This window comes from Tyto alba, unplaced genomic scaffold, assembly GCF_018691265.1.
Source record: "Tyto alba isolate M040663 unplaced genomic scaffold, T.alba_DEE_v4.0 Super-Scaffold_3, whole genome shotgun sequence".
Taxonomy (NCBI): Eukaryota; Metazoa; Chordata; class Aves; order Strigiformes; family Tytonidae; genus Tyto; species Tyto alba.
The window spans coordinates 8,194,082-8,256,417 of NW_024881304.1; the positions used below are offsets into that span (position 1 = coordinate 8,194,082).

Consider the following 62,336-nt stretch of genomic DNA (forward strand, 5'->3'; position numbering starts at 1 on the left):
CAAAAAGCAAAGAACAATTTCTTCTCCTCAGATGAACAAAGCCGGACGGTTGTGCTGGTTGCCTTCATCTTTAAAATGCTGCTGCAAAGCAGAGCTTGACACTATTCTCTTTTGCTCTGCCCAGGGTGGCTCTTTGAGACACGACACGATGCTGCCAGGGAAAAACCCACCTAGACAAAAGAGTCTGCCAGCTATTCACAGACCTCTCATGTGGAGCTTAAACCTCTTCCCAACTAAGAGTTAATGTCACCCCGTGTCCACATTTGACCTCTTCCTTGCAGAGTTCTGCCTCATCTGCTTGGCTGCTTTACCTCCTACTTGAAGCTAAAACTTTAACCAGCAGCCAAGAGGGAGAGAAGAGCTGTGTGGGGTTTAGAGTCTTCAGTGCAATCTATTTGAAAAATGTCTATTACTAAAAGGTGTAAAGCCTTTAGCAGTCAAGAGTAGAACGACTTTGTGTAAATAACAAATTATACCAGTCCATATTGATTTTTCTTGTCTGAGCAATTCCCAGATCAAATGTGCTCTTTCTACAAGTCAAAAGGTGGTATTTCTAACTGCAGTCACTCCAAACTCTGAAGAGCTAAAACCTAAGTTTTTCTTTCTCTTCTCTATCATTGCTGTAAATAAAAACCTTACAGTGAAGACACACCTTATCATTTTGCTGCTGAGCCATAAAGCTTACTTTTTAAATAAGGAAAAAACTTCCCAGCTCCATAAAAAGGGCATGGCTATGAAGAGCAATTGCACATTAAAAAAAAAAAAAAAAAAAGATAGTTGTGTGCAGCTTTTATCCTCCCAAGCATCCCAAGTGCTCTGCTGTACCGTGCCCCTTGCTCCGCCTGTCTGACCTGCAGACTCCACTTCCAGGGGACAGGAGTGCATGAAGTCTCTGCTCTTCTCACCAAGTTCGCTCTGCTTGAATCTGACACTGGCAAGAAATGCAGAGCGCAGTGGAGTGATGAAAACACCCAAACCCTTGGAATCAGATGAGCCCACTGCCAAATTGGTACCTCCATTCTTTATGCACTGTTGGATTAATTTAATTCCCCCTCCTCCTCCTCGAGGTCCGTCAAGGAGATCCTGCTTCTGCCAAGTGATCAGTGATGCTCCTTGTTTGAGACCTGCTGGCAAAGCTGACAGCAGTGATGCCTTCAGCTCTGCGCAGAGGTGCAGGCTCAGAGGAGACCTGGAGTGGGCCCCCCAATAAACCTGCAGTAGTGTTGCTGCAAGTAATATTGTGTAGGAGGATGACAGATTTTAGGAAATGAATGAATTTAACGTTTATTCATGAGTGCACTCTGGGAGGATTCTTAACATCTTTTTCACTAACAACAACAACAAAATTGGCATTTCAAAATACAGAAAAGATATCAAATACCAAAGGGACATCCTACTGAGGGAGAGGAAATCAAGTTGATTTGACTCCAGAAATAAAAGTTGAATACTTTGAATATTTCTCTCTGTACAACTGATATAATGTTTTTTATTTTTTCAAAGAAAAACTACACTCCATTTTTCCTTTTTTTTTTTTTTTTTTTGTTAGTATTAATTCAATATCTTGGTCATGAAGGTGGAGTGAATAGTGCTGACTTTCATTCTTGGACTTTCCTAAGGAAACAAACTTACCAACAAAGAGATGATGGTGACCAGACCTGGACGAACAAAGCTCTAATAAGGTACAACATGCCCAAACCTACATCAGGGCCCAGCCCACGTTTTTGTCTGACCTAAGACTCAAGCCCTTGTACCAAGGTGGTGGCACAGAGCTCTGTGGTTGCCATCAACAGAAGGGTTATGGATCAACCTCAAATGTCTAGACCCCAGAGTACAGTTACTCTGAAACCTTCTAATGGGAAGGAAAATAATTTTTAGCAGTTCTTCTTTAAGAAGGAATTAACAGCACTGTGGGCTTTTTTGGTGTGTGGCACAAGCCTTTCTATTGCCCCCAGGTTCCCCCAGACTTCTGTTTCAGATGTCCTAGCTTTTCTGCACCTGCATTTCTCTGAGCTCCTTTCTTCCCAGCAGGAATCAGTGGGCCTTGCATGTCTTTTTTCCTGATTCTTGTCAGTATGAGAGATGTCCTAGATACCAGGTTAGATGTGAATATCAGTCATTCCACATCTGCAGGGAAAAGGGTGCTCCACGGTTATTTCCCCTGCCTCTGTTAAGTGTGTTGTGCCCTTTGTATTCAAACAGAGCACTTGATCTTTCTTACACAATTTATCTCTCTCATTCTTTTCTCTTATAGTATCCCACAACACGGTCCCAAAAGTTATCCAATAAACATGGATGTTATGACATCCTCCCACAATAACTCTAAATATCATACAGGAAACATCACCTAATAAATGATATAATTACTGCAAAGATGAAAACCAGTGCTCCTGAAAACACATAGTAAATTGCACTTTATCTTGTCATACAAATTATTTCCATCTTTTTATTAAGTGCTTTGTTTTGTCTTGCTTTGCTTTTCAAGCTCTTATTTTGCCTCATTGCTTGTGATCATGTGCAAGAAATGTGTATCTCCAGGCACAGAAATACAAAGCGCAGTCGTTCTGAGCTGCCACCGGAATGCAGGTCCACCCAGTTAATTTTTTCCCATTATACTGGGTGGAGTGGCTCTGCAGATCCACTCATATACACACCCTTTCTTTTTTGGTACTGTTAATTATTTTAAGCTACTCTTCAGGTTGGTAGCATAGCTTATTACTGTGGAAAATGGGCAGTTTCTCTCCTTCTGTGGTGACTAGTAAGTTATGAAAAGCTTTTTAGCTTGATTTGTTCTGACTTCTGCCATGTCTTGCTGATTTGTCTATTATGCTCTAAAATAAGGCCAATTAAACCAAGCAGTTAAACCAGACAGGGAGAAGGGCATGCATTTCCCTACCCAAAAGGTATTTATGAAACAAAAAGACATGCTTTAAGCCCGTAAACGGTACCTTTTGCTTTGAACTAAGGACAGTATCATACAATTATCATTGGCTCTGTTGTCACAGGCACATTGCATTGCCACTCCGCTTTGCTTTGTTACTACAGTCAGTCAAAGTAGTGAAATACAAAGGAGAAGGCTGCTCTGTCAAGTGCTCCACGGATGGGATTGCTGAACGCCGTATTTTAATAATCTGCCTTGTTCACATGGGCTGAGCCAGCCGCAGCCACAGTGGAGAGCAGTTGTTGGCCAACCAAAACACAGCTGTTGTAGCTCATTTTGAAGTCTACCAGCCTTTCTGCTGTCCCTTTTCAGAGATTAAGCTTAATCTTCTGTATGCGAGGCTTATGTCACCTTATTCAATAACAGTTTTACTGACAGCCTTGGAGTTTTTTCCTCTTTGCCTCATCCTTTGTGGTTTTGGCAGGGAAACAGCTTTAATAGAAATGTACCCAGGCAAAAAGCAAAACTGTGTAAAACCTGTGTGGTTCTGCCACACAGCCAGAAGCCAGGCCATGGCCGTGCAGGCAGCCTGGGAAGTCACAAACATTTTTGAAAAACGTGCAAGCTGGTATTTTGTTATGCCCAAATATTTTGTGTGATTTGAGCTAATAGCCACATGTAAAAAACAGAAGCTGTGTTTTAATCTGAGTTTTATTTACATTTTTTTAGCTTTCTCTGAAACCCAAGTGAAATTAAAGTGTGGGAGAGGAGGCAGTTGTCTAATCCGTATGGATCAAAATTTCATAAAATACTAAGTGAGCTGCAGCAAGAGGAAGCAGCTGACTCTCACCCGCCTGCCTGCCTCTTTCCGTGGCCTCATCTGCGTTGTGCAAAAGCCAAATCAGAGTTATAAGCAACTCCGCTCCACTGCCAAGAAACTCATCGCGTTGGTTTATCCAGAAGGGCGTCTGTACCAAAGATAGCCTCTGGCATGTGGGTTACATTTCAGGTCTGCTTTTAGAAGAGAGCTGTTCCAAGAGAAGATGAATGTCTGTCTTCAGGTCTGTGATTATTGTAAAAGCCTGGATCTGAGCTTTTTTTACTGCCTGCGTGTCACAGCACTTTTCTAATGACCACTGGTTGCTGCCCCAGTTGAATAGGTTTCCCAGATTAACCAGGAAAAAGAGAAACCCTCCACCCTTGGTTCTTTTCCATTTTATAATTATCTGCTCTTTCTCTAGAGTTGCTCTTTCATCCTTAAGTTTTGCTCTTGCCTGGATGTGCCCAGTGCTTTGCAATTAAAACGAAGTGGCTCTATATAGTTCACAATCGAAAATCACGTGCTGCAAACCCTTGCTCATTAGAGCAATCCCACTGGAGCAAATGAGGCTGTTTCACATCAGATCTGCTTGCTTGGTGAAGTTGAGTAGGTTCTGACCTTGTTACATGTTTTAAAATGTCAACAAAATGTTCTCTGACTCGCTGTTAATAACATAATTGTTAATAGGATGAATCTCTAAAAAATAGATTCAAATATGTTTATATAACAATCAGAAAAATTTTACTACCAAAGGGAAGGAATAGTTTTACTTTTAACATCAGTTTTGTTTTGGCCTGGAGGTGTCCTATGTGTTGTGCCAAAAAGTAACAATTAAAGGGACATGATCCACATAAAACTCAATGTATTGAAATTCCTTACCTGTGCTACTTGGCTATGCACTAGGGTGTTCAGAGAGGAGGTTTTTTTAAAGTAAGTTTGTTTTGCACCACTTAGGTTCTTTGCTCTTTCTGCAGTGATCAGTTTTAAGTATAAAAATCCGTTTTTTCTGGTTTCACTTCTATTTTGTGTTCGATCACTCAGTGTTTCTGTACTGTATGTGTTCTGAATTTAAAAGACATCTGCTTCACTTCATCTGTATCCCCCACTGTCAGCCTTTGCTTCCTCCTCTTATATGCATGCTAAAATATTGCTGGCATGAATATGCAAGGAAAGTAAGTGCAAAGCCAGCATGACAGATAATTGCTGATCCTTTTAAAGTGTCCAAACCTCTCACGAGGTCTTTGATGCAGAGGCTGTTAAGCAAGACAGACTAAGGTTTGACTGTTCTCTTTGCAAGCAACAAGAGCAAGCATCTTCAATTACTTTATGAAAACAACCACTGGTGAGAATTACAAATCAATACATGCAATGTGCCTGGTATATTTTATTTTAATGAAACCCTGCTTCACACAGCATTTAGAGTTTCTCAGCTGCCTTGTTAGATCCCTGGCATCAAGGCACGGTGACAAAGGAGTGAGCCGCCTCCTCCGCAGCTGGGATCACGTGGCAGATGCTGCAAGTGACCCTGCAAATTTCGCTGATTTATTTTTTGGTGTTTCCCCTGAATGGATGGTATTGCCAGTAATTCACTGGAAAACACAACTCACTTGGTAGCCAAGTGTTTGCGAGTAAAATTTCAAGAGGTCTGCATTTAAATTAAAAGAAAAAAGAAGCATAAAAATGCATAAGGCCGAGTCCCCGGGCAGGCATGACGCTCTTGCCAGTGTCAGATCGGGCCGGCCAGGGGCCGAGCTGTGTTAGCACGCAGGTTGTGCCAAGCAGCCGTGCCCCGGTCAGATGTTGGCACCCTGCTGCACCGAGAGCCTGGGATGGAGAAGGGGGAGTCGACTCCCACCCCTGCCTTTGTGTGAGGAGGGCTCTGATCCGCAGCACCAGGCTCACGCAGCCCCACGGCTTCTGGCCGGGAGCCGGCTTGCATCTGGCCAGCTAAAAGCATAGCCAGAGGAATTTATATCCATCTGCACCCAGGGCCCGTTCCTGCTCAGGGTGCAGTTTGAGGTTAAAGCTAAAACAATTATTTTCTAGGAACAGTGCCCTGGGCAAGGCCTGTCTGATCCAGAAGATTTGATGTTCTCAAGAAAAAAAAAAAAAAACAACTTCTTCAAAGCCATGCCTTTCCCCCACTTATAGGGGTCATAACAAAAAGGTCTTGTGATCTTACATGGTCAATCAGAGCCCGAAGGCTGTGCAAGAGACTGCTCTGTCAGTGAACTCCTTGTAACGAGTTCAGAGAGGGGAGAAACCAGCCAAAAAGCAAAATGCCAACCAAAAGTGTAAGGTCAGATTGAGTTATGGATATACTTGAGAAAACCACGGCCTGCTCATAAGGACTGTGCAAGCTGAAATGGAGGATCTGCACACCAAATTGGCCTCTGCCAGGGAGCCATCCCTTTCCCTGCAACGGCAGCAGGGAGGAGACAACCAAAACAAGGGCAGCACACACTTCCTAAGACTTAGAAGAGCACTGTGAAATATTTAACTTGTGTAAATGTTCAGTCAGGTCAAAAGCCAATGGAAAACGCTCTGCAAGAGCCAGGTCAGTCTGCCCCACGTTGCTGGCAGCCAGCAGGCTTTGTAATCAGCAGATTAATGACCTCCAGAGAAACGTCCCCCTGCTGACAATTTACTTCTGACTGATTTCAGCCATACACCCTCAGATGCAGTTCCTCTGAGCTTGCTGCCATCGACAGGCCAGCATGCGTTATGCAGGGCATTTAGGGGAATTCGTTACAGCTGGAGCACTGGTGGGAGGGGGCTGGGAGAGGCTCCCGGCAGAGCGGCACTGCTGGGGGATAAACACTTTTCTCCCAAGGGCTGGGTGCTTTGCTGTAGCTCTATTGCTCCTCTTAGATTGTTTTGGGGTTTTTTCGTTTTTTTGGTTTTTTTTTTTTTTTTTTTTTGTTTTTGTTTGGTTTGTTTTGTTTTGTTTTGTTTTTTTTTTTTTATTTAAATCTCTTTCAGCCTTGGTTTGTAATTCTTCAGGACAACTAGTCTGCTGTTTTTTTTTCTTCTAGGGTCCAGTAATTGCTTGGCATCTTTCCAGTTGATGCTCCCCATGCACAAAGAGGGAAGTGTGCTCTTCTGCATTAGGGCTTTTATATATATTCCTTCCCTTAAATGAAATGAGGAGGAGGTTTGTCTGGACTGCGTTTTGGAGGGGTGAGGAGGAGAGTCTACAGTGCCCACGAGGTTCAAGGGTGAATTTAGACGAAATCACAGGCACACGTGGGGGATGTTTTCGGCAGTATGTGACGGCTTTGTGGATCTGAGCAGACTTGGCAGCTTAGCGCGGCATCGGTACAGCTGCTGGGGGCCCGGTGCCCCCGGACACGCAGGCGCTCGGCAGGAGAGGCTCCCGCTGCTCCTGGGCGGCTGGGGGGACCGGAGAGCACACTCTGCTCTTGGCTGCTCTTCAAAGAACAGCATAACCTCTCCTCAGACAGAGGTTGTCTTTGTACTAGAAATGGCATTATTCCCTACGTCGTTCAGCAGCATCCTGAGCAGGTTTGGACGTAAATACTCTGGTATAATAGCCTGAGCTTGAGCTGCACTGGACTCGGCCTCCTGCTGCAGTGGGCACCCTTGGGAAAGTGCGGTTTTGGGGGCTAGAGTGTTCCCAGGGTGAGGAGAAAGGTCGATACATCTCTGTAAAATGCTCCTGCTCTCATGGTGAAGGTGAGCTCTCCAGGAAGAATGTCCCATTTTCCTGAAATTCAGTCAGTTTCTCTGCAACATTTCATTTCTAATGTCCAAATGCATATCCAAGCAGACTGGCCTGTGTGCTACAATAGAGAAAAAAAACAACCAAACAAACAAACAAAACAAACAAAAAAAACACTCTGAGAGCTTGTTTGGATTGAATTGTACATGCGCAAAAGGGACAACCTGCTAAAATTATACAAACCCAGGCTACATACTCATGCTCATGTTTTGCTGCACAGAAAATATAATATTTCCTGGGGCAAGTTGAAGCAAAGTGACAAGTTTGCCCTTTACTCTGCAAGTGAACTTAAAGTGAATTTACACTCTGAGATGTGTAAGTAAAATAACTGGAATGGAACAAAAAAATTTGGATTAGTAGTTAAGGGTATCTTGCAGGAGATAAGTTGGCAGGAGTCTACCTGATGTAACATTAACACCCAGAAAGCATAAGAGGCTGTAAGTTAACCATGGGAGATCATTAACTTCCATCTGCTTTCAACCCATGGAAAATTATTTTCCTCCCATTCTTCTGTTTTCTGGTGTCTTTGAATGTAATCAAATGTAACTCAGCTTTTCAATTCAGTGAAACCTTTTAATCCCGCCAGTGTATGAAACACTTCATACCATAGTGTGGCACTTCACAGTAAATTAAATTAACTCTTCTGTATACTCATGAACTGTGGGAGACCCTCAATAAATAAAATAAATCTGCAAATAAAGAGAATTTAGTAGAAGGCTGAATGTTTTCCATTCCCTTCAGAGACATGGAGATCAGCGTTACCCTCACATGTCCATGTACCTGTGTAGGTTCAGTCAGATGCCTGACTTCTCTGAAACTCTTTCTCTCTCTTTTTCCTCCAGAGAAAAACCTGCTGTCTTCTGAAAACATCCCGCAGATGGTGACTGCAGCCTGCCTGGCTGCTCCAGGCAGTCCTGCATCCCTTCCCACCCACGCATGCTGATGCGAGAGGACTCCTCACCCTCTCCAGGATCTCTTGCAGGTCAGCAAAACAGTCAGAAAACCCCTCCAAGTCTATGATACTCACTTGGGATGGGTGTTCAGCACAAGCCAAGACCAGGCTGCTTCTGATGGCAGCGAGCAGGCTTGCAGCACAGGGGTTTCCCTGTGGGTATCATTTTGGGGGATCCTCTGTCACAGCAAGGGGTGCTTTTTGGAGTGGGTGTTTGAAACCATTTACCCTCCTGCAACATGCGACCACTGCGGCCCTAACAGGGTGCAGGACATGCAGGAATCCTCAGAAGCCGACACCACACCCCCAAAAATGTGGTATCTGCTCATCACCAGAGATTGACATTCAGCACTGAGCACACGGCTCTGCTGCACCTCTAGCCTTCCGGGGAGATGGGAGAGAGAGATTGGTTTGATAACAAACCTGGATGTCCAACAGAGAACGTTCTCTAGGTGGGGATTAGGAAGGAACACGGGCTAACTTTTTGGAGTGAACTGCTAGGAGTCAAGTTACCTTGTTCTGTTTTGCTCTGCCACTGACTCATTCTGCATTCACAGGCAAGTCACTTCACCTTGATGCAAGGGTCGGTGAGAACATGTCTCCAGGAGAAAAGTCTGTCTCATGCCTTTCTAGTAATGGCTCTGTTTACTTTCTACTTTGTCCATGTTCAGTTCTTGTGGAGTTACGTTTTTCGTGTTTGGATAATGTGGATAGTGTGGACAGTGTGGATTAGAAGTCCATGTTACAAGAGCCAAATGTGCAACAGAGGCTTTAAAATGGTAGTGGGTGCGTAATTGGTTAACAAGTGAGTTAAATGGAAAGGAACGTGTGGCTACTAGTAGGGCACAGAGCTCCGTGTTCTCACCTCATCAACACACAGAAGCATTTATGGGGCTCCTACAAAGATTTCAAGATTCATTGTACGCTTGGCTGCATACTTTTTGTCATACAGAGCCATAAATGCGTTGTGTTCCCCATGGCATTAACTTGTCTGGCAACACGGTCTCTTCTGAATTGGGTATTTTTAAAGTGGCATCACTGAAATCCTTTTGGAGCTTGTCATGAAGCATGGAGTACCCCATTTACAAAGAAGAAGTGTGGGGGGAAACTGCTGACACCCCTGGGTCAGTGGGTTTTCCTCCTGCCTGGGCTGGCTTTGGGAAGTTCTGCTGAATGTGTGAGCAGAGCTCTGCATTCACAGCTGCTTCCTTTTGGGGTTTACATAGGACTTGTGCAATATGGTAAACTGGGAACAGAACTTGTCAGTGAGTGTGGTTTTGGGGGACTGCTGTTACTTTGATGAGATGCTTGGGGGGGACTTTTTTTTTGCACATCATTTTGATGTGCTTGAATACAATCTTGATCCCAAAGGGTATTGCCCTGAAACATCCACCCCACTGAGTATTCACGGTTCTTCATGTTTGAAGTTACTTTGACAAATCACCTGTCTTGCTTAGGTAATATCTATAATATTCCTCTAGAACCTGATTGAAGAATTTAGATTCAAAACCCAGGATGCTGTCATTATACTAATCTCTTTTTACGCAACTGTCAATCCAACTTGTAGGCTGGTACACCCACTGTGTGCTGCTTCTGTTCTCCACTGCTCCATCTCCCCCCTCTAACCTCAGTCTCCTACACAGCTCTGCATACATCTTTATACAAACTATACCCACACCTTCATCCTCAAGTTTCTAATGCAGAGAAGCCACAGTATCTGTCTAGTGACCCAGTTGTGTCCCCTGATGTCTCCCCTCCTGGACTCTGTGTTGGAATGGGTAATAAAAATGCTGTTCATTTAGTCCTTATTGGGCTTTTCAAAAAGGCTTGGAAAATGAGATGCTGTCTATCTGAGAGGGTCTCGAAATTCATAGGCTCAGTTAACTGCATGGATTAGAAACCACCTGGAGGGCTTTTCTTTTGATCTGTGAAAATTTAAATTCCACAACCAGTGTTTCCTCTGCGAGACAGGGTGAAATTACCACCTCTGGACTCCAAGGAAAAAGCTGCTTTCCCTGACTTCCTTACAATGCTTTAGGTGTTAGCGATTAACAGTATCAGCCTTCATTTCTGTCTTTGTCACTGTAATACTAGATTTTGTGCATATGGTAAGTGATGCAGGTATACCACCTATGGTTAAAATAGACTAGCACTTCCAGCAACAAGAACTTATTTCAGTGGCTTATAGTTTTGCCAAATTGCAACAGTGGGTTGAAATTTCCCAACCAGAGAGCATCTGCTTCATGCTGATTAATTTGCTTCAAATTTCAGCAAAAATGTTTCAGCTGTTCTATCACCAAGATTAAGGAGATGTGTTACTGAACGTTGTTCTTACTACTTACTGAGTTACGGTAGAGGTTTTTCTCCTTTTTGTAAATGCAATTCTACCACCCACATGTGTTGGGCTTGAAACTTGCAGCACATCTTGGATGTGCTTTCTGGTGTCAGACAGGGCTGTCCTCAGAGCTAGTATGAAACAAATGTCAAAATCACAGCCCATTTCATTGTCTTCTGTTACAGTCTGTCTCCCGGATGACTTGCTTTCCCTGCTCCTGTCCTCTCTCCCACCATCCAAGCTGAGTAGCCTGTTGCTGTGCCCTCTTTCCTTCTCTTCACCAAATCTATTTGGGGGTCTCATCTCCCCTTCCCCTCTGTGTGGCAGAGCTGAATCCTTGCAAACCTGTCCTTGGCCCCTGAACAGGAGGATCATGCATTCCATGTGGTCAGGCATCCCTTTTTGCTCTCCCTGGAGTTGGCAAATGGTCTAATTTTAGTTGATTGTGTGACTCTGGACAATCACATTTTGAACATTTCCCAGTTGTTGCAACCTGTCTGGTGTCAGCCACCAAAACTGGGAGATGACATCTCCTTTCCCACTTCCTCAATATCTTCCCTGGCTGCCAGGTTTGTTCTTGTCTCACAGCACTGCTCCGGCACCTGCTTCTACCCAGGTGTGTGTAGGGGTCCTGGGAATTGAGGTAATTCAGATGATGATTTGGTACCAAGTCCTTTACTGTCAGAAACGGCACCTTCGGCATCTGGAGAGGTTTTGGACACTGATCTCCTGGGAAATGCTTGTGCTAAGTGGGTTTCTTCAGACTGATGATAGATTTTGCAGCCAATATTCTTGAGGGCAGGTGAGTGGAAGGGTTTATTGGACAAGGAGAAAAACAGATCTCTGAAGCCAGTTAAGGAAGGATTTCCACCCTTATTTTGTACTTAATATGATTTAAAGATGGCAATAAAGGCTTGGTACAGGAGAACAGAGGTATTCACGTCTATCACTGCAACTAAATGGGGCTTTCTCTGAGCGCAGCCCAGAAAGTCAGGTGCATTTGCATTCACTGCAGTTGGATCTTTCACCAAAGTACTGTTTTTAAAGCATTTGGTTCCCCAGCAGGATTTCCCACTCTGGTTTCCATGAGATTAATTGTTTCAAAAGCTGGAGTGGATGGAAAGTTTTGTTGGCTAAGTCCATATAGAAATAGCACTACTTCTCTGCACAGGAAAGCTGATACTTTTAGCACTGCCATGTGTTTCTGTACAGTCTAATATTTCACTCATCCGTTACATATTCTTACTTTATTCAGCCATTACTTAACACAGTAAGGAAGCACATGAAGTGGTTTCATGTTTCTATTGATTGATACCATTTCCTTTATGGTCTTCTCATAGAAGTTTTTAAAGTTTCACTGTCACATTTACAAATGTCAACATGCAGTTGCAGATTAGACTTCCTTGAACTCAGGACAGGTGTTTGAGACACTGCACTCAAAATAAGGAGATTTTGCTTTCTGTCATTCATTGCCATTCCTAATCTTGGTCACAAATGGAGGGATTCAAGATTAGGTTTCTCTTGACTGCACGCTTGTCCTGACTGATTTCAGAATACGTCTCAGAGACTTCAGCTGAAAATGGTTTAATTTTCTTGGCTTCTGCACAGTCCAATTAAGATTTCATTGGAAATCTTAACTAGTAAAGTATATCCCTTTTTCAGCTAAAGCTGTAGCGACCACATAACTATAAATTCCTGTGTAGTCAAACAGTGGCTCACGAGATCCATGGAGTCATGCCCACTTTGTCAAGCTTTGGAAATCTTAAGAGGCGGTCCTGCAAAGCCAGCATTAGCCTTGACTGCATGCTTGGCTGGTTTAGCACCATGAATTTCTGTTGGACTCTGCAGGAATAGTTTGGTTGGCTACAAACCAACCACCAGAGGAAATATAGCTAAGAGAGCAGAATAGGAGAGGACAGTAAAGTCATATATACAGGACTGTAGTGTGGATGAGAATTAACTGTCAGAATAATACAGCTTTATTACATTTTTTCCCCAATTCCTAATCTTTTCCTTGCATGGGGCCAAAGTCTATATTCTGGGCCAGCCATATTTCTAGATAATGTATAATCATGGTTCCCTCTCATTGATTATCTCACTGCTCAGTTACAGCTGCTTTGCTGGACATCACGAAGCTTTTCCACGTGGTCTGTGGGCATCATTAAAAAGCGACATGAGCTTGGTGCTTTCAGCCCAGAGAGATTTGATCCCCCTTTCAGCACAGGGTTGAGCCACAGAAGCAGCCACTGGGTCTCACCAGCTTCATGGTGCCAAGGGGAGCTGTGAACGGGGAGCCTCAGCCCACACACAGCATGCAAGCTTGGATGAGGGCCGTGTTGCAGTACTGTACTGATTTGTATTTCACTCAGAGCATGTCCTTACCTGCCACCTGTGCAATCTGAGCAGCAGTTTTTTATTTCCTCAGTAGTTATTAGGTATTCCTAGTCTTGCTTTGATAAAACCAGGAGGCTGGGGGTGGCTTTACTCGCCCATCTCACATCTGGGAGAACCCTCTGAAGGGCTGGAGGACAGCAGCACTGAATTGTTGGGCTGGGGCTTTTCAGAGCATAAGCCACAGAGAGGCTGACTGAAGCACTTTGTTCAAGCTCCTCCACTCCATTAGCTCCAGGATGCCAAATGGAAGTAAATCAGAGGAAGCTTCAGGGCAGTTCTCATTGCTTCAGGTTTTAAACATTGCAACATATACCTGAGCTATCTTGCCCTGTGTCCAGCTGGTGTTTTCTGAACATGCTCCCATTAAAAGTGATAATCATGTTTTATTTAAATTCATTTCTGAAGTTTGAAAGCCAATTTCTTTTTAAGACTGCCCAGTTCACTGAATTGAACCTCTGCACAGTAGCATATTCAGTTTCTGCTGTAACCTGCTACTGCTGCTTTTAGCTGTAGCTTTAACCGCAGAAATAACAGCCAAAAAAAAAAAAAAGCAACCCTACTATTTGCTTAACTTTTTTTTAGAAATTTTTTGTCAATGACACTGGATGCACTGTTAGTTGGAGAGAAGGTTTGGGGAAGGCATATGACTGTGCTTTCTTCCTCAGCTGAGAGGCGCATTTGAATTCTCTCTGGCTTTGCTGAAATCACAGTATTGCTGAGAACATCTGCAGAAAATAATTAGCTTTTTCTCTTCCTCCCCCCCCCACCCCTGACAGTAAACTTCAGAGAAGGTCAAGCTCATGGGTATTTCTGTGGATTATTTTAGCTACACTGAAAAGGGTAGAGCCCGTCTCATTGCAACCAGATGGAAATACAGCCACTGCTTAAAAAGTACAGGAGTTAGCTGCCATCAATATATAGATTTGGTAGCAGTCAGACTGTTCTTTAACACTTTCAGCAGTGCTAATGTTACAAGCCAAGTGCTCTGGAAGGAAGTCTGGCCATTCCCTGAGCAGTGCAAAGCATCAGTAACTCAGCCAGCCAGACTATCTGTGCTTAATTGGGAGGTCACATTGTAGGTCACACCAGTACCTCCTCCAAGGTGCCCATAGTAGGGTGACAGGCATATTCTCACTGGGCCGCAACTAAAAGTATTTGGAAACTAAGACTGGGACTCACAGCTTAAGTTTCTGGGAGCACATGATGCAAAAACTCATGAACCATCGCTTCATGGTTAACATCTGCAAGAAGAGGCCAAGGCATTACCTGCAAACCTTTGATCAAAGTTGTTTGGGCTGCAGTCTGCAGGGCTACTTGGGCTGTTTCTCCTGTATTAATTGTGGCAGTAAGAAGAGCTCCAGCTGCAAAACCTGTTCCCTTCTGTCTACAATGGACTGTGCAAACACTGGACCAAAGTTCTTGTTTGAAAGATTTCTTCATAAAACAGAGGAGCCAGCCAGCCGGGCTTTCTCCACGGTGGCTCAGACACTTGGAATGTGCTTTCCCCACTCCATACTAAGCTGATTTGGTAACTTTCCAGGACTGAATGTCTTGCAAAGACACCTCTGGATAGAGTTTCTGGAGAAGGCAGACACCATGCCTTCCAGATATGCCTCCTAGACATTGTGGGTAGGTGGCTGTCTGATTTTAGCAGTGCTGGAGTTTACTAATGCAGACATAATTCAATTAGGGCACCCAGAGGATTGGAGAAAAGCCTGTATTATTTTTAGTCTAAATAAAAATAGTATCTCAGGCTTCCTAGAACAGTGAAAACACAGAGTGTCATGGATGATTGATGGACAAAGAATATTTATATGCCTTTCCAGCCAGGGTTTACATGAAATAGAAGCTGTTTAGATTGGATTTGACCAGCCCTGTCATGTCTAGGCATATGCAATTAGTTGTCTATGCTTAAAATTGCAGTAATAAACCTGGATTTGACTTTGTGGCAGTACATGCACAGTACAGCTTCACAAATGGTATTTAGATGATTAATATTATTGTAGTCATAATTCAGTAAACAAGAAACTCTGGTTTTAGTCATGAGGGAATGTTTCAGCAGTACTAAAGGGATTTAGGAACCTAAAGACTAATCTAAACTTGGCCAGTGAGGGCAGTACCTAAGACACATGGGTTTCTTTGAAAATGTCACTCCATCCTGTTGTCTTCTTTCATTCTCCTCTTCCACCAGAGCCAGGCTGCTTCGTTGTAGGGAGTTTCAGCAACGTCAGTGTTTGTGGATGGTCTGGTTGTGCTGTCAGGATATCGGGTGCTGAGGGGGAAGGGACTGACCTGTCCAAGCTTCCCTGATGTGTGAGGGGCAAGAACATATGGGACCCCTGTCCCTGCCTATAACACAAGGCTTTAAGGAGAAAGGGAAGTTTCTCAGCATGCTCATTCTATGGTCGAGGAGACTTTTATAGCACTACTCTGATCACTGATAGCGATTTATGTTGTTATTTACAGTGTATCTTTTTTTTCCCTCCCCTTTGTATTTGGAGCTACTTCAGATGGATGTGTGCACCAGAGCAGCTAAGTGAACGCTGCGGGGAAGAGAGCTCTCTCCAGCACGCAATGCCCCGCCAGGCTGAGAAGCTGCTTCGTTTGGCCGTGAGCACTTTTCACCACAGTACACCCGCTCACTCCACTCTCAGGGACAAATTTGCTTTTGCTCAGACCTAGGCAGCTGGAGAATGAAACACCCCAGATCACAATCTTGTGCTCATTGATGCTATGCTAAGACAGGGGACTTTCCAGATGAGGTACTTAAACTAGGGTCTCTCTCCTCTGCTACTTCTTGGCTGCTGGCTGGTTGGATAGAGAAGATCACAAGACCAGATCATTTAGTCCTGGGCTTCTAGTAATGAACAAGTCAACATAAATAGATTGAAGTCCAGGAAACAGGACTTTTCACAGAAATTTCTGAGCAGTCTTTGCTACCTGCTCTGCTCCTAAGGTACCAGACTTGTCTGTGCTCTTGAGTCACACGCTTCCACCAGTTTAGAATAATCTGGTTTATACCTTTTGTGAAGGTATAAAAGCATGCTGTTAACAAGTTTCTTTCTATCAAATGTATGTATAGAATTCCTGGATGTGGTCTGTTGGCTGGGATAAAAATTAATTCAGTCTCCGAGCAAATGCTTACAGCAGCCAAAGTTCTGGCCTTTTCATTACAGGCTTCAAACTAACGATTCTGGGCTTTCAAATATACCAGCAAAGGTGCCATGCCTGTGCGGGCAAACATTCCCTCCCTCTTTGTTATTACCAGCTTCAGCCAAATGGTTTAAAGACCACAGTGCTCAAATTGCCCTGAAATATGGAGAGATCTTCTGTTGACATCTCCAATCCCCTCTTTCCCCATTTTGGGAATCTTGAATGCAAACTGTGCCTGGGCTCCGAGGACAGAATTTCTTGTTCTGACATGCTGGAACTGTGGTAGCGAGGCCAGCACATGGTGCATGTCTTGTGCCCGTCTCACCCACCACTGCTGGGGAGGTCCAATAGGACCCGAATGCAGACAGAGCCTTAACAGATCAAGGAGTGCAAGCACTGCACTCCAAAATACCCTAGCAAGGTCATGATAAATTACTGTGAGGTTTGATGTTACCCAGTAATGCAGTCCCCTCACTGTGTTCCCCCCCGCTGTAGATGGCTGGGAAACAACATGCAGACTAGTGTCTCCCGTTCTGGAAGAGCTTCAGGGGAGCAGGTAATAAAACTCAACTCTTTGGGTCTTGATGCTTTGTGAAGTATTTCAGTTAGCCACTATGCCAAATAAACCTCTTCCCTTCTTTAGCCTTTGCCCAAGGGAAACCCAAGGGTCTTCTGTCTGCGAAAATGCTTTCCTGGGGACCAAGGCAGGAGCCCCCCACAGTAGAGGAGGGCTGTCACAAGCCTCTACCATCCTCCACTCCAAACGCAAACTACTCCTTGGGGATACTGTGCCTGCAAAACAGGTGCCTCAGTGTCACTGTGCATGAAAACAGCTCTTCTCACCGCCACACAGAGTAAAGTGTGTGTAGAGTGAGTGTTTGTTTCACAGAGGGGTTTCAGAACAAACTCTGGACAGTTGTTAGTCACTTCTGGTGCAGAGCTGGAAGGCACCTCAATGTTACGCTGGTGAGTGCAGTGAAAGGGAGCTGGGTGCTGTACTCACATGGCTTTTACTAGTCTTACAAGTTCATCAGCGTAACAAAAGCTGGCAGCTCCTCTGCTGCCAGTCACTTGGCTTTGAGCAGCAAGGAGAAAGGCTGCAGCTTTCTGCTGTGAAAGTGCAAGAAATAGGAGAGCACGAAGCAAACCCCGACTGCAGGAGTGAGTCTCACACTCCTAGTGGGAGGCTTGGCAGGTTTGCTGCTCTTGTCGGAAGTAACTGCAGTTCCCAATGCTGTGCTAAGATCAAGGGCAATTGGCTTTCCAGCGTGTATCTGTAAATCACATCCCTTCCCCATGCGAGCCCCTAAATCAGGCATCAGCAGAGAACAAGCTCCCAGCTGGTAACAGTATATAAACTAATGAAGTATAAATGCCTGTACAAAAGGCAATTACGGTCCCTAGTTGCCACCACTAAATAAAACAGTTGATGGGTGTTTCCATCATAACAACGGCATTTCCAGTAGATGTAAGCATTGCAGAGAGAGAGTAGTTCTCAGAGCCTGTAATTTGGTTTGCTCACATCACCACTGGTGCTTTTAAAAGAAAACAGCTGCTGCTTTTCCCCCCCTTCCCCCCCCCTTTTTTTTTTTTTTTTTTTTTTAATTGTGACAGCAAGAAGGTTAAAGGAATGATCTCTTGAAATCTATTTTGAAAGAGGCCAGCTTTTCACAAAGAGAAGTGAGAGCCTAGCTTTTAGTTTCTTGGTCTCTAGGGAGATTTCCCAGGTGATCGGGGAGATAATTGCAAAAGGATCTCTAGGAAGTGATTAGTGTTTTGTTTGGGAACAGAATGGTCAGCATGCTATGGAATTTGCCAGGTTACAATATCAACTACTCAGGACCAGATCCTATTTGCACTATCTTAACCCTCAGTACTTTTTTTCTGACAAGGTGCATGAACCTGCTTAACTCTAGGCAACGTACGCTGTCATACCCACCCAATCAGTGGGATTCGCCAGGGTATGGGGCATCTTTGGGATCGTCAGCTTCTTCTCTGCCCTGTCCCCCTGAGACCAAGGATATTTCTCAAGGCATCAGTGCTGCTTTGTATGAACAAGTGGCAAAATCTGGCCACAGATTTAAAAGATCCATCAAGCATTCTTGTCTTATTATACATACTTTTAATTCCCCAGTTACCTCCTGAGAGGTATTTAATGTAAATTCTACCTTTAATACAACCTGTTTCTCTTCTATACTGAGCTTGCAAATATTTATTCCAGCACTTAATGGTGAAAAGTCCACCCCAGCATGATTCTCTGCTGCTTTGAAGTATGGCTGTTGTACGTCAGTGCAAAATGGGCATAAGCACTAGTGTTTTGATGAAATAATATTTTTAAAGTCACATTCTGCAGCTGAAGAGGACTACCGGAGATGGTGGAAAATCAATGCACTGGTTGAGAAAGCAAGTATTCCCAGGTTGGTGCTATTAGCAGAACTGACCTTTCCTGGTTAATACAGAAATGTGATAGAACCAGGCACCCTGCTTGTCTTCCAGGGCAAAACATCATGGGTCCCAGTTATGACAAGGATGGTTCAGATAAGGTGGTAGGAAAATTTTGTGAGGGTTTGCAGAGCTGGAAGGGATTGCTTGGCAAGATCATAAGGTGTCCATCTCAGGGAAACTTTCAGAACAAGCTGCACACACATCTGCTCAAGTAGGGGATGAGCTAGAGCTTTGCAAGGTCCCTCTCAGCTGGCACATTACAGTGATGCCATAAAATTTAAAACAAAGCATTGAGTATCTGGATACAACAGGGCCTGCAGAAATCCTGAAGGCAGGGTGATGTCTAATGCAGTTCTTGGAAAACAGAGAGGAGATTACTCACGGTCGTCTCTGGAAGTAGCTCCCCAGCTGCTGGTCTCTGAAGAAAGTCTGTACTGCATCAGTGTAATTCCCTACATATCTGCTCAAGCTCTTGCTAGCTCGGTAAAATTTGAGTGCTCCGGCAGTGAAGACAGTGTGCACTGCTGGCTGGCCACCAGCAGATGGAGGTCTCACCAGCATGAGGCCAGGGTAAACTATTTCTGCATCATTCGGGCTCTAGAATTCAGTAACTGGGTGCAAAATCAAAATATCCCCTAGAAAAGCTCCTCTTCACAGTAGCTGAAAAACCAGAACTTCAGGAGTAGTTCAACAGATTCCTCAGTTTCCAGCTGAAACTAGTTGCTGTTTAATTTCCATTCAGCATGGTCATCAGACCAAAGCTTGGGGAAAATCTCACTCAGTGGCACCAAGGGCCTGGGAAACAGCAAGGCATTTGGGAGAAACCTGCTGAGAAGACAGTAATGAGCACTACTAATGATCAGGGAGGGAATCAAGCGTGTACTGCATCAAAGGCACAGTGTCTTTCTGCAGGTAAAAAGCACCCCTTCTTCATGTGTAAGTCAGATTCAGTTCCAGGCCTCAGCAGTAACAGATAATTTTTCTCCACACGGTGTTATTAGTACTTTTCAACCATTATTCTTGGTTATCAATATTGCCTTCACAGGCATAAATAGCTCCAGCCATGGTCTGAGCCCCCCGGTGTGAGGCACTGCGCAGACAGAGAGCCGGGTGGCCCTTCCACGGGGAGCTCACAGCCTGGCAGGGAAGGAGCCATTGCTATTCTCTAGTAAATACTCATTTCTCAATTCTTCCAATTAACTGAGCAAAGCATCGGATTAAGAAAGCCAGTCTCAGTGCTTGCCTGGAAAAAACTGCCATACTCATTTCATGTGTGTTGCTGAGCAGTCGCATTTTCATGTGTGCGGCACGGTGCAGTTGTTCTCCAGTCACCAGTGGTGCCTGGGAAGGGAGACAAGGAGCTTTTCCAATGCAGACTGAAGCTGACAATTCCCTTAGAAATAGGCTTGAGATAGTAATTTGGAACTCTGAGAGCTTGAATTTAATCCTCTACACTTCTGGGGGGACTTTTCTTCTCAGGTAAGCACCAGCCACTGTTGTCTGCCTTAAGGGCTGGGGTTCCTCTTTCTTTTCTGTATGGTGGGGCTGCCGGGGCAGGGGAACAGTACAAGAAATCAGCAAGTGGGACTGCAGAGATTTCTCAGAGGCACAGAAATAGGCAACAGCAAAGGCCTGACCTCCCAGCAGCTGGTGCCCTCGCCACTCGACAGCTCTTACCATAACGTACCCCTTCCCCCTTGAAAATGTGTTTGTTCTTCTAAAAAAGGGTGTTTCAGTGTTGGAGCCGATCATCTCTGCAACTGAGTGCACATAGGAATCCTATGAAATCTTCATGGTGTGCTTCCCCTTCCAGTCCCGCAGATCTGAACAGCACGTTTGCCTCGGACTGCTGGAAGACCAGCCTCGCATATCTGATGTGATCACAGATGGCCCGGGCCCTGCCCTCCGGCTCTGAAATACAGACAGCAGTCAGCAGGACTCAACAGGTCAGTGTCTGAGTTTCAAGTGGGATGTTTTACTGTATTTTCATTTAAGAGAATGTCTGACTATGGGTGAAGTTTGGTCACGTCTACTGTTTTTATTTTTCCTGCTGAAACCAGGAAAGTTGAGCTAAGGGGATGATTATTTTCCTTAGCTCCTCTGAGAGCCTTGGGCTAGATTTTTCCGGTGTTTCCATACTGGCAGATGCAAATAGTGAAAAGCTCACTGAGTGTATCTTACAGCTCCTGGAAAGCTACTGGAAGGGGGTTCCCACTGCACAGGCTGGATATGCCTCCAGTCTCTGAAAATCACTCTGTTCCCTTGAGAAGTTTAAGGTCAGCAGCACCAGATGTTTCTTTTACTGTAGTGGACACTGAGAGAATCCGAGGAATCACTCGGGTCTCTTTTAATGCTGACAAAACCCGTAAGTCTTTATTCACCTCTGAGGTTGTTGGAAGCCTCTTCAGAAAGAAAAATAAAGGGAGGCCTCACTTTGTAGTGCATCCCCATTATGAGGGTAACATCTGTAAGCAGATATAAAAATGTATTCACAGACACCAGTCCCTCCTCCCCACCTGCACTCAGCCAGCCCGTTGCCCCTGGGGTCTCTCAGCCCATCTCTGCAGGTCAGGCAAATCCCAGCTGTTTGCACACTGGCCAATGGGGCCAAAATTGCTGCACCACTTGCCACGGAGAGCAACCTGCACCTGCAGAGCCCTTCCCAGCCAACCGCTCTCCCCGAGCACTGCCTGCCTCGCGGCGCAGCGGCAGCAGTCACAGTCCCTCCCTGCCCACATCCGACTGGCACAGCGCTCGGGAGCAGAGGTTATCTTTCCAACCAGTTACTGCAGACACAGGTGTGTCCTTGCAAGGAGGTGTAAATATATCAGGGTCTCAGTTGTGGTCTCACCTCTACTGCCCCTCTCTAGACCATCCAGCAGGGACTTTAAAGAGCTGTGCAATTTCATGGTCATAGCTCAGCTTGGCCTGCAAGACGCTGCCTGGGTTCTTGTTTCATTCCAGCTTCCTTCGCTGCAATAAATTCTTCCTCCTGGTTTACTCTGCCCTAAATGAGGGCAGAATGAAGCCCAGCACGTGCACGCACCCAGGCTTTTGTCGTTCTCAGCAACTCCTCCTTGAGCTGTCCGCTTTTTCTTGAATCTAAGTATTTTGGGGATGATGAGAGAAGCAGTGATTGCCTGTTGGCAGTGGGAATCCAGCTCTCAGCCTGGCTTTCTAATTTGGCAAGTGGCCTTTGAGTAGATCCGGAGTGCTTTACGGAGGTGGGTCAACAGCATCGCTGCTATTTCAAAACTGGGGCAACAGAAGCTCAGAGCTTGTTTTGCCTGCAATTACAGAGCCTGGAGGTTAGAGGACGCGGTAAGAGAGCTTTGCGCTCTTAATGTCCAAAACCATGCATAGATTAGTAGAAAATTATGTCCTCCTATATAAGTGTATTGCTTGAGTTCGAATTAGTCAGAAGAATAACTGCTTTCAGGTGAAGGCTGCAGGGCCAGGGGATAACCAGAAAAAAAAAAAAAAGAAGAAGAAAAAAAAAAGTATATTTTAAGGCCACGAAACTTGGTGATGCTGACGAAGTGCTGAACGCACTGAGAGAAGTCACCAGGGAACTCCCGAGCCCTGCCAGCGCATCAGTAACTCTCCCTTCCCCTGCGAGGAGTTGTGAGGCCACCCGGGGCGTTTGGTGGGGACGCGCACGCTCCCGAGGGCTGGCAGGCGGCGGGCACAGCACCGGGCGAGGAAACCCACCCCCCTCCACCCCCCGGCCCACCCCCCCGCCGCTCGGCGGGGCTGCATGGGGCGAGCCCGGCCGCGGCCGCGGGGCGCTCGGGGGGCGAAGTTCCCCTTCCCGCGGCGGGGGCCGCGCCGCTGTCACTTCCTGCCGGCGGCGGGGCGCGGCGGGGCGGCCGCGGGCGCGGGGCGGGGCGCGGAGCGGAGCGGGGGGGGGGGGGGCGGCGGGCCCTGGCCGCGGGGGGCTGCGCTGCGCCGCGCCGCGCCGCCGCGGAGGATGCGGCGGAGCCGGGGGCCGCGGCTGGCGCTGGCCGCCGGCCTCGGCTCGTTCCTGCTGGCCGTCTTCTACTTCCAGAGCAGCCTCAACCCAGGTGGGTCCGCGCCTCGGGCGGGGGGGGGGGAGGGTCTGCGCGCTCGGCGGGACCCCCGGCCGGCCCCGAGGTGCCGGGCAGCGCGCTCGGCCCCGCGGTTGGGGGTCGGGGCCGGTCCCCGGGGCGGAGGGGGGCCGGGGCCGGGCGGCGGGTTCGCCCGGAGGGTGCGCGGGTCTCGGCCGAGAGCGTTGAACTTCGCCGGTGTGTTTGCTGGCGTGAGCGGTTTGCCGCCACAGCGCTCGCTGGTTTGCAGGGAAATTCATGGTTCGTTTGAGAAGCGAGCTGCCTTCGGGTGGCTGTCCCGTCCCGTGGCCCGGCGTCCAGTGGGAGCAGGGCAAGAAACCGCGCACGGGTTCGTGCAGCCCCGCGGAGGCTGTGCCGGGGTTAGGACAGGTAAGGGGAGCTGCTCCGTTCCTCGAGTGCCTGTTTCGCACCCACGGTCACTGAAATTCCAGGGAAACTTGGTTGAATTGCTCAAGGGACATCTTTAGTGTGTGCTCTTAGAAATATCCTCCACACTGGGAAACCATTGAGAACTAAAATGTAAACCGTTTTGTACTGGAGGGGTTATTTATTTCCCTGTCTGCTCCCTGCTCTTTTGGGGAAATTAGCTCCTCTTTCCTAAGAGACATTATTGAGCAAGTCCTGTAGTTTTAACAATGTACTAATGTTTTCTGATTACAGCAGCAATCCATCAATGGGGCCTTTAAAGTTACATCTTAAAATTCCAAAGACTGAAATGTCAGTGGAATTTTATCAGCGTGGACTAAATGAAATGCAATTTTCCTTTTATAGGGGCTGCTCCATCACTTTAATGTGTTTTTTCCTAAAAATAATAAAAAAGGCTTAACTTGTTGGCTGAATAAGATTGAAAAGGAGTTAGGTTTCGGCAACCATTTGTTATTTCTAGAAGAGGATGTGAAGTTTGTCCAATGAATTCAGTAATCCCAGAAGACCACAATCGGTATTATTTTCCTTAGTAACTTTTTTTTTTTCTTAAAATAAATTATATATGCATCTTATTTTACTATTGGGACTGTTCAGTAAAAAGTGCAGCACTGAATCACTCTCATCCCCGGGACTCCTAAGAGAGAGATGGTTGCGTTTTACATTGGATTCACTTTCTAGTATTTGACTGGAAAATGTGGCTCTTCAGGACTCTGGTTTTCAGAAGGAGACTTCTCCATGTCTGCGTCAGCAGAACTTTCTATGCTTACTTGACTTTAATCCTTTGCATGATCTCAACATAGTTTCACGCAGAGTTCCTGTCAGGTCAGAGCAAAGCAGGTGACGGTAACAGTGATGGCATCTCACGAGGGGTTTGAGGGATTTGGGGTCTGAGGAGCTGGCCAGCTGAGGCTCTGGGAAATGCAGCACCCTTCACAGGCTGCAGATCTGCTGCCTTGAAATGGGGCAAGTGTGGTTTTTGAAAGGGCTTGTAGATGGTGATAGGTCTGGGGAAGGGATCCTCGGCTGGTGAAAACCAGTGGTGTTTGTCATGCAGTGGAAGCCCGTTTTGGGGGGTGGTGAGCACCCTCTGCAGATTTGCCCATTAAGATTCACAAAAGAATTGAATTAAAGTGATCCTCATGTTCTCTAAAATCTGGTTATTTTACAGCCACATAGTTATCTCCCTGGGTCCAGCCTTCCTTCATTTTTGTGCCATTTCTTTCCCATAGTATTTTTCAGTTTACAGTTTTTCCTTTCTTCTTCAGTGCTGTGAAAACTCACACTAGCAGAGGAAAGGTCATTACCATATACAGAAAAGCAACAAGCTAAAAATTGCCTCTTTTTTTTTTTTTTTTTTTTTTCTTCCCAAAGGAAAGCAAACTGAGGCCAATTACTTGTATTTTAGAAGTTACAAGTTACAAGAATAGGTAAACGATTTGCAGACAAAAATGTCATCTTTAAAGTGATGTTTGCCTTGAGGTTCTTTGGAGTTCTAGTTGTCTGGTGTTGTTTGGTTTCTGTATAATAATGAAGAAAAATGCTAGAAAAAGCAGCAGTGCTATGAGTTCCCCCCAGGAGCAGTCGGATCTTTTTCTCTGTCTTTAGCAGGATTCAGCAGGTCGCCTTCCCTGGGCCACCCACAGTCCGTTGGGTGTAACGTGCCGAATTGCTCCTTGCTAACAGCACACGGAGACGCAACCGTCCTGGGAGCAGGACAAGGCGTGCAACATGGGAAGAGAGGCGATACAACCAGAAACCTCTAAGTTTGAGGGTGCTGAGGGCTCACTCAGCTCAGGGAGCAGGAATTAAATCCTCCGTTTGCGTTTTCCACTTTTAACTCCATCCGGGCAGTTGTGCGCTGGAATGGTTTGCACTGAACTCCATGGCTGTGCTGAAATAAGGCTTTCTTGTTCTGCCCTAGGAACACCCACACACCGGTGTGTGCTGAAATAACTCTGCTCCTAAATGCCGCTGAGTTGGTTATTTTGGTGCTGGGCTGAATTTGTTTGTACTGAAGTCGGTGGCAGAATCTGGAGGCAGAAATGGGCTCGGGTGTGTTTGCCAACCTCACTGGCGCCTCAGGAGAGGTGAGACAAGTCGCAGCGCTCCCCAGGGAGAGCATCTGCATGTGGATTTGAGCTTGCATTGACTTCGTATCCCTGAGCGCTTTGCTTTAGCTTTCCTTGCTGCCAGCTGTACCTGCGGGTGCCCACAGGGGCTGTAGTCCTTGACCCTGGCTGTGGGGTGCAGCTGCAGCCCACGGACTGTCCCCTGCTCACTGCAGGACAGTGATGTCCTGTCTGTCCCATTGGCCTTCAGCTGTGTCGCTGCAGGCTCACAGATGCTTGGCCAGGGGCCGTGGGTGGTTACGGGGTTTGGCTGGAACAGTCACCTTTCAGCATCACCAGGCCCTCCTGCATCTGGACTGGTGGTGTGGGCAGGGACACTCGGCTCCTGGGCAAACCTCAGGCAGTCTCCGCTGGGTGCCGGGGTGACATGGTCCATCAGGTGGGCTTGGTTGTACCGGTGTCAACCCACAGACACCCAGGAGATCCCACCTGGCCTCGGCATGATTATCATCGTCTTCCGAGTTGATCTTCCTTTGCTGTCTCCTCCAGGGATGGCGCACTGTTAGTGGTGGCTGTGCTGACTTCTGCACGCTGTACATTTTCTGCATAGAGAGGGTGGGAATAAGCAGTGGGGCTCTCAGACTGTTCTTTCATTGAACTCCAGTCGTAGCGTGTCTAGGCTGGCGCAGCGGCAAATTCTGGAGGCTGCTGATCCTTGTTTGCATCAAAACTTTGGTCACCAGTGTTCTCCCCGGTACTGCTCCGATTTTAGCAGCAGTGGGGGAGCTGGCAATGACTGTGCTGGTACAGATGGGGGGTAGAGGGAAGGGGGAGCACCTGAAGGAGGTAAAGGGAGGTGAGTGGCAGGTGGTAAGGCTCTGTGTTCATCTGTGTCAGCAGTTTCTGCAGACCTTAATTAAAAGTGTTGTGGGGCCACCCCAGTGGTAGATCTTTTGGGGAGACTGTGAGTGGGCAAATTGTGCTGACATCCAAGGAGCTGACGGTTTTCAGGCTGATAGTGAGGGGTCAGAGGGATGTGTTCATGAACTTGCAGTCTCCTAAGTAGTTAATAAGCAGCTCCTTCATCCCAGAATAACATATTTCCTAATGAGAGGCGATTGGGTGCTCTGCAAAGTATTTTACGTAACCTTCCCCCTCTTGAGACTTCTATCTCTGACCAGTATTATTTGAGAAAGAATCCCCTAGCAATCTCAGAAGCATTTGGAGGAAGAGGCACCTTTGGAAGCCTCGGGCAAGGAGGGAGGGTGGGGTCATTCGGTCTGATCCCAAGAGACTCTTGCGTAAGAGCTGGGCTATTCTGTTCTTGCCCCATCCTTCCTGTGTCCAGTCCAGTGACTTGTGCGTGCTGGAGGTGACTGGGAAGGACAAAAGCAGACCCTGCACAGAGGCAGCCTGCAGGACAGGAGTGCACCGCTTCCTGTTGTTTCTAATTTGTTCTAGCACTGCATCGCCTTCTCCAATAAGAAAGAAAGAAAACACCTCAATCTCAAAATGCTGCTTTATTTCTCCTCTGGTTCTGTCTGACTGCAGCATCCAGATGTTGCTTCTTACATCTTTTGAGCAGCGCTTGCTTAGTGCTGGCTCCTGCACTCCCCATGTTCTGTCATGACCTGCTATCAGCATGAGTTGTTGGACTTCCTTGGGGCTTTGCAGGTTGCACGTACTCAGCCTTTGACCGTAGTCTTTCACAAAGAGAGATGCCAGAACCAGGATCATAGTAGTGCTAAGGTTGTGATGCTACTCCAGGAAGGTTTGTGAGTGAGGAAGCAGCAAGATTCCTGTCTCCATCCTTATCTGCTCCTGCATGAACCGGTTGGAGCTCCTCTGGGCAGTGATAGAGCAAAACCTCCTCCAGCCACTCCTGGAGTGGAGATAGCACTTCACCAGCCTGAGAGGAGGATTGAGGTGTTACAGGAGGATGAGCAGCAATGCCAGAAGCCACACCACCACACGTAGCACCTATTACAGGCAGGAAACTGTGCCTCATCATTTTGGTGTGGTTAGCAGCCCTCTGATGTGCCGAGGTAGATTTGGAAGATACCCATTGCCACCCCTCTCTGCCAACTTTGGGATGGTTTCTGTTGCCCAGCCTAACATCTCTCAGTACCAGCAGGTCCTGGAGAAACTCTTGCTTCTGATTATTGCAAATCTGGCCTTTCAAATTTTCTGACCTATGCATCCAAAGTCTGTGGCTGCTTTTGTGAACTCTCAGTAGCTCCATCCCTGTGCCTAAAGATTAGTCCCTTCAGGGAGGGAAAAATTATTATAGAGATTATAGAGTTGCAGAGATTATAGAGTTTATAAGTGATTTGACTGGTCCCGCAGAGCCCTAGTCCCTGAACCTACAAATGCACCTAGACATCGCCTGAACAGATACTTACACACTTGGATACTAGCAGACCCTTACAAACCAGGGATTTTTTTTCAGAACAGGAAAGAGCCTATTTTAGACCTCAGTTCCTCCCCATTGTTTAGAGGTATTTTCAGGCTGAAATTCAGGCGCTGCCTTGGGACATGAGTGCAGTTCGGCCAGCGAAGGCTTTCTGAGACTGGGTCATGTTTGCAGCTGGCCGACACATGTCCTCAGCCTTCCAGATAATGAGGGCTACACTGCCTTCACCCTGGCTAACACTGCAGGCACGGGCAGGAACATGAAATCTAAGATGCCCTCTGAGATGGTGCTGGTTTTTCTGTTTTGTTTTGTTTGCTTTTGTCATGGGGCAGTTTTGCCCAGCTCGGATTCCAGCTCACAGCGCTGTGATGCCCAGGATGCAGCCGCTGCCCTTCGAGGAGCCAGTGCTCAAAGTACAGCAATGCTTGTCAGCCAAGGCATTGGGCAGGGCAGGCTGGAAAGCCCTCAGATCTGCCATGTTTGAAGAAGACGTGAAATGCTGTAGCCATGACCTCTTGCGGTAGAAAAATCTGCCTAGTCCAATGCTGAGAGCAGGGGAGTAATGAAGTCCATCTGCTCCCAAGGGTCAGGCTTTTCATGAGGAATGCTTTCTCTAGTCTTTCTTGGCTTTCTACATTTTTTCTGAGAATCTCTGATATATGTGAGAGGTTTGGGAGCGGGAAGGAGCGGACTTAGCACTCAGTGAGTTAACTCTGTGCCTGCAGGAGAGATTCGTGTCTTGGTGGCTCTGCCAGGTGGATCTAGCCTTTGCTGGTCCTGCGTGCCTCTGGCATCCCAGCTCGGCTGTTCCTCTCTGGCAGAAGATTACACCTGCTCTTTCTGCTTTGTCCCCACTCCCAAAACCTCAACATTCTTATTTATCATGCAAAAAGGACTCAAAAAAGCTATCTTCTGGGAACAGCAGCACCTTTGCCTGTGTTGATGCGGGAAGGACCTTCTGGTGATTGTCAGCCGGGTCTGAGGCTGGTAGATGAGTGTTCATGCAGTGGCCAGGGTACTCCTGGGGGTGCTGGGGTTTATTACATGCTGGATTTTCTTTCTTGGTCCTTGCTGCCTGCAAGTATCTGAATGGAGAGCATGACAAACCCTCCATCTTAATCCCAGTGCAAACACAGCTGTCTTTCCCAGGACTCGCTGTCAGAAGCCAAGAAACTACAAAGGCATTAGGTGCTTAACTCCCATTACTCCCCCTCGGAGCTGAGTGCCCAAAGAAGAGCTTAACTCCCCAAATACCTCTGTGGGGCCAAGGAGGGGATGTTTCACATTGAGGCTTTGAGACACAGCTGGACAAATGCCCAAAACTTTCCTTGTTAAAAGACAGTTAAAGACTATTAGCAATCTGAGAGGGAGGGGACATCTCACTGAGGAGCTCTGGTGGCCTGAAAGGCCTGGGGTGAACATTGCCATGCCCAGGTCCTGCCTTCGCTGCATGGTTTGCACTGATGCTGAGATCAGGGGCAAATGGACCTACCCTAAGGGATGGGGATATTTTTTTTTTTTTTCCCCAGTAAAATCATTCATAGGTGGAGGGGAGTGACTGGTGTCGGTGGAGAGCTGAACCCCATATTCCCAGCCTCTACTGTCCATTTCAGAGCAGTCTGCTCTTTCCCCTGTATGTACCTGCACCTGTAGAGCTTGCACTGCTGTAAAGTGGGACACTCTGTCTCCTATCTGAATCTGCAGCTTTGGGACAGGTCTATATTCAACTACAAGCCCTCTGTGATTTCCCCACTATTTCACATGGATCTTTTAATTTTTCTCTTCTTCAAATACAGCTGCCCCCTTGGCAGTAAAATCCTTGCAGCAGGTCTAGATGGTGGGAGGTATTGCTAAATGCACCCTATTCAGGTGTCTCCCTTCCCTGATGCTGATCTCCAGATGCTGGGATACTTGCTTCATGGTCATGGTTTATTCTGGCTAGCCTAGTTTTTGCTCTGTTGCACGGTTGCACCCCATGTAATTCCAGTAAATTATCTAGTAAAATCAGTTGTAGAGCTCTGATAAATATGGTTCAACCCCCAAATGTCTCCTGCAGCCTGGGCTTGGTCTGTTCTCCATTTCCCAGTTGCCTGTGGCTTCCACTGGGAAACCAAAATCTCAGTCTAAGTCAAAGCCATACACGGGACAAAGGTGGGAAGAAGGAGTTGCTCTGTATCCCCAGGAGCTGGGTGATCACTGCTCAGATAAGCTCTTTCTGCACGTCCTTCACAGGAGATCACCCAGTGTAGGAGGTAGAGCTGGGACGTGTGGTTTGATTTTGTTTCTCTTAGAATTTTAATGAGCTGGAGAGCAAAGACGATTCTTCATTTATTGTGTTGAAAGGAGAGCGTGATACTCTGCGGGAGCACGCAGCGTGCGTGAGGACAGGGAAGGGAAGGGGAGCCAAAGGACATGGTGTGAGACGTGGCTCTGTGTGCCTTGGGTCCTGTTCAGAAGTGATAGCCCACATTGCCACTGCAAGCCTCGTGCTGTCAGGAGAGGCAGTGTGCTGGCTAGGCAGCAAACTGGGGCTGCAGCAGCACCAGCTGGGCACTGGGATGTCTTTGCAGGAGGCAGCATGGTTGGTTTCAGCCAGCAGTGCCTGTTCAGTCCTCTGCATGGAGTCGAGCAAGCCAAGGAGATCTAGTAGCCAGATGAACCTGCAGCAGCTAATATCCTCAACCATTTAACAGCCGCCAAATTTCGGCTCCCCTCTTGCTGGGCTGAATCTGGCCAAGTACAGTAGTGCTCTAAAGTATGCTTTCAGTCTGAGCCCCACAGACAGCACAGTGATTGCAAAAAGCAAATACACCACGGTGCTCCATGTCCACACTCCCCTGCAGTTGGCAAATATGTCTCGGTGTCAACCCCAGGCGTTGCTGTGACTTGCCCTGGGCAGCTGCCTGAAAAATGGCCTTATCCGTATGAAAAGTTGGTGAACGGCTGTGCGAGAGCACTGCGTGGGATCTGGACCCCAGCCATGCCATCACAGATCTATCTTGAACCTGGTGCTGTCCTGGTGACCCACCCAGCCTGGCAGGACCTGTGGATGTGGGGACATCTTTAGGCTGGCTTGCTGGTGGACAGGTTAGTGTGAAGGAAGCTAAGCTCTCCCCCAACATTTCTTTGGAATGATATCGAGCAGGTTTCATTTCTCCCAGGCCCTTTGCAGCAGCCCTCACTGGGGTGAATATTCTTTCTGAAGATCCCTTCCTCGTAACCCTTTCCAGCTCCCACCTTTGAAGACTCAGAAGCAGAGATCTGCAAAAGTCTGAATTTTGTTTCTAGATAGACCAGATCTTCCTTGCCTTGGAGAAAGAATTCAGATCTGTTCAACTCGCGCAAATCCATTCCCTTTAGCTTGCTGGGATGACACTGGGCATGTTTAGCTTTAGGGCATTGAGGTGTCCAGCCTTGAGCCAGCCAGTGGGGAATTCCTGCAGCCTGGCAGAGGAACAGGCTGGCTGGCCTGGCTGCTCGCTCCTGTTTTCCCCATAGTGCCCCTGAGCTCTTAATATTTGGATGAGCTTTTATTAGATAAAACAGTTGTAAATTTGTGGGCAGGTAGGCTGATGGGAATTTGGCTGGGAAGAGATAGGAGTTGGTCTTTCCTGGGAGAAGCAAGGAGTTTTTCTCTCCACTGGTTAGTACTGCAGCAGCTCTGACACCCTCAGGTTTGGCAGCTACATCTGCAACCGAAGTGGCTTGTCACCATCAACCCGTGCAGGAAAGCCTGGCCACATAACCCACATCCTTCGGCAGCTCCCTGCTGAGATGAAAATCACCATTTGGTATTAAAAATGGTTGAAGGCCTGGTTTTGAGGGTGCGAGTGCATGTGGATTCAGTGTCTGCCTACTTTTGCTGTTCCAGTTGCGTACACTGCCCTGTGCAGCCCTTGGTCCTTCCCTGTACAGCGGCGAGGGCTTCCTGACCTACAGCTGGGCTCTCCGAGCTGGGAGATGCTCTAAACCACACTGCCCCAGGTCTGAGTCTGGTGTCATGCTCATATGAGTCTGTTTTGTGGCTGTGTAAACAAACCATGGCTGAGCACAGATGCTGAGACCTGCTGTGCTGAAGAAGCACCTGATGCTGGTGAGACCTTGCTTTTTCATAATGGGACTTGATTTTCATAAACTCCTCCAGAGCATTATCCAGCTGGACTTGAAGTTGTTTTCTCCCCCAAAAGTCTCTTCTGAAGGTGGCACCGTCTCCGTAGTGGCTCAAGTGGCAGGTGAGCAAGCCCCAGCCTGGGCACAGCAGACGGGCAGGCGCTGGCAACTCTAGCCGTGGTGCATGTGTGTGGAGATGTGCCACTGGACATTTTAGACCTGCACAGCAGTGTGCAGGGCATGTCGTGGCCCGTGGGTCTCTTCCCATCCCTTGTCATCTCTGTGGTATGGAGGGACACTGGGGCCACAAGTCCTGGCCACTTGTCACAGCACTGCTCACAGCTTATTCTTCTCTTTTTAAATGCCACTTGATTAATAGCCCTCTGTCTCCTGGCTGCTCTCCCAGCCCTTTCGGGGAGGGTGCAGCAGCAGCAGGTTTGAGCTGTCCTTCGGAGTGGTCTTTCTGGGAGCGCTGCTCTCCCTGTGGATTTGCAGCCTCACCACTAGCATGAAATCTGATCCACGCCTGCTCTCTGGCCAGATGTTGCTTCACTGCTCTGTGCCGTGAATTACTGACCTTGCAGGAAGCCGGGTAATATTGAACATGAGGTTCAAAGGTGATGTTTGTTTGGAGCCGCCAAGTGTGAGTGTCTCTGAAGCTGACTCCCCTGTTTTCAGAGGGCACCCTTCAAGGCAGGGACCTGGAAAATTAGCACAAACTAATTGGAGGTCAGAGGCTCCTCAGCAATTCCCCATCCCTGTCATGACGCCCTGCAAGCACACAGCTCTGCCCACCTCCCTGGGCTGCGGGGAGCGTCTCTGCACAGTCATGTTTCTCCATGGCACGGGAGGACGGCGAGTTCAGTCCTGCACACATCTGCAGAGCCGGGCTGTTCCTTTTGGCAAGGGTGCAGGGGTGACTTATTCGCAGTTGGGTCTTTTCCAAGTTTATTCCTGGCAGTATTGGAGACATTGATTTCCCTTTAGCTTAATAGGATCCGCAGACACAGGCACTGTGAGACTCAAACAAGGCTGACTTGACGCTGGTGGAGTTTTGCTTCAGCTGCCCGTGAATGGCCACTGCTGGGCGGGTGTAGGTGCAAGACACCCAGTTTTCTCTTTCCTGAAGGCTCCACTAGCCCTTGCTCATTCTCTGCAAAAAGGAAAGAGATGCCTTCAGAGCACCTGCTGCTAACAACCATTCTCATGGCTTGACCAGCAAACAAGAAGAAAAACCCAACAACCACTCAGACAAGTTGCTACCAGTGATGTTGGATCTGTTGCATTTCAGTGCTGCAGTGACACTGGAGTTTTTTGTATCCTCTGTTAAACGTGCTGGCTGGGGAGACGGGGCTCTTTGGTGGCCTCGGGCAATGCCTGCTACTAGATGCAGCAGAAGTCAGCACAGAGAGCTCTGTGATGAGAAGTTACATGCTGGAGGTGGTTCTCCATAGTCTCCAGCAAGCTGTAATTAGCTCCTGTCCTCCTCTGAAAGCTCATGCATCTCTTCAGTGCATTGTAAAGCCTCTTACTCGGTATCTTGGGGCAGCGAGTCTCACAGGTTAAAGACCTGCGGTCATTTAGAAAGGCAGGACGCTGACCCTCATCTACCTCCACTGAGAGCAGAGGGGCAAGAGCTGTGAGGCAAAGCTGGGGAGGGAGTGGCTGTGTTGGGCAGGGTTTGCTGAGTGTGCATTTTTTCCAAGATCTGCTTGTTGAGGCTTTCATCAATTCCAGATGCGTGGAGCTGACAAGATGGCTTGAAACGTATTCAGCAGGCAAGTCATTGAGCCATACGACATTAGAGAGACTTCTTTTTCTTGTATGCGTGCAGGTGGCCTCTGTGCAGAGGGCACAAACAGCATCTGCCTGAACCAGACCTGACTGCAGGCAGGTTTTGAGCAAGTCCAGCCTGGCACCCTGGCCTGCCGTGGCCTCAGCAGCTGAGCAGAAGACAGCAGGCTGGTGCAGATGGGCTCTTGGCTTGATAGATCCATGCTGCTGCCTGAGCCCAAGAGCTTTCTGCAGCTGTGGCTTGCCTGAGCCTGCCCCAGCAATGGGAGCCCATGGGGGTACAGACACCACGGCCGTGTGTGGGTGTGCAGGGGAGACATGGGTCTCTGGTGCAGCCTTGCCACTTGAAAATCAGCCCCTGTGCCATCCCGGCAGGGATCTCTGCCTTGGCACTGCCAGAGCAAGCCCTTCTGCTGCAATTCCTGTCGGGCAGCAGACTGGAAAGGAGGAGTTTATTGACAAGGAATGGAAACGCTGGCAGTTCGGGCTTGCATTATATATGCATGCAGCCAGCTGGGGCCAGGAGAGCGACAGGCGTAATGGGAAAGAGAAATTGCTCTTGGAAAGCTTCTAGCTTGGCTTGTAAGAGGAATTAACCATTAGAAAACAGAAGGTTGCATGATACTTATGCACAGATACTTTATTTGCTCACAGAGGCTGTATTCCTGCTGGATACTGTTAATTTTCTGTTTTCTATAAAGATCTTGATCGAAGTCCTTGTGACAGCAGAGAGCTAGGCACGTTGCCCCGGTGAAATACATCCCCCCACTTCAAATGCCTGTGATCCTTCTATTAAACCTTCCTGACATCTGCCTCAGGCTGGCACCAGGTGACCAGAGCCTCCAGCCACCGAGGAGACATGAGGGCTTAGGAAGAGCCACTGAATGGGACAGAGTGTCCAGACCAGCTGCTGTTGCCTCTGTTCCTGCTCTGACCCCCACAGATGATGCTGTGGCATTTGGCAAATTGCTTGAAGCAGCTGGATTTTTTCTTTCCCTTTCTGCATGATTTATTGTGAGCTAATCCTATAGCTGTCACCCTTTTCCATCACTTGATTAGCATTTCCCTGGCTGATCCTTGACTCAAGTTGACTAAATTGGAATAAGAAAGCCTTCCTTAAAAAACAGAGTTCAATCCATCCCCATCTCTGGGGAGGAGAGAGCCCCACAGCCAAGGGCCAGCTGTGCCAACCCCCGTGCCTGGGTATGGCTGGTGACACTGTGATGGTCCAAGAGATGTTGTTGGCAAGAAATGAAGAAAAATTACTTTCAGAAACATAAATGCAAAGTAAGCTGTGTGAGAAAGCATACGTCAAGAGAGGAAAGAGCTTTCATGATGCCTTGTACAAAACAAGGAACTTCCGTATGTAATTTTAATATCTTCCTAATGGCAATGGCAGTAAGTTCTTCTTAAGTAAATCTCCTAGGATCTTGAGCATCAAGAGTAATGCTCAAGTGGTTTTAAAGCATGTCCAGCAGCCAGATCTCTAATTTCAGTTGCTTCTGGAACTGATGACTGCCAGTCCCTGCGTTGGCTTGGGTATGGCCAGCATGCCGTAAACAGGAGTCATCTGGCTGAAGCCTGGATAGCCCAGGGTTTTCAGGTTTCAGGAGTCTTTTCCAGGGTGTTGTTAAAGGCTGAGCAGTCTCCCATTAGGGGAAGAAAAAAAAAAAAAAAAGGCAAAAAATGAAGTTAGAAAGATAATTATTTTCCTGCCCAGTGTGTGTGACACGCAGTAGAAATCTAAACTAGTGCAGGATGTTCAGACTCAATCTCCCATCAGGAGTTTAATGTTCTTTTTGTAGCAGCTTAAAAAAATACATACATCTGACGACACCTCCTCAAAACTCCCAGCCGCCTTTGTGGCTGCTGTCTGAGCAGTTGTGTACAGCATATGGAAGACAGAGTTGGCTGCAAACCCATTAATGCTAAATCATCTCTCAGCTCCAACGTTAACTGCAGAGTGCTGAGTTTGCACTGCAAACACGAAGCTCTGTGGGCTGAGTTTGTCATCCAGGCACGAGAAGCAAAACACACACATGAGTCCATTGTCTCTTTTGACATGCAAGTGCTTGAGCAGCCTGCTGGGCAGTGCCCCTCCGGAGGGTCACGCCGGGTCATGCTAGCATTGCAGCATCTGGGAGTGCCTGCGTGCCTTGGATGGTGAAAAGTCAGCACCATGCCTTCCAGTTCCTGCTAAATCTGTAAGAGGATTAACAGAAATGGACAGCGGAGATGACATTGTCAGCAGTGCTTGCCATGTTTCTTTGGAGGTCTTTCAGCAGAGACCCCCTCATTTATAGTGATTTGGAGAAAAATCCAAATAGCTCTGAATACTGGACCGCTGCCCCCCGTCCCCTGCCATGGTGTTGAATGGGGCATGCAGGCTGTGGTGTGGCAGTGGTTGAACTTGCCCAGTGTCCTGTCTCCAGCCAAGGTCCGTGCCAAAGGCACGGCAGACCCTGAGATGTGAGAATGAAGAAGCTGCCCGTTGGAGAGGTATTTTCTGGGTCCTTTCAGTGAAGGATGGAGTGATAACATGAAATAGGTTTTATTGTCACATTTCTGTAGCAATGGCCGTGCCAGCCCTGTGTGTGACCTGTCAGAAAGCCCTGCTCAGGTGTGTTTCTTGGCTAGGATCTTGATCGGGACATGTTTGAGTTAGAAGAGATGATACCAAAAGTAGACGACAAGGGGGACAGTCAGCAGGAGACGGCAGCTGGGAAGAGGGTCGGGTCGGCTGCAAGGCTGCTGCCTGTCTCACCAGCCGTTCAGGAGGCCTCTGCCATCGTTCCTTGGCACCGTGGCATTGGCTGCCCTACAAAGGTTGCCACAGCAGTTGCGAGGCTGGGCTGAAGCATTTTCCTATGAAAGTCGATGTGTTTGTGTTGAGCTGGCTCCAGATGGAGAAACCTGAAGTCTGGTGGCACTTAGTGCCAATGGCACTTTGTGCTGGAGGCCAGATGCCCCATATCTGCAGTTTTATTGCATCTGGTGTGAGCTGTCAAGCACGGAAATGTTTATGGGCAGGTGATAGTCCTGAACAAGGGGCATTGCAAACCCGCACCAAGGAAACAGGAAGCATCCAGGTGCCCTTTGCCAGCAGGCTGGAAATTGTGTGAGTGCATTTAATACACCTGGGGCTCCTGGGCTGTCCGTACGCCTGTCTGCCCTCGAATTTCTGTGTGTGAGGGCCCCATGCTGCAAATAATTTGTACTTTGTGGGTGGTGTAAATGCCCCAATATTGGACAGAAAGGTGATTGCAGCGCTGCTGCCGCTCCATCCCTCGATGCAGCATGCCAGAGGCACTCCCGTACCGCGAGCCCTGGGCATAGGGTCCCAGACAGCAGACAGCTATGTACAGACATCAGGGATCTCACGCACAGGTGGAGACAGGTGTGCTTGGATTTTTGGTCCCGCTTCAGTTCCCCGAGGCCGTGCGTTTCCACCCCTAGATGTTTACCACAACCACTTCTGCTTTTGGCAGACTTGGCTGTTCCCTGTCTGGCTGGAACAAGAGCAGGACGTGTACTCACCCCTCTGCATGGCTCTTCCCTTCCTTCACTTTACATAGAGAATAGTTTAGGACCTCTGTTCCACACCCTGAATTAACATTTCCTGGAGGCATCACACCCCCTTGTCCCTCTCTTGCCCATGGACCACTGCCTTCCAGCCAGACTGGCACATCCCAAGACGAGTGAATGATTTTTCCTGTTAAAGGCGGTGCGGTGCATCAAATTATCCCATGTAAAACAGTGACTCATTGTCCCCTCTTTAGAGTGTGTTTCTTGGCTAGAGGGAGATGGTCGGTAGTGCCAGGGACACTGGCTGCTGTTACCATCCCCTTGTGCCACACAGCCCTGGGACTCTGGAGAAGCCGCAAGGTGGTGATTGCTGCAAACAAGGGTATTATTTTGAGGGGGGGACACCTCCTTTCATCTCCTTCCCTGAGGAATTCATCCTGGACATCTTGCCTATGCACACCTTGTAGTGGTGCCTTTGGGGGATCCCCAATACCTTCAGATCCCTGTATTTGTAGGAACTGTGTGGTTTGGGAATGGAAATGCTGCAGAAGGGTTTGTCCCAGGGGACAGTAGCTGTGGAGCATGTGCATTTAGTGAAGGTTGGAAAACATTCCTTTCCCTCTTGTCTGAGAGGTTTGTACAGCTGGGCCTCCTCAGAAGTGAGAGGTCGCCTCGGGTCACTGCCCATGGTACCTCTTCTGAGGAACATGGCTGGGAAGGAGTTACTGAGGATGCTTCATCAGCAGAGACATGGGCTGAAAATGGGTGTTGAGGATGGGGTCCCCCATCAGTCTTTAAGAGCCATTTGGCTGCTTAGAGTTGGCTCTTGTGAGACCCCACCTGGAGTACTCTGGGACCCAGACATAAGAAGGACATGGTCCTGCTTGAGCAGGTCCAGAGGAGGCCACAAAGATGATCAGGGGCTGGAGCACCTCCCCTGTGAGGACAGGCTGAGAGAGTTGGGGTTGTTGAGCCTGGAGAAGAGAATGTTCCAGGGAGACCTTATAGTGGCCTTCCAGTACTTAAAGGGGGCTACAGGGAAGATGGGGAGGGATTCTTTATCAGGGGGTGTAGGGATAGGATGAGGGGTAATGGTTTTAAACCGAAAGAGGGCAGATTTAGATTAGATAGAAGGAAGAAATTCTTTCCTGTGAGGGTGGTGAGGCACTGGCACAGGGTGCCCAGAGCAGCTGTGGCTGCCCCCTCCCTGGAAGGGTTCCAGGCCAGGTTGGACAGGGCTGGGAGCAACCTGGTCTGGTGGAAGGTGTCCCTGCCCATGGCAGGGGGTGGAACTAGATGATCTGTGAAGTCCCTTCCAATGCGAACTATTCTGTGATTCTATGATTAAGTAGCTTCCCAGAAAGCCAAGAGTCATTTGGGGAAAAGGGGCAGATTTCCAGGAGAGGAAGGTTTGTGTGCTAGGGACTGGTAGGACCCCTCCAACAGCTCCAAAGGAACGGGATGTGTTTTAGCCAAGTACTGGAGAAGGGGGAAGGGGGTGGACCGTTGTGCAGCCTTCATCCCTGTTCTGCACCTCTCCCTCATATTGCCCTGAAATGTTACTTTATCATGATGCCTATAACACCATTTCTGGGTGACCCTGGTGCCTGTGGTGCTGCAAAACCACCTTCTCCCATATGCAGATGGGTGCGGGTTCATCTGCCTGCGCTGATGGGAGAGAAGATTTGTCTTTGGCTCCTGCAGCTCATTGTGCCTGTTGTTCATGAGCTATTCTCTGTGTAGACCTCCTCATGTGCGCGTCCTGTCTTGCCCTGCTCAGGTTTGCCTCCGAGCTGCTTTTATTTGTGGTTTTTCCCTTAGCTTTGTGGGTAACCTCCTTGCAATACAACTCTGTTTAGCCCTCTGCAATTTCTAAGTGCTGGGAGGTGAGTGGAGGCGGGGGGCTTTAATTATTTGGTTTGGCTGTTTCAAAAGGGCTAGGGAGGATAATAGAAAATATGTAGCAGTGGGGAAAAAGCCTGAGCTAAGCTTTCAAACATCCCAGTGCTGCTGGGACTCGGTTCTGTCTGATCCAGACAAGTTCAAGTCACTCGGTTGGTTTAATTTCTGCTGAATGAAACAGCATTAAGTCAGGACCACATGAACCGCTGGCCAGAGCATTCTGCCTTCCACGGGGAGCAGTCCTGGCAGGCTGGGCTGCTGGTACCAGAGTGTCTCTGGGCACGATCCTGTACTTGACTGATTCAGCAGGACCTCTAAACAAGGATGTGTTGCACCACCCGAGCTAAAACTTCCAATGACCTGTTGCTCAGCCTCAAAGTGAGCAGGCACATGTTTTCCAGCCCAGTGTGTCGTGTGGGTGCCATTGGGGAAGTACCTTATACAAACTCATAGCGGCTGTCTTGTAATGGTAAGAAAAAATAAATAACCTTTTTAAAGCCATCTAATGGACAGGCAGATGAGCTTTGGACTCATGAGTGTGTTTTACTCACTATCCCTGCGAGAACAGACATATTTTGGTTGTCTGTGCTCCTGGGGGGGTGTGACACCAGTGACAGCTGCCAGACTGCTGTGATGCTCCTTGTGAGAGATGGTGCCTGGCTGGAGATGGGGCTTTGCTGTGGGGCATAACCGGGCTGACAACATCCATGGTTGTGGCTGTGCTTGAAAACAGAGTTGTATGGCCCAAAACCAAGCTACCTGGAGGCAGTTTCTGAGCCTGAGAGTTAGGATGCAGTGCTGGTGAGAGAAGACACTTGAGCAGTGGTTTCAAAAGTTGAGCTTCAAGGTCCCATGCCAATGCCTGAGGGTTGTGGCTCAGCTGGTGACACAGAGGGATGCCATTAAATCGCATGGAGCTTTTGCAGGGGACGGGGATGTGCCTGCCTGCAGACCTGCTCAAGGAAGCAGGATCACGATGACAGTAGTGCTGCATTTCTGATATGCTGCGTTAGCCTGGCTAGGTTATCTGGGAAGGACTTGCTCCAGGACCCTTGCACGGGTACAACCAGCTACAGACCTTGGGCTCCTTGGAGGTCTTGTTCCTAATGTTCCCATTGCTTGTCCCTCCAGGGAGAGGTGTACAGGATCGGGGCATTAGTTGGGTCCTGGTGCGGATGCACGGGCACCTTGTGCAGTTCTTTCAGCCATCCCTAGCTAGTCAGCTCAGTGGCATCCTGCCTCTTGGCTCTGCTGTAATGGCTGAAAATGCTCTGGAGCAAGTGAGGGGAAGGTCCTGCTGCTCCCCAGCATGCTTCGGGTTGTCACTGTGCTGCAGGCAATGGGAGGGGAGCTGGCAGGGGGAGGTCTGATGGAGAACGGAGGATTATTCCCTTTCCCTAATGAGTGAGTTGAGACAGGCGTCTCAGACTCTGTGCCGCCTCTACCTCAGCAGAGAGAAATGCAGAGCCAGCCAGCCTTTACCGAGGCTTGGCCTGCAGAGCAGAGGGCAGGCTGTCAGGAATAGTCTGTGTTATATATTGCTGGCTTGTTCATCATCACGGGAAATACCAGAGGCGGACAGTGGTGGGTCTGCCTGCAACCACACTGCATGGGGCTGTGTTAGGTGACAATCTGTTGTCCATGTCCACCTAACCTCCTGCACAGGGGAGTCGCTTGCTGCTCACGTGCTGATGGGAACGAATAATCACCTGTTTCTGTTCTGGGCCTCTGCAAGAGGACACTGTCATGAGGCAGAACAGGCTGAACAAGCTATAACTGGGGAAAAAAAACACCATGTAAAGAGAAACAAAGATGGGCAGGGCCACAGGGGCATTTCCTGAAGTATGGAGGATGTTGGTCTGGAACAAGAAATGTGTGTTTGTGTTGTAAATATTAGTTAGAGAGTTTTGCGAGTTGATGCCAGCTCCCCTCCATCACTCCTCCTGCTCACTACTTGCTGACACAGCCCCAGGATGAACAAAAGAGGTCAAATACAGTGTTAACAGATCCAGAGAGATCTGTTAGCCACCACATGGGAGCTGTGCAAGGTGGGGGCTATCACAGGTTGATATCTGAGCTCTCCCCTTCTCTTTAATGCAGCTGCTCCGAGAGCAGTGCTGTGCAAGGGAGAGGCCTGGGGAAAAGATCAGGGAAAAATCTCTTCTGGTTGTTTGCCATAGGGCTGGTTACTTTTTGCCATTGCTTGTGCCTGTCTGAATATTGCTGTTCAACTTGAAATGCTCTGTCTCCCCAAAACGCTTAGTCCCGTATGTGCTCTGCTGCCAAGTGTACCTGCCAGAATGGGGCACGGATGCTGCCTGCTACCTCTGAGCATGCTCGAGGGGCACAATTTCCTACCACACGAATGTAAACGAAGTGCAGAGATACCCATCAGCTGTCTAGGGGACAAATATCAGCACTGGAGATGTAAGGAAAAACTTTTCTGCTACCTGAGAGAGCTCCTGCCAAATCCTCCCAGCCACGGTGGCTCTCACAGGCCCTCAGCAGAGGTCTGGAGACTGCCAGGCAAGTCCAAAATGTTTTGTGTATCCCCTGTATGTGTCTTGCTGACTCCCTGCATGCCCAGAAAGGCAGTGGTTGGGGCTGCACTGGAGAACTGCAGATCAAGCAGGCGATGCCAGCTGAGCAGACGGTGAGGCACTGCCGGGCCGTGCTAGAGAGCACATCTGGCTGCGCCCGGGCCTTGTGGTCACCCCCTCTTCACGTGGCGTCGCACAGCAGCCGTGTTCCCCCCTCTCTGCGCCCCACATCACCACTGCACGCGGGGGGATCTTCAGCCTTGGCAAAGAAGGTGCTCAAGCAGACTTGAGTTTTTCAGGGCAATCCAGTGAGCTGCTGAGCTGGTTCTGGGTGCAAACGCCTGGATGAAGCCCAGGCGGTTACACCTCCTGCTTCTCATCACGCGTGCAGCTTCCCAGCGGAGGTGGTTGTGTCTGAATTCACAAAGCTGAGGGATGCGTTCAAGCAAATCAAGCATGTGGCTTTTTTAGATTTCCTTTCTTCTCTAGCATTTTAATTCAGCTTCTATTGTCTATATCCCTGGCTATTTAGATGCAGTAAAAATGATCAGTCACAGGAATCTAAGTGGATTGGATTGGATTGCCTCTTTGCTGCAGCCAAAAATTTGCATTCCCAAATCAAACCCTTCCAATAAGGATAAAAACAGGAATGGGGTTTGGTTTTAATTCCCAGAGGTGCTCTCTTAGCTCTAAAGATGCATGGTCGCCAGAATTTCCACACTTTTTCATAGCTGAATGCAGCATGCAGGAAAGCAAACGCTTGCTTATTTGGTCATCTTCTCCATCGAAGAGAGGTCACTACCTGCAGCAGCATTAAGTCAGTAGGTCTGGAGTTTGCTGTGAGATTTTTGCTGTTTGGGTTCCCACATCACCCTTGTTTATAAAAGTATCTATCTTTAAAAAAACCCAAACCTACAGTCAGCCCCTGTGCTTAGATGGAAATGAAGCAAATGTGATCTCCACCAGCACAAGCCCAAGCATAAAAGCCAGAGCTTCCTAGAATTAAACTGTTTCCTTGAGACCAGCACTGTTCGACCCAATAGTTCTGATCCTTCCAAGCAGGGCTGCCCTTCACGTGGACCACTGGTCACGGTCCAAGGGTTCAACTGTTGCTTCCATGTGTGATTTCTTGGCCTCCGTGCCCTGGACCATCGTCACACAGTTGAAGTATCCAGCCTCCAGCCAGGCCGTATGTCCCAGGCTTTGCTATCAGACCAGGAGGGAAAACTGAGCTCAGACTGCAGGAGCTGTCTGGATCTATCACTCATGCTGTCAAGCTCTATTTTCTTTTTCTCTCTTTTTTTTTTTTTTTTTTTTCCCCTCTTGGATGTTAAAATCGAAAATTGGACAGATTCAGCAGCTAGTGGCTGCAGCTAGGGTTTGGCTTTGAATAACGCAGTTTCAATATCATCTCTTAAATTAGATGGCAGGATTCTTCTCTGTGTCTCTTGGGTGCAGTTGTTTTAATAGCAAGGAGCCTGTCTTCACGAAGCGGGGCTGTGTTTCCACAGTCAGGGACGAGTGAGCCATCACGGCTCCGACTGAAGCACGCACTCATCGCCCATGACAGGTGCTGGAGGGGCCTCAGCAAAGCCTGGAGAGGCTCACTGCTCTGCCCAGAGAGAGACCCAAGTCCTCATTTCTGGCTCTTCCAGTGACTGACTTAAAGCAAGTGCTGATCCCTTTATGCCACAGACCTCTGGGTGTTTCCCCTTTTGATAAAACAGGGTAATATTATTCTTACTTGTTTCCCACTGTAAACTCTTCTTTCTCCTACAAACGTGGTTCAGCTGCACACATGCCGTGTGTGCCAGGCAGTCAATTTGTGTCACTGATAACCTTTTCTTATGTTCAGATCCAGAATCCATCACAAACGTGAATCCATCACACCCCACATCCACCAAGTTCAGAGTTGCTTTTTTTTGGTCTGAGAAAGAGCATCCCCTTCCAAGAGGGGCTGCCCTGAGACCTGGGTCTTCCTACAGTACAAGCATCTATCCCACTCACCCACTGGGAGTCATGGGCTGTAATTAACACTCAGACTGATCATTTTGGGTGGCCAGGCACCACAGTTATTTTTTCTCTTTTTTTGGGTTTTGCACAGACACAACAGGAAGCGAAGCTGGGGCTATGAGACAGCAGTGGGGAGACAGTGGTGGGGTCAGGATTAGCTCCTTGGGGCCTCTGGGGTTCATACTCATGTGCAAGCATCTGTGCTGCCTCGTCACTTCCTTTGGCTGGAGACCACTAAATCTCTGGATTTTAACCCTCCCTAGTGTTGTGTATTGGAGACTACAGGTGGAGCTTTTGTCTTCTCGTGGCCCCAGGGTCCAGCCTGGAAAATGCTTGAAAGCTCCATCCTCCAGCCTAAAAGGATTTAGGATTCCTCTTGCTGCATCTTGGCCAGACTCTGCTGATCTGGGGTTTCCAAACCTCTTTCTATCTGTCACCTGAGCCATGAAGGTGTCCTGCATGCAAAACAACTCCTGTCCCAATCTGCTTGCATATTTCCAGGGAACAATCACATCCCAGCTCAGCTCATACACACGTCCAGCCCTTGCAACCTCCCATGGGACAGCAAGTCTTGGGATCGCCAAGTCACCTCACAGCCCTTCTCAGCAGCTTTGGATCTGCCTTGGGCCCAGGAGAGCAGAGCTGTCAGTGCTGCTGGTGAGGGTCACCAATGCTATAGATAATGGTATTCATGCTTTTTTTGCTGCTATGGCAAATACCTCACCTGATGTTTCAGGACTTCATTTGCCTTTTTTATGACTGTCACACTAGCAGCTGATAGCCCAGAACTAATGCATCTGGGACCTCCTGGCACTTCCAGCAGCAAAGTAGCAGAAACTGCTGAATTCCAACACTGTGAATTAAATTCTGTCGAATTTCCACTCCCCTGGTCCAGGACGAAGCTTTAGTTTCCCTGTTTGCTGTCTCCCCCTGCCATGGCAGCCTTTCTCAATGCTTTGTCTGTCATCAGTATCTTTCTGGTTTTATGTCAACTCATTCATGAATTAGCAATCCCAAAGCCAATCTTGGAGATATTTTTCTAGAAATCTGCCATCTGACCAGCATTTGCCATTTAAATGCTGCCTGCTTTCCAGTTTGTCGTGTCCCTTACAGTTCACCTCTTAAACTTCATCTTCTCTAATTGAAGTACTTATTTCCTGTGGTATGTTGTATCTCATGCGTTATGTATATCTGGGTGAAGATCTACCACATGTGCTTGATCTATAGAAACGGCTTATTTTATTCACAGATGAGGTTGTGTGGGTATAAGTTGCGCTTAGTAAATGCCATGTTGATTTTATTCTCCTATCCAGTTGCACCCACATCTTTTAATTGTTTTCTTTCCTTCAGACTGTTTTATATAGCCTTGGTAATGCTGATGTCAGCCTAGCAGGCTTGTTGCTGCCTGAATCCTGTCTCCTAGCCAGACTCTTCAATTCAGGCGCTGGATTTGCTGTTGTGGTTGCTGAGATCCTCCCTCTGTAATTAAGAGTATCTACAGCCAAACCAACAAATTCTTGGAAGCTGTTGCTTCCAGAAGTCTGGAATGGGCATGATCCAGTCTTTCCCTCACCTCTCACATGTCTGGCTGTCTTTGTAATCAGCTAGTACACCTAAATATTCACAGCTTTAAAATCTATTCCCTTTTCCAAAGAGAGTTGGCAAGTCATTGAAACCCCAGATCCTGCTGCGGTATTGATGTCACAGCACTGCGAGAGATTAGCTTTGGTTTTGATGGGACAGAACTAAAATCTGGGCTGTAGAGGGAAAGGAGGGAGGGAGCATGTTGCCTTTTTAAGCTCTGAAAGAAAGACTGAAAGCACTTGTAGCACAGGAGACTCCAAAATGTGCCTGAGCTGCCTTACAGGCTCATCTCATTCAGTGATTTCTGGTCTGTGTTACTGCCATGGCACGGGGTTTTCTGTCTCTTGCTCTGCATCACTCCAATTCCCTTGCCTCATCCTTTGAAGATGTAAATGACAAATGAGCTATTTCCTTCTGCCTGTCTCAGTGAAAAACTTTTTGGATTACGGATATACACTGTCTTGATACTTGTTATACAAATGGTGATCCAGCAGTTGGCTAGGGTTGATGTTTTCTCCCCTTTAGAAACTTGATATACCTTGGTGAAGTGACATCTCTGCTTTCGGATGCAATTGTGGCAATGCTAAATTTCCAAATATTACCACTGTATGTGGTGGAATCTGGGAGCCTCGGGAACAAGCTATAAAGTCAGTAGGAAAGGCAGGATGCAAAGATCTTGGCAATTGCCTTATGATGGAAGATCCTGCTGTACTCAGGGCCACGGTGCCAAAATGCAGCATGAACCATTAATTTACTCTGATGATACTCCCTCCTCAACACTGTCACATATTTCAGTATTCCTTGGCCTTCCCAAACCTCTTGGAGTCCCAGGAGCATCCCAGGGATGGGGATGGGGTGATGGACTCGCTCTCAGCATGAACAGTTAGAAGAGGGATGTGTAAATGCTGTTGCCCATCTGTCCCTTTCCTCCCTCCTCCTTCAGGCTGTATCCCAGATCTAATAGAAGAAACAGGCACAGATCAGGAATCGAACCTTTCCCCAGCTCCCCCTCCATGTTTGGTTTCCTCTTCAGCTGTGCAGTTCAGCCAGCTTGTGGAGTCCCTTGAGCTCAGCCTTCCTCAGGTGGGCCATTGCCTGCGTGGGGTGGGTGGTGAAGGTGAGGACAGGATGGGAGCACACTCTGGGATTGCCTGATGAGGTGGCTGGGATGAAGCAGCTGGGGAAGAGGGGGTTTGTGTTCAAATTAGGACTGAGCTGTGTACCTAGGGCTGCACAAGAGGACCCAGGGTCTGGTGATGTAGGTGAGGACTGGGAGAGGAGTACATCAGCAGAGATCTTGCAGGTGCTGGGGCTGAGGGTTAGTGAACAGGGGATGGCCATAGCCTGGGGTCATGGGGCAGAGCTGTGTTAGGTGACAAAGCCTGGTCTTAGAGGGGCTGGACTCTATTAAATCACTGCCTACAGCCTCTCACTGACTCAGGCAAGTCGCAGCAGCCCTAGCTTGAGGACCACTGTGACGGCCCGTGTTGCTCCACTGGGCAATCCCCGATGTTTTGGGGATGCTTTGGGCACAGGCAGCCCTGACTTGTCTCCGTTTGAGCACACATTGCCCCCAGCCCTGCCGAGGATGGGCGTTATGGTCCCACGGGGCACACAGATGGGCTGCTGCCCTCCGCCTGCGCACGGTTGCAGCTACTGCATCTCCCCCTCTGCTGCAGGGTTTGCCACTCTCTTCAAAAGTCATCCTCACAGCCCAACCAGGAGCCCGTTTGCTTTTCTCCTTGGGATGCAGTGTGTAGCACGAGCAGACGGTTTCTGAGGGGGGCGACTTCTTGCGGTTGGAGCCTTGCGAAAGCCTGCCGTTGGGCCAGACGTTTGCTCTGAAAGGTTTGGCGAGCACCCCGGCAGAGGATGGTGTCATCACTTTGGAGAGCAGAAGCTGTCAAGATGCAGTGAGTGGGGAGCGCTGGCAGCTTCCCCCTGCCAGCTCAGCGCTCCCAGGCTCCTCCAGCCGCACGGGAGCAGCCTGGCAGCTTTTTTTCCTTTTTTTTTTTTTTTTTTTCTCTTCCCCTTTTTTTTCTGGAACCCCGTACAGCATAAGCACAGCAGGGATCCTAGGGGGTTAGCTGCTATGCAGAGAAGATGCCTTGTTCTCTGCCAGATCTTGCACTGGGAAAAGGCTGAAGGAGATTCATTTTGCAACATTTCTGCTGGGGCTGTTGGCGTGAGTCATGCGAGGTGCAGCAGTCCCTGGCCAGGCTTGTTCTCCTGCCCCAGCGGCACTGAAGGGTGCAGCCCAGAGCGGTCAGAGCACAGATCCGACCTGTCCAACCTTTGCTCTCTCCCTGCTTTACAGCAGATTTGCTTTTTGTTCACCCTAAAAAGCCTCCAGCTGAGCCAGCCTGCTCCTCCTGGGCCCTAACCTGACCCTGCACCAGGCGCAAAAGCCTTTCCCCGGGATGGCGTTTCCACGCACCCTTGCGCAGCACCAACATTTGCATTTCTAGCAGCTGCATTTCTAGTGGCTTCAGGTCAGCCTGAACCACCTGTGATTTGCTTATGTCCCTCGTAAGAAAGGTTCTGGTTGATTCATGTGTTAATCTCGAAAACAAACGCCTCCACGTTGCTTTTACTAAATATAGTACAAGTGTCTGCTGTGGGGTAAGGCGCTTGCAGACAGCCCACGGTGGGGTCATGCTCTTAAATCACACAGGAGTTTATCAGCCCTGGCCAGGAAAGGGACTCAAGTTTAATGTTCTCTGCTTGCAGATTCGAGCTGCAATGAGTTGACTTTTCAAGGTCAATCTCATTCCCTGTCATCTGCAGAGGGCTGAGCTTGGAAATGTGAAACGGGTCTCCTCTGGGACAAGCATCTCAGCCCAGTACTGTGTACGTTGGAACTTCCACTTATCTCTCATTAGCACAGATGCCTTTTCACCCTCCTGTGGGGTAACTGATACAGGGGGATTGAGGAAGAAACTGTCCCTTCTCACCGAGTCACATCTCGATCAACCCAGTGCTGCAGGAAGTGTCATTTCCCATGAATGCGCAGGCGTACATGCACTGCTGATGAAATCTTGTGAGGTCAGGCAGTCATTTCCCCCTAATTACAGCTCCAGGAATGAATAATGCTTAGCCTAGACCCTGGTGACTTTGTGCTTTGGAGCAGTTTTCATTTAAGCAAAAATATAAGCACATGAAAATGAAGATGGAATTTGGATTTTTTCCTTCTGGTTATTTTGGTTAAAAAGGTGCCATCTGGGCCTTGTATAACTAATTTGTTTCTGTTTGGTGATGGTCAGTGAACGAAAAGATCCAGAGCCCCAAGTTGTCATGCAAAAAGCCTCTGGGTTAGAAACCTTCATGTTGCCAGAAATGGTTTGTGAGAGGTGCTTTTCCCTCCACCACATACATCCCTTTGAGATTTCAGAAAGTCCCTGTAGGAGCAAGAACTTGGAGGACGGGAAGAACGTCCCAAGCCACGATCTCCCAAACAATGTGTCCTATCATCCCCTTCAGAAAAAACGTAATCTTCCATTTTAAACCAGTGTGATTTCTTCTGTGGAAGCCAACTCCAAGGCTGCACAACCGCCATGGTTAGAAACCTTCTTCTCATATGAAAACTGTCATGGCGTCCTCTGCCAAAGGAGATGGTCAGATACAAGAAGCAGAGGGTGGGTGAGAGGTGGGAAAGCTGCTTGGAGGTGTTACTGCAAGCGAGAGCCAGCGCCCCTGTCGTGGCTGGCTCTGTGCATTAGGTTTGGGATAGCCAGGCCATGTAGGTCTGCCCATGCTGTGCTGGAAACAGGTCCCTGGGGCTGAAGGACGGCAGCTGAAGCGGATGCTTCGTAGCCTGGAAGGTGGTTGCATGCCTACGTAATTTATGAGCGTGACAGCTTGAGCATCTGTCACCAGCAGGGTGTTGGGCACCGCGTTCGTGGCTGGTCAGATCCATGGCCGCTGCAAACAGACCTCCGAAATCAAACCAGCTGATCTGTGTGGCAGGGAGGGGGTGAGGACTGCTTGTGTGAGTCCGCTGTCTTCAGCTTGAAACACTTGAGAAGATGTTGCTGGTCTAGAAGGGAAGGAAAAAAAAAAAAAAGCAAATAAGAACTTAAAACAACTTATCAGTCAGATGAAGCATCTGGCCAATTTGTCTATTAATGACAGTGTCTCTGGGCCCAGAAGTGCAAACTCTGAGCCTGTGGGAGCTCAGCACAGAGCTGCCAGTGTTGGATCTGCCCCTTATCTCTGCCAAGAACAGATTCTGTCTCACCCCTGAGGGGTCTGCAGTGATGCTGGTCGGGGTCCTGTCACCTCCTGGGTCATTCCCTCACCAGTGCAGCCTGCATGCAGTGGCATTTCCCAAAAGCACAGGCATCGAACTGTTCCCACTTGCTCTTGACATTTTAACAAGCCGTTCTCTTTATTTACTGTCTTTTATTTGTGTAAAGGTTAGGTCTGGACCTTTTGAACCCTAACTGCAGGTTTTGTTAAAAAAAAAAGAGGGAGGGACAAGCATTGCTTAAGCACCTTCTCCCAGAGCCAAGGGGATCTGTCTCTTCTTGGGGGATGTTGCTTCATCCCAACTTGGGCATCCCCAGAGAGGATGAGGGAAGCAGCCCCTCCTAGCCCCTCTGACTTTTCTCACTCCTTTTCCAGCTGCAGAAGATGGGGTTATGAGATCCACCTGGCAGGGGAAGGCTGGACGCAGCCCGCTCCAGGCCCTGTATGAGAGTGACCAGGTAAGGGGCCGGGGGAGGGAGATGGGGATGTGAAAAAAGAGTGAGGTGCTGGGGGTTGAGCCTTTCTTTCACCCCCCCAGTCTGCAGGGCAAAGTGCTGTCCCCAACCACCCTCAAGGTCCCCTTGCCTGAATCTCTGGCTGTGTCCAGAAGAAAAGACCACGCTGCTTTGGGCAGTAATTGTTGATAAAAAAACCTGCTTATGGCCCTCGCTGGTACTTGAGCCAACAGCTTTGTTACTGGTGGGCTGAGCCATGGCTGGGCACACCCAGGAGATTCCAGCATCTGAGTGTTTGAAAGCCAACTGTGAGCCATCATAGCAGGGCAAGAGCATCATTGTGCACTTTCTGAGCTAATAATTGATAGATGCTTCTATGTTGGGTGCTATATATATACACACACATGTATGTATATGCATATATATACATATGTAAATTGGGACCCAGCCATGAGAGGTTTGTAATTCTGGGACGTGTCAGTTCTCTCTGTCACTGAGCTGTGCCAGCTATACCTGCTGAAAAAGGGACATCCAGGCACTGGGAAACTCTCCCCTCCAAGTGGGCTTAGTGGGTCCCTGCCTGTGTAAGGGTCTGCAGCAGGACAAGCCACGGTTGCTGCCTGAGGCAGGGAGCACTCGCCCTCACCAGCCGTGCAGCCCAACCAGCGTCAGTGACCTGGCATCAGGGAGGGTGGCCCGCTTGCCCTTCACAGCTGCACGGGAGCTTGGGGGGTTTGTGGCTGAAGCTGCGAAAGCCGTGTTGTTTCCTTCTGCTGTGTTTCCCCCATGGGCGGGCAGTTTTCGCCCACCCATGTAGCCAGACTTGTCTTTGCAGAGGGATCCTCGCCCACAACTTCCCAGCAGGAAGTCCTGTGGGAAACCACCCCCCAACCGGTACAACAGGCTGGGCCATGGCCACATGTCCCAGCCTCCGAACATGCCCTGCATCTCCCCACATCCATGGGGCAGTCATCTTCTGCAGCTCCCCAAGAAGCAGAGGGCAACGCTGGTGGTCCCTGCAGCCGGCTGCCATCCCCACTGCCTCCCCCCTGCCCCTCGGCAGTGCCCGCTGCTGCCGGAGCCAGAGCTCCTTTCCATACATGACACTTTGTGTTACTGTCTAGGTTGATGCTTTTTTGTCTATAAGCAGCCAGATTACATTTGTTCTGAGAAAAATGGCAAATGTGGACTTCCTTGGCCACGATGCTGCAAACCCTAACACTGCTGGAATGTCCTGGTGTTACTTCCTTAAAAGTGATACTTAATTTCTCTAGCTTTTAAAGAGAAGGAAATGAAGGGAGCAATTTTGCTCTGAAATAACTGCAAGACATGCACTTATTCCAGTGGGCGGCTGTTGAAAAGTAGTCACATTTATTTGTTGCCATGCCTGCAGACAGTGTCTGTCTGTCTGTCTCTTTGGTCCAGTAGTTTTGAATTATGCAAGTGCAGGGAAAAACACCTGAAAAAAAAATACCACTTGATTAAAATGCCTTTTTTTTTTTTTTTTTTTTAAAGCCCGTGCAAAAAGGGTTTCCGATTCTAAAGGGTAATGGGAAGCCTCCAAACAAAAGAAATTTCTCCTGAAAGGTTTGGCTGTGTCGCAAGGAGGTGTAACATAAGAATGCCCCTTCAGCTATGATTATCATCACCCTAGGTGCTATATCCTCTTCATATATCAACTGCCAAAGTCATCCTTTGGTTGCAATTAGGAGTCTGTTGACCTGCATTTCCTCCGTCTGAGCATTTCCCCTTAACATCTCTTTCTTGGAAGAAGCAGGGATGGGATGCTTTCTCCTGCACCTGTCTTAGGTTACTGCCCCTGAAGGTTCCTGGAGAAAGTGGTCACTAAGGTGACCCAGAAAAAAAAGGCAGTCAGATCCCAAAGGGCCGGAGCATGGTTCATCCCTTGCAGGAGGAGCTTTTTGCCCACATTAGTGCCCCTCCGAAGGAGACGAGTCTGCTTGTCATGAGATGGGCAGTTTGTCTCAGGATTCCAACTGAGGACAGGAGCTTTACAAAGTCCCATCTCCACAGTGCTGCCTCTCCCAGGCTCTAGTGCCTCCCAAAACCCCTTACAGTCCCCCAAGGAGAGGTGAGGCTGCACCTGAAGCTTGGAAAAGGGTGTTCTTTGGCATGCCTAAGTGATAACAGCTGTCAGCAGCAAGGCTGTAGGGACCAAGGAGGTGGCATGCGATTGCCCTTCGTCTCGAGGTTGCCACATCTCTGCAGGCTGCAGAGGCATTTGCCGTGGCACCCTGTGATGCCAGCGGGACTGTCTTCACAACCACAAAGTGGAAGCCACAGTCATCTTGTGACATGAGGGTCATTGCGTTGTATTAGAGCAACAGCTCAGTGGGGTCAGAGCTGCCCCAGGTTAGCAAACGGGCGATGGAGCCGTTAGTGGTCACGGCGAGGAGGAGGCTCCCAGCGATGACCTCAGGGCTGAGTGGGAAACCTCCCAATCCTCGTGAGCAAAACGGGGAGCGAGTGGGCAGGAGGAGGAGGGGACCTTCCCCTTCTGAGTTCCTGGAAATAATTTGCTTCCCCAGATGTTTTAATGACATTTTAGGGTTTCTGATGAAAACCATGACAGGAAAGGTCACTTCCCCAAATCTGGAGGGGGGAGCATTTCAGCTGGGTCAGGGGGCTCTGGGCTCATGGGGAGCTGGTGCATCGGCTGCCAGGCCTTGATGCAAGGATCAGATGGGATAAAGGACCATATGTGGACTCCTCAGCCCTGTGGACAAAGGAGACTGGGACCAGAGCTGAGGCATCGGACTAGCCTGTGTGGAAAACATCCCCAAGGAGATCAAACCCAAAGCCCTTAGGAAGGACCCCACCACCATCACCTTCAGCAGCACCTTGCTCCTCTCCATCAGGCCCTCCCACCCCACCTCAGCTCACCTCCAGCTCCCCAGGGTTCGACTGTCAGCCTTAACGACCGTTTTTCCTCCCCCCGTCTCCCTTTGCCTCTCCTTGGCAGCGCCGTTTCCATCATGCATGCCCACACCTGTGTGCCACCTTTTTGCCTCTTGGCTGTGGTGTTTGCAGCAAGCCCGCGGGTGTAGGTGTCAGCGCAGCAATGCCCCATCGCAGCCGGGAGGTGTGCGGGGCCCTGCGCCAGCAAGGGGGCTGTGCTGCTTGCCCCTGGAAGGGTTGGGCCATGTATGACCCCCCCAGACTTGTGTAAGGGAAAGCTTTAGCCCAATGTGTGTGGGGGGTGCTGTAACAATGTTTGGTTGGTGAACCTCTCTGCACTGCCTGTTCTTCCCTCGCCCCATCTGACTTCTCATCTGGCTCCTCATCACATTTTATTCTGTCTTTTGCCCCTAGCAGGTCCAAGGATTAAATGGACCAAAGCAAATTGTGTTCAAAGTCAACGCGCTCCCCAGAAATCTCACATGGGTGATGGCCAAACCCAGGAAAGGGGAGGGGATGGGGACAGTTGTGGGCCAAATGTTGTGTAGGCCACAACCAGCTTGGACAGGCTAGTGACCATCCCTTTTGTTTTCCTCTCCAGTTTGAGCAATCGTCACTGCAGGCAGTTCATCAGCAGAGACGGGAGCTGTTGAGCAACATCTGCAACCGTTACACCCGCAAACGGCGTCTTCTGCGGCCAGATGACTTGCGGCACTTGGTAGTGGATGATACACACGGGCTGCTCTACTGCTACGTGCCCAAAGTGGCCTGCACTAACTGGAAGCGGGTGATGATGGTCCTGACGGGGCAAGGCAAGTACCAAGACCCACTGGAAATCCCCGCCAACGAGGCCCACGTCTCATCCAACCTGCGCACCCTCTCTGAGTACAGCATCCCCGAGATCAACCACCGCCTGCGCAGCTACCTCAAGTTCATCTTTGTGCGGGAGCCCTTTGAGCGCCTGGTCTCGGCGTACCGCAACAAGTTCACCCGCAGCTACAACACGGCCTTCCACAAGCGCTACGGGACCAAGATCATCCGGCGGCACCGGCAGGAGCCCAGTGACAAGGCCCTGGAGCGTGGGGACGACGTGCGCTTTGAGGAGTTTGTCTACTACCTGCTGGATCCACGGACGCAGCGGGAGGAGCCCTTCAATGAGCACTGGGAGCGGGTGCACTCGCTCTGCCACCCCTGCATTGTCCACTATGACGTGGTGGGCAAGTACGAGACGTTGGCTGAAGATGCCAACTACATCCTCCAGCTGGTTGGGGCCGACACGAGCGTCAAGTTTCCATCTTCATCCAAGACCACCAGGACAACAGATGACATGACGGCCCAGTTCTTCCAGGACATTAGCCCTTTCTACCAAAGGAGACTCTTTAATTTATACAAAATGGACTACTTACTCTTCAATTACTCCATCCCCTCATACCTCCGCATCCGATGAAGCAGGGGCTGGGGGGAGAGGTGAGAGAGAGCTGGGTAACTCTCATCTTGCCACAATTCCTCTCCTCCCACCCTGTGCTCATCTCTTGGTTGACTTCTCCCCCATGCCCTCTCTGTTATAGTCTGTTCCACATCCTGATACCTCATTCATGCATGGTCTGGAGGGAGGACCCCTCTCAAAACACTGGGGCTGGAGCTTTTCCTTCCCTTCCCACCCTTCAACATCTACAGAGGATGGTGGTGGTGGAAGTGAACACTGATGGCTTACCTTGGATGAGGACTTCCTTTTAACTAAGAGACTCCTCTGTAGATCCAAGTCTTGGGAAGACTCCTTTTTTGGGCAGGATCCCTTCAGGTCTTTCTCCTCCTTACTGGGCTGTTTGGGGTGGACTTGACATCCTGGGGGCAGGGTGGAGTGTGTCAGAGATTTGCATAGAACCAGAAATAAAGCAATAATTTAATGTAAGTTTTCCCCTTTGCTTAAAGTTGCTCCCACCTTTTCTTTTCACATTGTTCTTCTCCATCCTCTCCCAGCTTCCCGTGCCGTCCCCATTGCTGGGGCAGGCAGTGGTGTGTTACTGTGACTATGTATTTCTGCCTGACGAAGCCTGGAAGGCTTTTTTGTTCCTCTCCTTCCAGGTGCTCTCTGTTGGGATGCAAAATACTCCCAAGAGAAAGAGGGGAGCAGGTTTGCAGCAGGTATGGGCTGATAGAGACAAAGTGTTTTCTCCTGAATTACAACAGCAGAGCACTCAGTGCCTCTGTGTGGGCATATCTGTGGATTTCTGGTCAAATTCAATAAATCTATGCCCCACACCTGCTGTTTTTCAAGAGCAGGCGATGACTGCTTTGCAAAGCCATACGTACAGCACAGGTGCAGGTGTCTGCTCAGCTGAAATCACACTGTCTGTGTTGTCCTGCCCGTGGCCCCGCTGGGACCCAGATGGCACCAGGCGCTGCCCTGGTGCACAGCCCGTGCCCCCTGTGCCGGGTGGCCACGGTGCAGGGGGCACGGGGAAAGGTGCGGGGGCAGGTTTGAGTCATAAAGTGCTTCGGGGAGCACTGTGGTAATGGAAAGGTGGTGCTGGACTGGGAAGGCCAGAGGAGGCGAGTGTGTACGTGCGTGTGCCTGTGTGAGTGCGTGCGTGTGCATGAGATAAAACTGTGAATAAAAATGGGGACAGAGACACCTAGAGGAAAATTCCCCTTTGGCTGGCTGGCTTTGGAATTCATTCCTTGAAGATGAAATGGGGAGGAGGGCGCAAAACACAAAAGAAAATGACAAACCCAGCCCTAGGATTTTAAATTAAAACCAGTCAAATGAGCTGTATTTCTTTAAAACTATATTTCAGTCTTTCTTCTTTTCTGTTTGGCTTTGGGTCAGTGGCTGCCTTTGTAAATAAACATGCTGGTAATAGAATTTGCTGTAGAGTGTGTCTGCTGGCTCGGCTGCAAACACTTGACCTATTAGTGCAATACAATGGGAGGTTTTATAAAACCCCAGTGCTCTCAGGCTTTTTAAAAAAATAATGTTTCCATCTAACAACTTTTGGCTGTTATATCTTAACCCTTTTTCTCTCTGTCTCTCATTGGCATCTATATGCTGACACCCTCTTTGGTTGCTTGGTTTGGAGATCAGGTTTAGCAAAGCAATGAAAAAGAAAAGTAAATAAAATTGCTGGTGATCCTGGCAGTCTGACTGATTCTCCCAATCTGGACTGGAGATCTCATGGAAATGGCCTTTCTCGGTATCTTAGTATCTCCCCATCTAGCTGAAACTCGAAGCACAAAACCAGATTATATGATGCAACAAATTTCATCTGCAGTGTTCAGGTTCGGAGTGCATTCCTCCTGCTTTCTCAGGAGTCTCGCGTTCCCTGCTTAGCACTGCCTCTGGTTGGAAAAAATCATTGTTCAAGTCACCACAAGCGCTTTTCATCGCTTTTGGTCATGAATCATAATTTGGGGTCAGACTCAGAGTCACAAAGGGATGGATTTCTTTTTTTTTTTTTTTTTTTTTCCCCTAAATATTGTTCCCTGCAAGTAGCTCTTAAAAGCTGATGGCACCAGTGAGTGGCAAGGACAGATACACAGACTCTCTCCCGGCTGTGCTGCCTGTGGGTGATCAGGCAATAGCTGGCTGGCTGGGAGCCCCTTTGGGCTCCCTTTGGTGTGAAAGCGAGGGAATGGCACGCGCTGGGCTCTGTCTTTTAGCCAGCTGGTTTCTAACCATTCCTGCAATGGTGGTGATTTGGAGACGGTCCCGGTTGTGATGGGTATTTGACCGGCAGCCTGTCCCCTGGCATCCCCCTCTGACCTGACCCATTGCCCCAAACAACAGCAAAGCCACACGGGTGTGGAGCGAATGGAGCCCTCCAGCCTCAGCCGTGGTCTGCTACGGGCAATACCCTGCTGAGACTTGGGCGCCTTTTGGGTCACATAGAAAATACCCACCTTTGGACTTTTTCTTAATAAAAACAACCAACAGCCACAATCCAACCCATTTAGGTGATACCCTTGGTTTCCCCCCTGCCTAAATACCGCTTCCCAAAGCAAAACCTGCCCATGCAAACAGAAAACGGCCACTTCATATTTCAGAAGCCACTGCCTTCAGCCCGGACTGGGACGTCGCGGGGCTGGCCGGGCTGTGCCCGGGCCAAAGCCGAGCGGCAGCCGGGGCCGGGGGCTGCGGGGCCGGAGGGGGGGGCGGCCCCGGCCCCACCTCCTCCCGGCTCGCACCGAAAACCGCTGCAGGGCTGGAGCAAAGCGGAGTTACGAGGACACCATGTGACTGGTGATCCCAACTACAAGCGTTTTCATTTCCTGGATGACTTCGGGTGCGAGGAACCGTTTCTCTCGGGGGCTCCGAATTGTTTGCGGCTTTTTTAGCTGTTTCACTGCACCCCTTTTTCTTGCTAGAGGAGAAAATATCAAGGTAGTCCAGGCCACCTCTAAAGTGTAATTGGATTTGGTTTTCTCCTCTACTTGGGACTGGGAATGTGATGGCAGCTGATGTGCAAACAAGAGCACCAAAACACAGCAGCCCTGTGGGATGTGTTTGTCTTGGTGGCAATGGGGCTTGGGGTGCAGCTGGCCAGTGGGACCACATACTGTGTGCTGTGCTGTGTTTTGGCCAAGGTTTGATGGCAGGTGGAGGCGAAGACTTCTCAGGCAGCCCTGTAATCAGCGAGGTGAAGACAGGACCAACCATCCCACCGGGAACGAACTCTGTTGCTGTCACCTGGAGAAAGAGCAAAGGGATAACCCCAAAGGCAGCAGGGACATTTCTACCTGGGCACACACTTCTTTTGGTGCCCTTGAATACAAGCCTTACACTGTCAAAAAAAACAAAACAACCCCAAAACACTTGTATTTCAGCAGGGAAATGAACCCTCACTGCAGGGCTGGAGCCCAGGGGTAAGTGTGGCCACTACCCCCATGGCCCCACACTGAGTTCCTGAACCCAGGAGTGCTAGGAGCAGCTGGAATGGGGGACAAGGAGGGGACATCCCATGGCAAAGCAGCCAGGCGAGAGCAGTAAATGCACCAGCCCTGCCAAAAGAAGAGACACCCAAGTGAGTGTGGCTGCAATTAGATGCCTGCCCCATAACCAAGCAGCTCATCTGCTGGGGTGTCGGGGGTGCATGGGACCTGCTGGCCAGGCAGCACCATTTTCTGCCTGGGCTGGAGTCTTCACTGGCATTTTGGTAGCCACACGTTGGGGCAGGAGAACCAGCCGGGGTGGCGAAGGGAGAGCCGCCACAGTCAGTGCTGCCAAGGTCACCCTGGCTTGGCAACAAGAGCCTAAAGACAAACGGAAAAATCCAAGTTAGACATGACTATTGCACACGGCTCAGCCTCAGGCAAGGAATAACCTTGCAACCTCTACTTAAACCCTCCCTTCTCCAGCCCTCCCATCAAGTGCCTATTAAAAATAAAGCAAAAACCAGAAGATGGCTGTTTCCATCTGAAGTAGTGTTCAGACTTCTGAATCAGAGAGCACCCGTGTCACACAGCTGGTGTGGGGCAAGTGCACCACAGGAGCACTCAGCGAGGGGTGAGGGGGGCAAGTGCCCACCCTGCCGGGCTGGCCCTCGGGTTCAAGCTCTTTGGGGAGCTGTCAGGGCACCAGAGATGCAAAAAGTAAGTAAGAACAGCCTGACTTTGGTACGTTCATGTGTGCACACATATATAATGTAAATAATTATTATATTATAACGTACAATACAGTAATTGGAAATAATTGAAATATAGGTGATAATACATGCACTAAATGTAATATGTATATGTGTGCAAAGTATGTATTACAAGAATAATTAAAGAGCATTTATGATTATACTTACATATTATATACTGAGTGATTATATTTGTAATACTTAACAGCCATGTGGTTTATGTATGTCTACGTGTATGTGTGTGTGTGTGTACATCATCATATTTATTATATAAACACACACATACCCCTTCCTGCAGCGTTGAGCGTTGCCGCAGTCCAGTGTGGCTTAGCCGCTAGTGGTGAGCTGGCCCCTTCCTCCGACTGCTGCTATCAGCCCTGCTTGCTCCAGCCTTTGGCGTGTGGCAGACACTTCGCCTCTGCTGTGGCTACTTCATGCTGTGGAGCTGCTGGCCCCATCACTGGTGGCTCATGTGAAGCTGATGAGTTTCTCCTTTCAGTGGAACAAAACTGAGCTTCAGTGATAGAGGTTTCCTTCCAGAGCTTGCTGTGCATCACAGATTGGGTTGACTTAACAGCTGGAGGATTAAATAGACTTCCATTGAAAGGAAAAAAAAAAAAAATACGTGTTTTCAAGTTTGTCTTGGAAGCAGTGTTGCACTTGAAGGACAGACTTGCTTGTGTTTGCTGGCTGGCACTTCACTTGTCCCTGGTAAGAGTGTTACATCTCACACAAAGTAGAGTTTCTGGAAAAATACTGTATTAGGATGGAGGCAGTGAGTGGAAGCAAAGGGGGGTATGAAAATAAATGCTTTGACTATCCCTGAAAACAAAACCCTGCTCCCACCTCTCTCTGCAGCTGGTGACAGCCCCTTCTATGCTTGCAAGGAGAAACCCTTCTGCAATCAGGAATGAGAGAGTCCCTGACCAACCTTCTTCTCTAATGTGGCTGGGATCTCCCTGAGGTCCCAGCAGTCACCCCAGCACTCCAACACACCAGCCCTGCGGTGGTGCAGGGCAGGCACTCACCCCCTCCCAAACCCCCATGCCCTTCCTGGCCCCCCATCCCACAGCACTGCCATGAACCTGAGATTTAGCTTATTTAGGGACAGCTAGTGGCTGATCCCAGGACAGAGTCTAAACCTCTCTGCCAATACAGTGTGAAAAACCAAGGGAGATTAAAAAAAAAAAATTTTACATTTTCTCTCAGCCTCCTACTGCAAACTGGATCAGCTGGCTGATGGCTGCACAGGGCTTGGAGGATCCAGCCCAAATAAGGTGTGGTTTTTTTATTTATTTCTGCTTTATGAAAAAACAGCCGGTCTCATTCTTCTGCCAACATTTCACATTTGCTTTATGTCCCCCTAGAGATTAAAACAAGGTAAGCTTTCGACTGAGATCTCATGCCATTTGATGGGTTTCTCAGTCCAGGTCAAGTGCTGAGCCCAAATGGGCAGGTCAGCAAAGGACTAAAGAGCATCAAGAAAGGGGCTCTCTTCTCTCACCTTCTCCTTTTTAAGGAAGTTGCTTATTTGGGAACCATGAGGAATAAATATAAACAAAAGTCACTGTCTGCTCAAATGGAGGTGCTGGTGACTGTGGCAGAGTGGCTACAACCCGCTGAAAAGCCAGGCACAGCAACGACACAGACACAGCAGCAGAGAAGCCAGGCCCAGTGCTGGCAGGGACTTCCCTGTCGGGTAAGATTAACGACAGAAATCACCATGAAATGTCCACACCCCATCTGGGCTCTGCTACCCACGCCGGTTTGCTCTGAAGCAGTGTGAATTTTGTGAAAGAAAAAGGAGGAAAGCAACCTCCTCCCTCAATCTCCTCCCCAACAAAATCACTCCAATACAACACCATGGGGGAGCAACCATGTAGGGCCTGCTGGGATGCACTGAAAGGTCGTAAAAACTGAGGATCCTTCAGGCATTGAAGCACCAAATCTCCGCTTTTAAGGGGAGGGAAGGGGGGATGATGCCTGGGCAAGCCTGTGGCTTCAGGGGCTGTGCTCAGTGCCACCAAGGGCACTGGTGCCAGAGGCAGGGAGCAGTGCTGCTTGTTCACTGAAGGGCTGGGGGTGCTTCCTTGGAGGAGCAGGTTCAGATGGAGTTACAGAAACGCTGATCCAAGCCCTGCTCCAGGGTTACATATATAACCTTTGTTAGCAAAGGCCCTTTCTCATTTGCACAGGGAAAGAAAGAAAGAAAAGGAGGAAGGAATAAACAGGCTGAACAGCCAAGTAACTAGCCTTTAGCTGCCCTTAAAAAAAAGGAAAAAAATCCCCTTTTATTGAAACCATTTCCTTTGGTTATATCATTTCTCTTGAGGCTGGAAGCAATTTTCAGTCTTAAGTGCATTCCCTGCACTAAGTGCACGAGCACAAGGCTGATGCTTGGCTGCTCACCAAGGGGTACCCTGGAGAACAGCACATCTTGCTGCGCCCTTTGTAGTCTCCCCACATCAGCTTCATAGCCCCAACACCTTCTGCAAGGGGGGAACCCCCCAGCCCAGTGCAGGCAAGGTGCAGCATAGGTCACGCCAGCCCAGCTGGGTTCCACAAGTAGGACACAGATGGCATCCATTACGTGTTCCCATCCCTGTCCTCTGTCAACCGTGACAACCAGAACAAGCCGAGCGCTGCCCAGAAATCCCCTGATGGAGACTCACCAGAGCCAGGGCTTTGTTGCAGTCGTGTGGCTAAGCAGCCGCACGTTGGGCACTGGGAATTGATGCTGGAAGAGGGTGGCTGGGGTCCCTTGTAGTCTGCACCAGCCACGAGCTCCAGTATGGGGCTTTTGGGGGTTTGGAGGGAGCAGGGGCACATCCGTGCTATTATAAGTTTCACATGGCTGGGACCTTGCAGAGGGCTGGGGTGGCCTTAGCAGCTTGGCCTGAGAACCAGCCTTGCCTTAGGACCAGCCTTACCTGATTCATGCCAGCAGCAAAATCAAAACCTCTCCAAGGCAGCGGGAAAATGCAGCAAGGAGGAGAAAAGACGGTGTTGAGGCAGGAGGAGTTATTTGCCAGGACTGCTCAAGCCAGTGCCAAATTGGAGCTAATAAAGGTTTACAAAATAAAACATTAAGCTCAAATTATTAAAAGATATATGTACGTATCTCCTAATGCAGCCCCCTCAAACCGGGACCAGCAATCAGACGCTTGCTTTGCTTTCCCCGCAAGCCCTCTCAGTTGCTGCTGCTGCTGCTGCAATTATCACACGTGGGTGCTCGGGGACCGTGGCGGCGCAGCCGAGCAGAGCTGGCAGCACAGGCTGCAGCAAGAGATAAAGCAGCGAGGCCCAAGACAGGGGCAGTATGTGCCTCGAATGCCCAAATCTCCCCCACCATGAAGCTTGTGTGCACATACTCTCCAGCTCAGCCAGTGTGGGATAATTTATCCTTCATAACAAAAAAAGGAAGAGGAGGCATGGAGAGCGGGGAGGCAACAGCTTATTTTTTTTTTTCAGGGAGTACTTTTCCCCATGCCTGGCAGCCCAGGGCTGAACAGCTTTTGCTGTTAGGGACCTTCAGCCACATGTTGATCCTGTACAGGGGCCTCAGCTTTGCAGCAGCAATGGGAGATCAGAGGAGCACCGGGAGCAAAGAAACATCCAAGGCCGTTAGGCACCCAACACAGCTCAAATTTAAGCGTTTAAAAGCTGGCAGGTCCTTGAACAAGGCATCTGTCTGCCACCACATTGGGGATCTTGACCTCCTCCTTTCCCTCCTCCATCACAAACAAAGGCAGATTATTATTAAAGTTGAAGCCTAGTGGCATTTTACAAAGGTTTGATCCATCTCCTCAACTCTTGACTCTTGGACATCTTATTATCTGGAGAACCCTACTGCTTCTTCAATTTCAGTGAGAACCGGCTGCTTTCAGCCCCACAAGCCTCCCTGACGTGT

At 48.8% G+C, this 62,336-nt stretch overlaps 1 protein-coding gene across 3 annotated transcripts; it reads left to right on the plus strand.

Moving 5' to 3' along the window:
• Positions 1-22,666: 22,666 nt before the first annotated feature.
• Positions 22,667-54,717, plus strand: CHST13 (carbohydrate sulfotransferase 13). Of its 3 annotated transcripts, none has more exons than XM_042799413.1 (3): positions 22,667-22,783; positions 49,807-49,889; positions 53,407-54,717. In XM_042799413.1, the coding sequence occupies exons 1-3, from the start codon at positions 22,690-22,692 to the stop codon at positions 54,250-54,252; spliced, it is 1,023 nt and encodes a 340-aa protein (XP_042655347.1). In that variant the 5' UTR covers positions 22,667-22,689; the 3' UTR covers positions 54,253-54,717. The 3 variants fall into 3 exon arrangements, with proteins under 3 accessions (XP_042655347.1, XP_032850849.1, XP_009972698.1); XM_032994958.2 differs by lacking the exon at positions 22,667-22,783 and adding an exon at positions 25,298-25,320; XM_009974396.3 differs by lacking the exon at positions 22,667-22,783 and adding an exon at positions 47,933-48,033.
• Positions 54,718-62,336: the final 7,619 nt, after the last annotated feature.

Excerpts from the sequence above, each read along its gene's own strand:
- CHST13 (XM_042799413.1), top strand. The coding sequence starts at position 22,690 with ATGCGGCGGAGCCGGGGGCCGCGGCTGGCGCTGGCCGCCGGCCTCGGC. Across the intron at positions 22,784-49,806 it reads CCAGAGCAGCCTCAACCCAG|CTGCAGAAGATGGGGTTATG; the intron begins GTGGGTCCGCGC and ends CTCCTTTTCCAG. Across the intron at positions 49,890-53,406 it reads CCCTGTATGAGAGTGACCAG|TTTGAGCAATCGTCACTGCA; the intron begins GTAAGGGGCCGG and ends TTTCCTCTCCAG.